We start from the raw sequence: 72,089 nt of genomic DNA, 5'->3' as shown, positions 1-72,089 counted from the left end.
GCAGAGGGACTCCCAGGACCCCCCTTGTTAATTTCAATCAGTGGACCAGCCAGTTATCACCATGGCTCAGGTCCCCACTCTTGGAGGTGGCAGTGTGGACTACAGAAAACGGTTGCTGCGGTCCTGCATGAAGTGACAAGTGAGGTGAGGGACAGCTGCAGGAACAGAGGGATCTGAAGGAGAAGGTTGCAGTGCTGAGAGCCCAACTGCAGTGGGCCAGTGAGCAATTGAGGAAGGTGAAATATGCTGTTAATTGAATCCAGCTACAGATAGCCCCTTAACCTCTGACATCCCCTGTTCTCTCACTGTCTTTCAAGCCTCCTACAGCCAGGGGTGGCTGTGATGCTGGAAATGCATCGGAGGGACAGGGCCTCCGTATCCTTGTCCTTTACTGCTTTTTATCGTGTGTTCTGTCATGTTTTCCACGCAGGAGTTCATGTGGGACTCCTGGCGGTGCAGCTCTCTTTCTTTTGGTTTGGTGAACGGACCCGTGGGATACCCTTATGGCACCCATGGGTGGGGGTACAACCCTGTGCCCCTAGTGTATGTTTTTGGGCACCTGTGGGTGGCCCACAGAGCAGGGCATGGGCTGGTGGCAGCTCCATGCTGAATTTGACAGGTGCGCGGAGTATCCTCCGTTTTGGGATACCCCGGCCCTGCCATTGGGATCAGTTGATCCCTGATGGAAAACAAGATGGCCCCGGTGGCCTCTTGCTTTCTATTACCCATTACCTTGTTTTCCCAAAGTCCTGGGAAGCCCTGACTCTGTCCCTTCCCCCTGACTGGCTGTTGGATGGAAGTGCCATATATGGTGTTGTTGTGAAGGCCCAGTCAGACTAGCTGGAGCCTTCCCGGTGATGTGTGTTGTGGGTACCTCCTGTGGGTTGTACCTGGGTGAATAGAGTGTGTGACGAATATGCATTCTGTGTTGTGGGTGTCTAGTATCTGGTGGTTGACACAATGACTGAGACAACCCTGCCCGAAACCGGTATGAATGCAGCTTGGAGTGTTGAATGGCTCGGTACTTGTCCCAATACACATAACTTGTTGTGAGTGCCTGGAGAGAAGTGAATGGCCTGAATACCTCGTGTGCCTGATTGGCTGCCTGCCAGCATGAATGCCCGTAGTCCTGATTGGATGCTTGAGTGTGACCCAGCGGAATGAATGGGAGATCAACAGTATATCTGGGGACCTCTCACTGCTAGGAATCGTGTTCAGAAGCTGAAGTCCACTATGCCGAGTAACTGGATTAACTGACGCTTGACCTTGAAGCCCTGATGGACGAGAAGAATTGCTGTTGCTCTCCTTCACAATCTGAAAGCTGCTGTGCCTCCAAGGACTGACCCAGAGAGGACCTGGTAAGGCGCCCTCTTCCTGAGCTACGAGTGACCATCGTGCACAGGTGATCTTTGCCAACGCTCCCTGGTAGACAGACCTTTGACATGCTGCCGACCTGATACGGGGACTGCTGCGGAACTCCAAGGAGAAGCACTCGGACTGTTGTCCACCACTGTCGACGACCGCCATCGCCGACCGGAGCTGCCGTGCTCCCGTTTGCCTAAGAACTTCAATTGATCATCGGACGTTCTCGTCTGCATCGTCACCCGCTTGTCTCCCGCTAGAGAAGGCCCGACCGTCGACGCGCCGAGGAGCATCCACCGGTGGGTTTCCCGCCACCTAAAGACCGCAGAGACGTCGATGACTCGACGCCCTTGCGGGGCCATAGTTCTTCATCATCTCTTTGCGGTCCAGAACTATTGTCACCAAGGTGCCCTGCACGCCTCTTCCTTGCAGGACGGCAACGCTCTGTCATCGACGAGCACTGCTAGGAACGACGCTGTCACTTCCCTGCCGTAGTTCACCCTGTTCACCGCCAGACGTTCGCCAACCCGTGACTCCCGCCTTAAAGGGAGGGCACTCAAGAAGGGCCGTCGATTCCCCGACACCTCTCGACGATCCGTGGCTCCTGCCTGAAAGGGAGGCACTCAACAAGGATCGGTCGGTGCATCGTCGGAGAACTCTACTCCACCAGGTACATTGGGGGGGTAAAACCTTAACAGGAAGAAGACTATCGAACAGTATATGGACTGGGCTTGTGCTATATATCTTTATTTACAGGTTGCCCAGGTGGGGGGATCTCCACACAGAATGGCGCCTAAAGGTAGGGGCCAGTGTTCTGCCTATTGTTTCAACCATCTTGCATTCCTTCCTAACTCTATTGCTGGTTTACTCGTTATTGATCTGTGTGACATTTTAAGCGTACAGTTGATGCACTTTAATGAGATTTGATAACATTAGTGGTACCACTCTAGACGTGTATATATTTATCATTATTGACTTCCAAGTACAAAGTGCGTTATTGTGATCGTGTACATACCTTTGAATATTAATTATATAAAGACTGTGTTTTCAGTAATACAGTGTGTGGACATTGTGGGGGTTCGGGGACTACACTGTACTTAAGAACCAGCCTGCATTACCTCCTGAGAAGCTAGGCCTTGATTGCTCGTCCATTGCTACCACAATAGAGAATCTTGGCTGGGGTCCTCTGTGCCTCTCCTCTACCATATAGAGAGCGGAAGTACAGACACCCCCTACCGGTCTTTACAGTGGCCAGAGGGGACACACAGCGGGCTCCTACTTCTCCTTCTCGCCATGCCAGTAGCCCCTGCATGGAGAGATGAAGAAAGAGGAGATTGAGATGATCATCCTGGTGATCAGTGATTCTGTGGGGTCAGAGGGCAACATGTGATCTACTATCATTTACTCTAATATGTTCATCCCATTTAACTCTCACTGCCAAGTGACTGATGCATTTTATTACTTGTTTTTGATGTTTCATTTTGCATGTGGCCCTGTGACTCCATCTGTGCATGCCAACTTTATTCACAAACTTTTTTTTACCTGAACTCACGTTTAAATGTGTGTAATCCCTGGCCATGTTCATGTGAACAATTTCCCTCTTTTTTGTCCCCACTGTAATGTATGTAGCAATACAGAATATCACGTGCCATTCATGACTGGTGTGTAGTTTTTCATGTGTGTGTACCTCGTACCTATGTAGCTTGGGGCGGGTGGGGCAATGCAGACCCTACCCCTGCACATGTTGAAAGCATGTGTGTCCTTTTCCATTGCATTGTATGGCCTTCAGACTTGTGACATGTATGCTAATTTCACAACGTGTGCACATTCGTATGGCTTGTCTGTGTGATTGTGTCATGATGGTGCATCCGCATTTAAATCAAGTAAGTATCCCTGTGATGGAGCCTGTGTGTCCACTCCATCAGTGATGTGTTTGTCAGGAGGTCATACAGCTGCTATTACAGATATTACACTACAGTAGTGCTATTTGCCGGGATGGAGGTGATGTGCCCTTGAATAGGTATATACATTGAGTCCACATCCTCATGCATAGCGTAAACACATGCACGATAAAGTACGCGCCGCAAAGAGACATTTGGATGGGTAATGAACATGGTAGTGCATGAGGGTGGGTGAGGGGGGTAGGAGTGTGTTAGGTGCCATACATTCCTGTATGATGCTGTCCTTGCCTGCTGTGAGGTTGGCATTGTGGAAGGAGACACAGACAACAGATTCAAAGTTGAACAATCTTTTATTAAAGAAAATGTCAGGTTGGATTAAAGCCTAACTTGCCATATACAAAGGTTGGATTTCCCTACCTAAAGAAACTAAGGAACTTCTATGTCAGTAAGTTCAACATACAATCTGTCTGGGTCCAAATCCTATACTTGCCCTCAAAACTACACCAAATAATGTGCAGGTACATCAACGATAACACAAAATCGTGTTCCAAACATAAAGTTCTGAGATACTTCCAGTTCTGGTTATTAATCAGCTTTCTCTCCCAAATGTCAACACGTTTACCACAAAGTTCGATTTCTCTTCCTGTTAGCATCAGATGAAATACAGTTTATAAAGGTTAAGGTGACCTTCCCCAAGTTCAACACAGTTCCAGCGTAATTCAGTTCCAGGACACCAAAATGTAGGACTCCTTACCCCAAGCTCAATGTTAATTTAAAAAGAAAATGTCCTTGAGGTGTTTGTCTTTTAGATGAACTTGTATAACTGAGGGTCCCTCCCCCAAGTCTGATGTTAATCACCATTGGCTTTCCTGATTTCTCCACAGCAAGCTTCCTTGTTAACATAGAGAGGTTACCTGCTCAAGACGCAGTTTCAGACAACACGGTCCACCCATAACAAGCCATGCAACCAGGAACGTAGCATTCGCTTTGCCCTCACCTTTTGGTTCACAATTAGTGGCTCTCTGGTCTTGGAGCAGTTTTAGACCACATGGTCCACCCATTACAGGTCACGCAACTGGGTGCTTCCAGGCTTCTTTCAGAGTTCAAAATGTGATTCACCAAACAGTTTCTTAAAGTGCAGCTTTACAACTTTGTCACCTTGGTTTCTTAAAGCCTTCAGTTTTGTTGGCGTGTTAAATTTCAATTAATTATTCATCAATGGTGTTCAGTTTATATCATTGTAATAACAGAAATAGTTAATCTGGTTTTCAGGTTTGCTTTCATGTAATTCAATATGTCTTTGCTTCTGATAAAGGTGGCTTTTGCTCAATTCATTAAATCTGATATTCGACTTAAGTTTCTTTTACTACTTTCATTTAATGCGTTATTCAATTGAAGCAAATTGGTTAATTTAATTTAGTATGTTATGTTACTTTCACTTGCTTTTATTCAGTTCTGTGATGATTCAATATCATTAACATTGTCAATTTCATTCAATGCGTGAAGTTATTTTCATTAGTTTCATTTAACTCGGTATTCAACATAAGTAACGCATTTCGCTTTTTCCATATATCACATGACTAGCATTTATTTAATTAATCTCAGGATTCGGCATAAGTAACATGCTTTGTTTAATTAATTTGACCAATATTGTACTTTAGGTCTTATTAGAGCACCCCGGGTATTGCGAGTTTCCCAAACACTTACCCCATCTTGGCAGCTCCTTCTTTATGCTTTCAGGGACAGACAAATGACTGGGCGCTTCACAATGCACTCGCCGGCTGTTCTGCAGTGCTTTGCCTTCACCTTACTGCAGCGCCTGCTGCTCGCCTGCTCAACTGGAGAACCTCTGCTGATGGCGTATTGGCTTCTCAGCTTCTCTTCCCACACAGCTTCCTCTCTGGTCCTCTTGCTTCGGCTTCTATCGGCAATCTAATGCTTGTTTGCAGTTTCCCTTTTTATACACCTGTTCTTTACTAATAGGCTGCAGGTGTATGTTAAGGGCTTATTTTGCCTCACTTGCCTGACCATAATGAAACCAATAAAGAGGACATGCCTGACCTTCGGGCCGCTTCTTTTTCCCAGTATTTGAATGGGTGGTAATCTGCATGGCTTCTAGTTGTCTCTTCCTCGTCTCTGCCATGCCTTTTAAAGGGGGAGAGAAGTGGAACACATTTATAATGCCCCAAAAAGGTTGGGGGAAGATCGGGTTGGCTATCCTGAGGATAGGGGGCATACCACATATCATTTCTACCCTTCCTCTTCCTTTGTTTAACCTGTCCAATGTTCCTACCCTTCTCAGAGATCATGGAACTGGATGAACAATATCCCAAAACCTTCTCTGGTATAGGGATTCCTTTCAGAAAGGGAGGTATGTAAAACTGTGTCTCACCTATGGGCCTCCCACTTCCAATCCCTGAGGACCCTCTATCCAGGTGATCCTCCGTCGCTTATCCCCCCTGTGAGGCAGGTTCCAAAAGTGATGGCTTTTCCCTGGCCACCTGCATACAGGATCCAAAGGGAGTAAACGTGAGAATACCCTGAGGGTTCACACACTGCCTACATCTGGGAACAAGACGTTTCCGCTTTGTTGATAAGTTGATTGGGGCCTTGTTTTCTGCGACTTTGTGGGTTCAAAGGTTCATCTACAACAGTGAAAGATACCCTGTTGTTTGTGGCCTACCTCAATCGATTAGTGTAGAGGGTGTAATAGTGTGATTGTCTTGTTAAAATATGTGTGAGGGGGCACAAGTCCTTCGGAAGATGCCTATGAATATGAGTGCCATGTTCCATCCTGGTAGTGTTGGAGACCGAAGGGTCTGAAAGTGGTTTTATTTGGACATTTGGCAGGTCCTCTTCAGGATACTATAAAAACGGTGGGAACATTGAGAGTACGTGTGAATTTGGGGGTCCCACAATGAGCAAGTGTGTGAAGAGCTGTTTGCAATGTGACTCTTCGCTTTAGCATTTGCCTGTATGTTTTTCAGGTACTGCTTGGGACCAGTACCCAGGAGAAGGATGTCGACATGAGTCAATCATTCCGGACCTCTGCATCTGATGTAAGGACACTTCTTTACTGCTTGCGTGAACCAGTTCATGTGTGTTCCTTCATGCTCTGTGAAGAAAAGGATTCTCACGTCCCATATTGGCTTCTGACTGTGCCTTCCCTCTACTTTTCCCTAGTTACACAGTTGGAGTCTGATAAAGGTGTGGAATATTTGTCTCCAAAAATTGTTTTTTCTATGATGGGCCGTTTACCTGCCATTTTGCAGGTGCATGTTGATCATGCACAGTGACATGTACATACTCATGTGACCCAATGCCATGCTCTGCATGGTGCCCTATACCCGTGTACTACCCTGTGATGCTATAATTGTCATTTGTAATAAAGTGGACAGTCGATCCAGGCAGCATGAACATGTTTGTATTGTACAGGTTGATAGCAGCTCATCCTGGTTGCCTCTACTGTATGTCGGAATTGTGGCATTTTCCAGTTTCTCCCACTTGCATGCTGAGTGGCTGTGCAGGGGTGTTGGATGCAAGGTCCTTTTGTGGGGTTGCACCATTCCTTGGGGAACATGTGGGGGTGGTGGGTGTAAGGTCCATTGCGGGGAGGTGTTCCATTCCTTGGGGAACATATAGGGGTGGTGGGTGCAAGGTCCATTGTGGAGAGGTGTGCCATTTCTTGGGGAACATGTGGGGGTGGTGGGTGTAAGGTCCATTGCAGGGTGGAGTGCCATTCCTTGGGGAACATGTAGGGGTGGTGGGGGCAAGGTCCATTATGGGGAGGTGTGCCATTCCTTGAGGAACTTGCAGTGTTGGTGGGTGCAAGGTCCATTTTGGAAAGGTGTGCCATTCCGTGGGGAACATGCAGGGGTCCTGTTGCAGTCTTCTGGTAAATGTGTCATGGTGCTTTCCGAAAGGTCAAATGTGGCTGCATTTGACATCAGGTCATCGTGATTCAATCCTGCTCACATGTGTACATCGTTGGACATAGGCTGGCATGTTGGGTGGAGGAATCTGAGGGGCTCATATTTTGGGAGAGATGATGTCCGCTTTGTGTGTGTCTGGAGCTGTACTTCCTTATGTGGATGAAGTGTAATTGTGGTGTGGGTGACACCATTATGGGTAACGGGTAAGCTTACTGCTGGGTATGTTGGCACCACAACCATGCGGCATATGAATGTGTCTTGCCCCCATACACACTCTTATAGTGTCCCGGTGTACCTCTTCCTCTGCAGAGCAAGTGGTTTTGAGGGAGTGTGGTGCAGTGCTGTTTTGCCATTGGCTGATTCATGCCAACAGATGAGTGTTGGATGTTCCACGGGGGATGGCATGATCTCTGCATGACTACCGGGATGCCAACTCAGCCAATGGTGATTTAACATTCCTCCAAGTTGATGTCAATGTTGCGGCGCATGGGAATTTTTGGGCTCTGTGTTCGACTATTTATTTAATTTTTTATTTTCTTTATTTTTTTTACATTTATATAGCACACAGAAAGCCTAGGGGCATTGTGGCGCTGTTACTTGTAGGAGACTTAGTTACAGTAAGTACACGTTCAAGGCATTAGATAGCATGGATGTTATACATATTATGCATAGAAGGCATACCAAATTCGCAGTATCCCTGGGGAAGGGATGGAAGTCAAATCAGAAGGTAGGGGTGATCAGGCGAACAAGGTGGTTTTCATGGTCTTACAGAAGGCAGTGAGTGATGGTTCGGCTTGCAGGGCAGTGGGGAGGGCGTTCCAGTGTAGGGAGGCCAGGTAGGGGAAGCTGGCGCCACCTGCCCTAGCTCTTTTACCCTGTGTATGGTGAGCATGTTGGCATAGGGGGTCCTAGTCGGTCTGTCATTGTCTCCCGATGTGTCCAGCACAATTGGTAATTGGTGTGTCTATGGCATGCAGATATTTGGCTATGTGTGACATGTCTTGTACCCCTCATGTGTACTGGTGTGGGTGAATGTGTGGACGCTGCTGCAGATTGCACTTGTAATGAGGGGTACTTGATGGGTTGTGTCCTGCTGTGTGTAATGGTCCTGCTGTTGTTCCCCACTTCTTCAATACTCATTCCTGAATACATTTCAGAGATATGTAAGAATTGCGTGGCGGTACAGTTGTCTACGTATGTGTCCATTGCTCTTTTCATGCAGTGTGAGCCTGTGGATGTGGAGGAGTGCATGTTTGATGTGTGTTGGCATTCCCAAATGGCTGTTTAAATGAGTGTCTCAGATAGTTGAGTGTGTACAAGCCGTACCTGACACTTGTCATACCTTCATCATGGACACCAATTTGTGTGCAGTCACTGTTCCTTTCCAGTTGCATGCATGCTGATGTGAAGAAGCTGTTGACCAGCAACTTCTTCACTCACACTGTAATCAGACAGGGCTCCACCTGGGTCAGTTGCCTGGCATGTGGACTGAGGTCAGGTACCAGTTTGGCATGTACACCTTCACGCGTGGCCATATTATGTAGGAAACAGCAGGCAGGTATGATGTTGCACACATAGTGTGGCCTGTACAGTGATTTAGGAATCTGAATCACGACTTCATGATGCCTATGGACCACTCGGTGATAGCCTTGGTGGACCTGTGTGCCGTATTGTGCATTTCCTATTGTGTACTCTCAGGCCGCCTGTAGGGTGTCATGGGGTAGGTGCACATTGGTTAACTAAAATAACCTGCATGTGGAAGGACATGATTGGTGTTAGTGTGCATTGGGTATTCCTTCATGTGGAGTGTTAGATGAGAGCTAATTGTGTTTATGTGGACCATGGGATGCACATGTTGCAATGGTCATGTTGCATTATGCCCGTGTGTGAATGTAAGGCTACACATGTGTGTCTGTGTCTGTGCGTGTGTATGTGTGTGGGTGTGTGTGTGTGTGAACGTGTGGCATGGGTGGCCTGGGAGATGCCTGCAGTGATGCCACTGGTCCTCTGGAAAGAGCCAGTGGTGAAGTAATGCAGGGAGGCGAGGAGCTTTAAATTGTGCCCCAATGACACGTCAACACATGGTGGTGGGGTGCAAATCACCCTGCCACTCCTGCAACATGTCCATGATGAGATGCAGAGGGACACGATACTTTTTCAGGACCTCAGTGTCAGCCATATCAAAGAGGGTAACCCTGGTGCAGGACACTGCTTCCCCCTCTCCTCCTTGGCTGGCGTGCTGCAGTAGCAGCTGCAGTGGCACTGTTGCATTCCTTCTCGTATAGTGCTATCAGCAAGTTGCAGTAATACATTTCCTGTGTTGGAAGCCATGGGGTGCTTCTGTGTGCCTTTATAATGGTATGTGTGTCGTCATGATGTGCATGCTGGTGTGCATCATCGCTGTATGGGTTGGGTTCTCCTTTGTTGTTTGGGATGGTCTACAGCTGTGTGTGTGGTGTTCAGGTGTGTTATGTTTTGTTGTTGTGTGTGTTTGGCAAGGGGGTGTTGGTCGATTTTCATGATAGTTGTATTTGTACCACATATGCACATTGCAGTATGACTGTTTAATGTGTTCAGTGGTATGTTACGGGACGTAGGTTGGCAATGGAGAATCTTTACTCCACTGGGTGGCTTAGTGGTGATTGTGCTTATTGTGGTTTATTTTATGCAATTTATGTACCTGAAATAGGTACTTTTATTTATAATTTTTGGGTGTTACATGTATTTGAATTGGCGTAACTTCCACACTCGGCGGAAGTTCCTCATTGATGTACAGTCTTTTTCTTGACTTCCTCCTTTCAGTCTTATTGGCATAATAAAGATTACCCCTGCTATCTGTGCAGGGAGTATTAATTCTATTAAAGACTAGGAGGCAAGCATTATGCTTCAACTTCTTTTATTACCACTCTCAGCAGTTTCAACAACTATACAAAAAACAACTTGTGAAATGTCCAAAGTGACTTTCCTCCTTTTTTGAACTACAAGTCCCATAGTCTCTGTAGTCCCTTAACTCCTCAGCTCAGCTATGACTACATCCTGTCCCTGAGCTCCTCCTCTCGTTTACGTGCTCTGACTGTCACTTAAACTCCAAACTTTGTCCCGCCAACTGTGCGAAGACTTTATCCACTGCAACTGGTTGCTGCTAATCTCCGGCTGCTTGCTCATAACTTGATTGGTGGACATCTTCCTCAACTATTCTTCTGTTCCTCTCCTAAGGAAGAATACAAAACAGAACATAAGGGTGGTGTCCATGTATTGTTTCATCTCATTATAAATTACAAACAGCAATACATATCATCAACAATGCATGTTATCACAATATATTCCGGGAAACTAATGCTCGCCTCCTAGTCTTTAATAGAATTAATACTCCCTGCGCAGATAGCAGGGGTAATCTTTATTCTATGGCAAGACTGGAGGCGATACTTTCGCAGCTATATCCTCAGATGGCTTAAAGTAGAATTCTTTAAAGGTATGATCATTAGTCCAGGCTGCTGCTAACATAATCTCTTGCAAAGGCGCTCCTGCCATATACGCTTTGGATGCCATAGCCCCTCTTACAGAATGTGCTTCATACTTTCGTTAGTCGATCCCTGCTGCTTGCATCACTTCCCTGACCCATCTTGCAATGGTAGCCATCTTTACTGCGTGAAACGGCCTCCTGCGTGCAATTAATAATTCTGTGGTACTCGCTGCCCTGTTCTCCGCTGTTCTAGCCTCGTACTCCTTGATACAGCTTGCTACGCACTACTTGACTTTACTCGGAAAGTACTGATAGTGAACTGAAGAAGTTCCTGTCTTAGTTCTCTGCACTCCCTGAGGCCCAAATGTCCTCCTATTGATCTCTAAAGCTCTTATATCTGACACTCTTTTACAGGATATGAGGCAAAGTAGCATTGCTAGCTTCTCTGACAGCTGCTTGTGGGATAGATATCTGTCTGTTGGCCAACTTTCTAACAACATCAGAACTGCGGTCACATCCCATAGTGTGCTGTCCTTGGGTTCTGGCGGTACCTTAAACCTAGCTCCTCTGATGAGTCTCACTATGGCTGGATTTTCTTCTGCTCGCGCTCCCTCGATCGGCAGATGCCCTGCTGAGATCGCGGATCCATACACTCCTATGGTGCGGAATGCTTCACCGTCTTGTAGGAGCTGGGCAAGAAAGTTCAGTATAGCCACTTCAGGTGCTGAAATGGGATGAAGACTTCTCCCTTTGCACCAGCTAGTCCACGTGGCCCAAGCCGCGTCATAGCTCCTCCTAGTGGACGGCACCCAGGATTCTGCGATGAGTTCTGCAGCTTGCATCGAAATGCCTGGCAGTTCCCATCGTTTCCTGATATTCTGCATGCGATGAGTGTGAGTTTCCCTCTCACACTCAGAGGATGACACAACCCAGCTGGGTCCGTGAGTAACCGTTCTCCCTCGGGGAGGACTCTCAGCAGGTCTATTGAAAGCTCCATCAGGGTGGGGAACCACACTTGAGACTTCCACAACGGCGCTACTAACACTAGCTCTGCCTTCTCCCTCCGACATTTCGCTAGAACTCTGCTCAACATCATGAAGGGGGGGAATGTGTAATGGAGCTCGCCTGACCAGTTCTGTAGAAAAGCGTCTGTCCCTTGTGCCTCTGGGTCTATCCTCCAGCTGAAGTAACTGGCTGTCTGAGTGTTGAGGTGAGATGCAAACAGATCTGTGTGCACTGGTCCCCATATCCGATCCAGAGTCTGAAATACTGGCGGGTCCAGCTTCCAGTCGCTGAAATCTGTGAGGTATCTGGAGTTCCAGTCTGCTATTGCGTTCAGTGCCCCGGGAACGTATTCCGCTGTCACTGAAGTCCCTGTCTGTAGGCAAAAATGCCACAGATCCTTCGCTAGCTCCGCTAAGATCTTGTATCTCGTTCCTCCTAGGTGGTTTATGTAACGCACTGCTGAGACGATGTCCATCTTCAGTAGTACGCTTGACTTCACTTTGTCTCTTGTGAATGCTTTGATCGTGAAGGAACCTGCCAGGAGCTCTAGGCAATTTATGTGGAGACTCAATTCTTCTTCGCTCCACTTTCCTCCTGTTTGTAACTCTCTGCATCTTGCTCCCCAGGCTAGACGGCTGGCATCTGACTCTATGATCAGATCCGGTCAGTCTCCGAAAATGGCATGCCCATTCCAGGCATCCATATTCTGCAACCACCATTCCAGTTCTGAGACGGACCCTGGGTCCAGTGGTATCAATTGATGATACTTCAATCCTTGTTGCAGGTGCCTTATTTTCAATCTTTGTAATGCTTGATAATGTAAGGGCCCTGGAAATATGACTTGAATGGAAGCTGCTAACAGCCCTACAATTCTTGTGAGAACTCTCAGCGAAATCACTTTCTTCTTCAGACATAGTCTGATCTCTCTCTTGATATCTCGTATTTTCCTTGCTGGAAGCTCCAACGTAGCTTTCCTTGTGTCTAACACCAACCCCAGGAAGTCCAGTCCCTGAGCTGGTTTGGTATCTGACTTCTCTGCGTTCACTAGAAACCCTAGAGATTGGATCAGGTCGAGCACCCAACTCGTCTGATACACTAGTGCTTCTCAATCCTCTGCAAGCAGCAGTAGGTCGTCTAGATATATGATTAAGCTTATCCCTTTCTCTCGGATCGCCGCTGCCACTGGTTTCATCAGCTTGGTGAAAGCCAAGGGCGCGGACGCAAGCCCGAAGGGCATAGTCTTGAATTGCCAGAGCTGCTTCTTCCAGCGAAAAGCCAGGAATCTCCTGTATTGCTTCTGCACTGGGATTGTCAGTTAAGCATCCTTCAGATCTAGTCTTGACAACCAGTCTCCTTCCATCAGGCAATCCCTGAGCTGGTGGATACCTTCCATCTTGAAATGATGGTACACAATCCATCCATTCAGCTCTTTCAAATGTATTACCGGCCGCACTTTCTCCTTCCTGTGAACGAGAAACATATTGCTTATGAAGCTGGGGGCCTCTGTGCACCTCTCTATGGCTTCTTTCTGTACTAGGAGTGATAGCTCGTGATCTAGGCACTCTTGCTCTACTGTTGCTAGGCGCTGCTGATGGGGGGTGCGAACCTGCACCGGTGACTGAATAAATTCTATCTGCAGACCTCTCACGGTTTGCAAAATCCAGGCATCGCTGGAAAGCGCGTGCCAGTTTCTCCAAAACATGTTGGTTCTCCTTCCCACTCGGGGGTAGGCAATCGTTCTTACCTGGTGTAAATCCTTGCCCTTGGCTGAAGCCTCTGCCTCTGCGTCCTCTGGGGTTACGACCTCTGGCTGGGAAGAAAGCATCCTGCTGTCAGTTCTCCCAGCATTGCGCTCTTTGGTTGGGGGGTCTTCTTCCTCCTTGCTGGCGACCGGCCGAACGACCCCTGAAACTGCCGGTCCCGGCAAAAACTCTACTCGGGAAAATCTTCCGATGGAGGCCTGTGCCTTCTCTAAGGAGCTGTAAGTTCCTACGAAGCGGTTCGTCTCTTTCCCGAAAGTCTCTCCGAACAGCAAACCCTGTGCTGATTCCCCTGCTTCATAAGACGCCAGGTCGCTGAGTTTCAGGTCGATTTTAAGCAAGAGCCCTCTTCTTCTTTCCGAGGTGATGGTGCAGTTAGTGTTCCCCAGTAGACAAACTGCTCTTTGTGCTCATCCTGCCAAGGTCTCTGGATCTACTTCCTCTCCTGTCTCCCTCACTCTGTCTGAAAGATCCATGATCTTAGCGAGAAGGCCTGCTAAGTCCAGTACTTTCTCTTGGCACCTCTTCCAAGATCTATCTATGCCCTTTCGGGGGTCCTTGCTGGTCTTGGACACAAGGTGAGCATTTTAGGGTCCAGCTCGGGTGTCCCTGCTACCTTGCCATGAAGGTCCTGGCGTGGGCATTCTGCTCGAAGGTGCTGTCTCACCTCTTTGTCTAGGGCTTTCCTCAGTCTCACCATCATATATTGAGCTACTCCGGATGACGGCTGCCAGTCGGATGATCTCGGGTTCCAGATGCTGTCTGGATCAAACATGTCATCCTGTTCCTCCTCGAGGTGTTTTTCCTTGCGTGCTCGCTTACCCCCGTTGGGTTTTACCCATTCTTCCTCGACTGGCTCTTCGGTATCTGGGGTAGAGGGGTCTCCCTCTGCTGGCTCCTCTTCCGAGGCTGGGTCTGCATCTCCTTTATTGTCATCCCCGGGAGAGGGGGTTGTGAGGTCTGGCACTGCCTGACACTGTAAGTAGGCTTCTTTTATCTTAGCAAAGGTGTCAGCGAACTCCAGGGCCTTATTATTCGCCCCATCCGAAGGGCCCTGGGGGTCGTCAGAGGATTTCCTCTTTTGGGCCTGAGAACTTCCCTTTGACCCTGATCCTGAGGGTCCAGTGGGCGTGCTGTTCGTCCTTATGGTGCTCTCCTTAGGCTTAATAAGCATTGCTTCTAAGGTTTCAATACTTTCATGTAGGGGTCTCACCCCTTGAACCACGGCATCTACTGGCGAGCTTCCCAGCACCTCCTTGAAGCTTGCAGCTAGATCTAGTGACTGCTCCTCTTGGCTCCATTCGAACTCCGACATTTCCAGGAGCGTGCTGTGTGCCTGGATACCTGGGACAGGTGTCTTCGCACGCCCACAGCGCTAGTAGATGCTCTTACTTACTCCAATGTTTATTTACTATATTTATTATTATTATTATTATTTTTTTTTGTGGCTGCACCGGACTTCTTTATTTTTTCTTTGCCTGTGATGGCGTTCAATCAGCTTTTAGCCTCCTTTCCTGCTGCTTGAGGCTTACTGGGCATTCATAGAGCCTGTATTGTTGCCTCCTTTAACTGATGCTGGAGGCTCTGTGTCTGTGAGAGAAGTTTCTTACTGCACTGGGCAGCGAGCGTGTGTTAGGAGGGTTCTTCACTCCGCTCTCGCTATTAATCATAGATTGTGCCCGCTCGTGTCGGGGAAGGCTGCCGCTTTACTGCATGTCGCATTCGAAATGCGACGCGGAAGCCCAGCGTCTCCCGCTCTAGCCACGCCTCCGCAAAGGAGGGGGCGCGAGCGTAGATGCTTCGATCCCTCTTCTGAGGCGCTTATGATCGCGGAATGGCCACGCCTCCTCAAGGGTGAGGGCCAGAGCACTCCTCAATTCTGCCCTCGCCTGAGAGCCGGCTCCTAGGCGAACCGAAACCCCTGAACGTTCCGGTCTTACGGCACGGGGTCGTAGGTTGCTGGAGCCTTGAAGATGTGTCTAATTATTGCGTGTAAGTTTCTCCTGCTAATTATCCCTACGCGCGTACACTGAAATGTGAGAACAATAAATGTCAAAATCACTACACGCGCTCTAATTGATGCCCTACTCTTCTGCTAAAAGCGTACTCTTTCCTGTAACTATGAATGTAAATGCCAAATCCCTCTAAAGCATGAATAACGGGAGAGAAAAAGAAACGTTACTTATCTGCTTTGAGAGCAGTAAAAGAAGAAGAGGAGCTCAGGGACAAGATGTGATCATAGCTGAGCTGAGGAGTTAAGGGACTACAGAGACTATAGGACTTGTAGTTCATAAAAGGAGGAAAGTCACTTTGGACACTTCAGAAGTTGTTTGTTTTTGGTATAGTTGTTGAAACTGCTCAGAGTGGCAATAAAAGAAGTTGAAGCATAATGCTTGCCTTCAGTCTTGCCATAGAAATGCTTGTGTAAATTGGTGTAAATTGCTTCCACGCAAGTTGCATTTTCTTTTTGGTGTAAGTTTGACTTACTCTACTTATCGTAGTCATTGAATCGGAGTCATATGAATTTCCAATCCAAATCTTGGGAAGTTGAACATGTCTTCTACCATTAAGACAATTTCGGGTTCATGGTTAATAGTTACTACTATGCGGTCTGGATTAAGTGGCTCGAGAAGCTATCAAATCTGTATTGGTGGATAAACAGCTGGAGGCAATATAAATCTGCCACCCTTGTTGTGGCATGCAAAGAGTGTGTCGATTTCTAATTGGCCAATGTGGGGCAGTGATACTTAAAACCGCTTCAAAACAATCGCCCCTTTTAAAGGTAGCCCTATTTGTGAACAGTGAACTTGCCCCTCTCTGAGCAAAAAAAAGAAGCATGCGCTGACAGAGAATTTAGGTTTCATGTGAGAACGCTTACAAATCATTCCTGCCAGTCCTGTGGAGGGAAGCTTGCAGCTGCTTCTGTGTGAATGACCTCGACTGTTTGAAATATGGCGACTGAACAAACATTTACTCTGCTGTGGACATAAACCTTAAAGTATTACACTTCTGTGACACGTAGCTGGAATCATACACCTCTCCATTGTCTGCACGTCAATGATTAGTGGCCTGCAAAGCCTACACGCATTTTATGCGAATAACACACACAATTCTGTCCTCGGCATGGCGAGGTACACGCAGTGCAAGGTCAGTCAATTAACGTGAGTTAGAGCAGGTTAACATTGACAGGGCATTCTTGTCTTCTTGAGTGTGTTTGTTTTACCTCGCGGGTCAGTGGTTTCCATGAATTCCCTCTGTTGTTGACGCCTGGAGGATATTTTTAAGCAGCACTCTTACAGTGCGGTGTACATTCAATATTTGTTCAGCTGATTAAAGCTTTTTCACGTTTAGTTAATCATTACAGAGTAAATGTTTTTAATGCTATCCTGGGATATCTTTTTAAATTACAGGCACACACGTTCAGCTGTTGTTGGGAAGTTCCTTGTGAAGATGGACACCCGCTTTCGCTTAGCTCAGAAATACTAGTTAAATACTAATGTATGTCTCACTCTCTGTTTCCAAACAGGAAATGGACTTGCTTGTGAGTTGGACAAGTGTGCCATGTGAGACTAGAGAGATGTCATGTATTTTGGGATTCCAATAACACTGAGCAACAGTGTCAGCAACAGGCGAATAACTAACACCACCCTTAACAAAGCAGACTCCAAACATAGGTTATTCTGAAGAGTAAAAATTAAACTCATTGGCATTAATTAGAGATGTAGATAACTGACTACCAAACAGAAATGCAGTGTTGCTTTCTATAGTTTTGCTTATTGTTTCACTTTTTGGAACACGTGTGAGCTAAAGAACGTTGCTTATTCTGCGGCAAAGTGTGTGTTGCCACTTATGTCAACTGAGCAAAATATTTTCTCCTCACCATAGGTTTTCAATAACTTGGGAAAAAGATACCTATACATGATTCACAAATACATGACTTATGTTAACAAGCTTTGGCAATGCCAACAGTTTGGGCTTTTGTGTAGACATAGCAAAGCTATTTGCAAGGCAGTGCCCTTCTCATTCCCAGGCCCTCTGCAACACACTGGCCAATCACTTTGCCACCAAAACTCAGGACATCCTGACCACCTGTGTTACCCTCCCTACCAACCCATCCCCCACCCCCTTACCTCCCTTGGTCAATCACCCTCCTCCTTTTCCTCCTTCGCCCCTTTCACACCTGAAGAAGTTACCAGAGTTGTCCGCTCTATAAAGGTCTCTTCTAAACAGGTTTTCCCTTGCTCATTCAGGACCTACAAGGATAAAATGGGCTCTCTTGCTCCCGCAATTGCTCATTTCTACATATCATTCGTTTACCACTGGTTCATTCCCCTCCTCCCTTAAACACTCCCTTGTGTGCCCCCTCCTGACAAAAACCTTCAGCAGACCCTACCTGTCCTGCCAAATATCATCCTATTTACATCACTCCCTTCCTGGGGAAGCTGCTGGAGAAGCTGGCATTGCCCCAACTCAACTTGCACACTGAACTTGTTGGTGGTCTACACAACCATCAATCTGGATTCTGAGCATCTAGAGGCAGGGAAAATGCTCTTCTGAATACCCGTGAAGAACTGCTGGCATCTCTGGACTCCAACTCCCCAGCTGTCCTCTTTCTTATCGATCTCTCCACTGCCTTTGACACAGTCAACCATTCCATCCTCATACAAAGGCTCCACGATACCATTGGTATCTCCTTCCTAACTGACTGCTCTTCCCAAGTCATCCTGGGCACCTACTCCTTTGCTACTTCCATTGCCACCTGTGGTGTCTCCCAGGGTTCCATCCTCTCCCCTTGGCTCTTTAAAATCTACCTTGCGCAGCTTGCATGCCTCATCTACTTCTTTTCCTCCAACTTCCAGTGTTATGCAGATGACACACAACTCTTTTTCAAACTTCCTGCTGACCCTCTTGCACCCTCCATCATCCCTGACTGCCTATCTGCCATCCAGTTCTGGTGCTACTCCAAAGATCTCTGCATCAATGCCTGTAAAACTGAGATCCTTCCCATCTGGACCCCTGCTCCCTCCTTCTTCCCGTCACTCTGGCTTTCCTCCTTGGGCTCTCCTCCTGCTCCTTCTTCTGAATCCAGAAACCTTGGAGTCATCTTCGACTCCTCTCTCTCCGTCCCCCTCACACTCAGGACATTTCCAAGAAGTCCCACTTCCAGCTCTTCCGTCTCAAAGGAATTCTCCCTTTTGTTTGTTTGTTTGTTTGTTTATTTATTTATATAGCGCGCCAGACCCAGGGGTAAAAAGGGCACTTAGGTAAGTGGTTACAGGATACAGTTTATACATTTAGATATGTTTTACAATGTATACAATTTATACAGTTTAGATGGTTTAAACACATTATGGTACAAAGCAGTACATTTGAAGCGTAGAGGTAAGAGGTAAGAGAGAGTGAGTGCTAAGGTATTTGTATGTGGTGTCATGAGTGGGACAAGGTAGTGTTAGTTTTGTTCAGTATCCATGTGATGACATGGTTTCTGAATGATTGAAAAGTAGAGATGGATTTGATGTCTAGTGGTAAAGTATTCCAGAGTTGGGACGCTAGAACTGGGAAGCTGGTTCCACCGGCTCTTTTTAGGGTAAACCTGGGCACCACCAAGCCTAATGTGGCAGAAGATTTCAGGGTAAATTTGTTAGTGAGATATGGAGGGGCTTGGTGGTTCAGGGCTTTGTATGTGAGGCAAATAGTTTTTAGGTCGATTTTTTGTTGTATGGAGAGCCACTTGCATGATTTTCTAATAGCAGAGATGTGCTCTCGCCTGGGAATGTTTAGAGCCGCTCGTAATGCATTGTTTTGGAGGACTAGCAATTTGCTGATTATGGATTTATTTGCGCCTAAGTATAAGCTGTTACAGTAGTCCAATTTGGACTGTATAAGAGCCCGGGCCAGTGTAAGGCAACTGTTGGAGGACAGAAAAGGTCTGCAAGCCCTGATCAGCTTGCCTGTGTAGGCAGTGGCTGAGGCAGTCATGTTGGTTTGTTTAGAAAGGTTGGTGTTAGCATCCAGGTAGAAACTGAGGGTTTTTACACTTTTTGCAATAGGTATGATATTTCCATCGATGATGATACTGTTGTAGTTGGGGCTAGGTTTCCGCAGGTTGTTAGGTGAGCCAACTAGGAGCCTTTCGTTTTATCATCATTCAGGCAGAGGCCATGAAGACTTTGTTGTTCCGGTCGACGTCAGCGCTGTAGTTACCTGATAGAGTTAGGAGTATCTGGGTGTCATCTGCGTAGTTGGTGTAGGTGACACCCAGATGGTCCAGTTTGTCGGATAGTGGCTTTGTAAAAATGTTATACAAAGTTGGCGAAATACATGAGCGTTGTGGGACACCACATGTGATGGGGATCGGGTCAGCCACCGCTGAGGGTGAGAAGACCCGCATGGTTCTATTTGTGAGAAAGGATTGAATCCACGTGACAGCAGAGGGAGAAGTGTGCTGCCGACGACAGGTGGTTACAAAGGATTTTATGATCAACCAAGTCGAAGGCTGCTGAGAGGTCTAAGAGGAGTAGGATGGCGGCACTACCTTTATCTTTAATTCATCAATCTGACTTTTGAGTTCAACAAGGCCGTTTCAGTTCCATGTTGAGGTGTAAAGCCAGATTGACGGATTCCTAGTAGTTGGTTTGTCTCTGTATAGTCTTGAATTTCCAGGTAGGCAACTCTAACTAGGATTTTCAGCAGGAATGGGACAGTAGTGATTAGTCTGTAATTGGTGGGTATTCACGAGTCTAATGTTTGTTTTTTTAGGAGTGGGATACCCCATGATTGTTTCAAATTGCTTGGGACTGAGTTACTGGTAAACAATGAGTTTATTAGTTTGGTAATGAAGGGGGATAGGTATCTGGCTGCATCTTTTATAATTTGAGCAGTGCAACTGTCCCCTTTACAGTTGGATGGTTTCAAAGAGGCTATCATTTTTTGTACTTCAGAATGTAGTTACCTTCTTGAAGGTGAAGCCTGAGTTACGGTCAATGGGAGGTGGTGTGATAGGGCTAGTAGTCTTGCTACAGGTAAGTAGTTGATGTTTATTCTCTATTTTAGTTTGGAGCCCAGTGATTTTGTTGGCAAGGGCGTTCTGGGTGCTGGTGGACCACGGTTTGTCCTTTGTACAGGTGTCTGCAGGAGGATAAGAGTTTTCTAGTTCCTTTAGAATCTTAAATAGTTCTTTGGTGGTAGATCCTTCCTGGTTTATCCTGGAGTTGAATGTTTCTTTTTTGGTCTGTATTATCTAATTTTTGTATAGGGATGTGATATTGGTGAGATTGGTTCTGTTTTCTGTAGAGGGTGCCGTTTTCCACAGCGTCTCAAGTTTTCTTTTTTTTTACCTAAGTAGTTTGAGTTCAGGGGTGTACCAGGAGTTTGAGTGTGCTCTAGGTTTCCCTTTGCGTATTTTCAATGGGGCGATAGTGTCTATAGCTTTTGACATGGACTCGTTATAGGTATTGACCAATAGGTTAAGGTCAGCTGTGGCAGGTAGTGCGTTAAGTATAGGTACTACCAGGGGTATTAAAGCTTCAGCAGTAATGTTGCGCTTGTTCCTAGTAGGACATGCTGGTACATTAGAGGACTTTTTAGGCTCTATGTTGTTGATATTGAGGTCTAGCGAGAGGAGATGGTGATCAGTACATACAAGTGGTAGGGAGTCCTTGCAGGTAATATTGCAGTTAAGGGCAGCTACCCAGTCGAGAATCCTACCTTTCAGATGAGTGGGTTGAGTGCTAAGTTGTATGAAGCCATGCTCAGCTAGTGCATTGGCCAAAGAGGAAGCTGGGGGGTCATTTGGGTCGTTGTAACCAAGGTTGAAGTCCCTGAGGATGATAATTTGTGCCGAAGGTTTAGAATTCTCAGCTACTAAAGAGGAAATGTCTTCTTCGAAAGATCCTGGATGACCTGGGAGCCTATATATTAGGTGAATAGTAATTGTTCTTTTAGGAGATGTTAGAACTTGACTGTAAGGTGTTCACATGATTTTAGTGGAGAGGATGTGGCAGATCTGATGTCTAGAGAGGATTTGAAGATGATAGCTACACCTCCTCCTCGAGCATTGGGTCTATCGGTTCTGAGGATGGAGTAGTTGTCAGGAATAGCCAAGGTTAGGTAGGGGCCCGCTGCATCATGCAGCCAGGTTTCTGTTATGGTGAAGAAGTCAAGGTTGTTGGTCAGGATGATGTCAGCGACCTCTGTGGAATGGGCAACAAGGGACCTGACATTTAGTAGTGCTCCATTTAGATGGATAGATTTGGAGTTGTTGGAGGCTGTGCTCTTTTTGTTGGTCTTGGTGTGAGATTTGGCTAGCGGGTTACTATTCCTATGGGGGAGTCTGGTGCCTAGTCTGTTGTTACGGTCAGTAAGGTTGGGGTTGGCGGTGAGTATGCTTACTTGGTCATTGGTTGCGGAGAGCTTCATTGTGGGTTTAGGGTGGCAGTAGTTGGGACTGACATCAGGGGCAAGGCCCGGAGGACTGGGTCTCAGGCGGTGACACTTAGATCTGTCAGTAATTAGGTTGGCTAAGGTGTCAACTAGGTGGTCGCTATCACTGGTGGTATGGGCTTGATAGGTGCCTAATGGAAAGGGAGGCGTAGTGGGAAGGAATGGTATAGGGCAGGTTATTGGGAAACATCTAGGGCAGGCCAGTTTGGCAAGGCCGCTATTGTGAGCTATGTAACTGTTTCTACTGCAGGGTACGCTGTCTTGCATAACACAGAATGGGAACATAATGAGGGTGAGCCAGATTAGCATGTTAGGATGCTGTTGGGGTGCAACTAAGGTACCTGGCCTATAAGTTTGTCCGGGGTGCAGGCAGAGGGCGGATTCAGCAATGGCTAAGGTGCGCATAATGGGCACACTAGACAATATAGGCTAGAGTCAGAGGGGGTACACAGAGGCTGCAATGGGCTAAAACAAATGAGTACACAGTAGCTGCATTGGGCTAAGATCGAAAGAGTACACAAAGACTGTACTGGGCTAAGATCAAATGAGTACAGAGAGATTGCATTAGGCTAAAAACAATTGAGTGCACAGAGGCTGCATTAGGCTGAAAACAACTGGGTGCACAGAGGCTGCACTAGGCCAAAAGCAAATGTGTGCGCAGAGGCTGCATTAGGCTAAAAACAAATGAGTGCACAGAGGCTGCATTAGGCTAAAAACAAATGAGTGCACAGAGGTTGCATTAAGCTAAAAACAATTGAGTGCACCGCGGCTGCATTAGGCTAAAAACAATTGAGTGCACAGAGGCTGCATTAGGCTAAAAACAATTGAGTACACAGAGGCTGCATTAGGCTGAAAACAACTGGGTGCGCAGCGGCTGCATTAAGATAAAACAATTGAGTGCACAGAGGCTGCATTGGGCAGAGGTTCAGAGAGGCGTACTCGCAGTAATTACAGATGTTGGAATGAGCAAGGCATAATCAAGCAGAACAGACAGGGCTCGCAGTTAGAATAATGATTTGGAGGGTAGGCATCCGGTGGTCAGCAGCGTTCGAGGCTGATAATGTTAGGATGACTTGGTCCACATGGTCGTGCTTGCAAGAGATTGACTTGCGCATGTGGGTAAAGTTAAAGCAGCAAGTAGAAACTTTTACTTGTGGGGTTATTTATGATTATATTACGAGTACTGGTGACGGATACCAGATAATTTCAGGAGCGGAATCACGACTGGCAGAGAGGCTTGTGATTGGCTATAAAGTAGGAACGGACAGCTTTCTCCCAGAGGCTCAATGTTACCCGAGCCCTGGTTCTATCTAAGTTTGACTATTGAAATAGGCTCCTCCCGAATCTTCCTTCTTCCACTCTGCGACCTCTCCAGCTAATCCAGAGCAGGGCAGTGAGACTTATCCTTGGCTTTAAGCCCAGCGACCACATCTCTCCTGCCCTAAAAAGTTTTCACTGGCTCCCAGTTGCTTCAGGGATTAAATTCAAATCCCTCTATATCATCCACACGCCTGTCTTGGCCCGGGGACCTCACTATCTTCAACTTTATCTTACTAAATACTCTCCATCTAGACTACTACGTTACTCTGGCACCAACTTGTTGTGTGTAAAGCATTTTGCTAAACAGAGGGCAGGTGGTCGATCACTTTCCTCAGCTGATTCCCTCGCATGGAACAACCTCCCTCTCCTTCCGCACCTCGATCAGGACTTTCTTAAATTCAGGAAGCTCCTCAAGACTCTCCTCTTTACCTCCTCCTTCCCTTGTTCCCTCCTCTGTTAATCACACAGTTGCTGTGATTGGTGTCCAGGGCTGTTACGCATCCTCAGGGTCTTTGACCGCCCACACCAAATCACCTCAGCTCCTGCCTACCCTTAGCACTTGCCTTGGTACATCCTCCACTGGTGGTTTGCACTTACAACTAACATGGCGCCAGCCAGTGTAGCACTCAAAATTTCCAAGCACTTCATCTGTAGCCACCCATGAGCTCGGACTGCCCAGCACTTACCTCCTCTGCCCTCTTTCTTGCTGCACTTGCACATTCTGAATACTCACAAGGCATAGCAAGCTAATTCTTTTTTCCATCCACTGCTTTAAATATTGTGTTTGTAATGTGTTTCACTCCCTTGTTCCCTACCCACCCTTTGGGCACTTTGAAACAGTATGTTAATTGCTGTGTAAGTGCCTAACAAGCAAACAATGAATAAATAAATGGTACTAACTGGCCCTTAAATGTTAGCAGCTTGAAAATGGTGCACAATCCTGGGCATATGACACGAGTGCCAGGCAAATGGCTATCTTATTCCTTTACACAAGCCAAAACTGTTGGCTTTGCCATTGCTGTTTTTTTTAACAAGACCAGTGAAGAACATGCATGCTGCTTATACATCAAGTGACTGAAAGCATACCTGTTTAAGGCGTTTGTATTACACCAGTAGTGTGGTTACAGCAACAATTAAATCATTAGCTCTCACAAGACTGCTTTGAAGAAACCTTGGCAGCCACTGTGAGTACAAAAGTTCCTTCTAAGGCTTGAAGTTAGCTCAAAAGAGATCCCAGGAGGGTGTGTTCTGAGTGGAGAGGGGCAGGAAGTAGGAGGTAATGGAATTGCTAAAGGGATTAGCATGGCCATGGGAAGTCAATGGGTAGGTAAATAACCAAACAACACCTACAAGCATTGTGTCCCTCCTCATATGCAATCTATCCCTAGCTGTACTGTAATGCATTAGCTTCAGCTTATAGGTGGTGCTAAAGCACCACCTTATAGCCAAAACTAAGAAGGCAGATCACACATACACCCCAACATCATCATCTCATTCATTGGCTCAAAAATGTATCAGCAAGTGCTTGCATGCAGTATTTGATGATTGCTTACAAAAACATGAAATGATTCCAGTTAGGGTTATACAATAAAGGGTTCGATGTGATAATGTCGCTGTAAAAGGGTTGCCAGGTGGGCAACTTATTTTCCCTGACCCCTAAAACTCTTTCCCCGAATATTCTAGGAGGGGTATAATTGTATATTGTTACCTCCAAGCCTAGAGCATTGGGAGAAAATGATTGTCTGGAGGGTACATTTTTAGGGAAATGTCGCCTCTGTGTGGCCATTTTCACAGCAACATTATCACTGGATACATAATAAAAGTGGTAAAGCCTACTGGTCTTCTTGTGTGCTTGAACGTTTTGCAATGTGTGTGAAGTTGAAGGGCGCAGCCAACCCCCTTCTTTGTCTTCTTCAGGATGTAATTCGATCATTTCACACACTTTATACGTTCTCATAGCAATTGAGATAGGCACCAAACGGACTCTTCTGTAGAACAGAAAATCAGTGAATTGGGGGCGTATTTAGACAATCATCGTCATCACAATAGTAATAATATCACATTTGTATGCACTGCTTTGAGGAAGATTCCTCTCGTTTCTAAGCGCTGTCATAATTTGCTACTACTGGATTTATTCGGAGGATTAGTCGACTGTCCCAGGGTTACAACCTATCACTGCACTTTGCACTCAGGTGTTTGGAGTGAGATCAGGGAATATAGGTTCTGGGTTTATACTTTTACAGTTGCATACCTATACATGTTGGCGAAATGAGCCATTTCTTTGGCGTTGCAGCGCATTTTCTCCATGCCACGGCAAGATTTAATTGGAAGAACATTCTTATGGCGTTCCAATTGACTTCTAATAAAGAATAAAGGAGAGAGTGCAGAGAGAGAAGCAAGTATTGTAAATCTCCTCACCCAACAGAGGAAGAGTGCTGCCAAGGACATACCCTTCCTAGAGGAAGGAGGGTATCCCCCTACTAACGTGGAAATACTATCATCTTTGCCAAAGCCCAGGTGGCAGTACCTTCTAAAGTGGTACATCTATCATGAGAGGGGCCCGAGGGTCCCAAGAGTGTGGTTGTATTCGGGGGAACCGGGGAAGGCATGACTTTTAATGTCATTGTTCCCTTCAGGCATTTCCACAAGGGTAAGGCAATCCTTGCATTCTGTCACCGAGTGATGATGCTCGATGTCACTGCCAGTGGCACAGTGTACTGGGTGGCTGGTAAGATGCATGTTTTGCAGCCCTTCTCTAATTGTGACACATGCACGGCAAAGCTCTGGTTTATATTATGTGCCAACCAGCAGGTTTGCGCATGTGCAGTTTTTAGGCCGTTGAGTGAAATGGGCCCAGTAAGATAGACGGCTATGTGAGCCATGCACATCTCCTTGAAGGCAAAGCTTTGGTGTTCTTGACCTAATTGACGAGAATAGATGGCCAAAGAAACATTGCCATTTCAGCCCAGGCTGAGAGGTTCATGCTATTCCAATATCTGAGTGAAGCTCTAGGGAAGTGTGCTTTCACAGTTCATAATCGATGAATGGGGGTCTGTTCTGCTGCTTAGCACCCCATTACAAGGCTAGTTGTGGAGGAGGATGTTCCTTCCTTTGAGAGAAAAGGTGTTGACAGGCTGTCTTTGTATAATGGATGAACTGCAGATGAACTTTTCATACATGTTGCCGGAGGCCGCCTTTGATGAATCACTCAAATATGGGGTGACTCAGGTCTGTTGCAGCAAAGTTCGATCAGGCCCCGTCAGCAGACCTAACCCTGGGGGGCCTGTGGAAGGAGTATGTGGAGAAAAGCCCCACATTGGATTACATTTGAATAACGAAGTCAAAAAAATGTGCCTGATGTTCTTCATTAAACAATAAGATGGAGGCTCACACTTATGTGTTAGAAGCATTTTGCCAGACATTGGAGCAGTTTGTTGATCTTATTTTGACAGTGTGCTAGTTTTTGAGCCCACATTGCCCTCTTTTCTCTGTCTGTGTATTCACCATGCCCCATTTTGTCATTTTTACTATTCTGCCTTTTCTTTGCATTAAAAACATTTAACTACACGTTTTCACTCCCCTGTCCTCTGTAACGTTTCCCCTTTGTCATGACAAAGGGTTTTAAAAAGTAAACTAAGTAAGCCCTTTCCCTTTTTCGTATTCCTAGACCCAGGTGGCTCTCTGTTTGTCCTAGTTGGCCTTGTGGGACTTCTATGCATTTTCCTGACTTTGTCTTTTGCCCCTCCCCCAAAAAACAAAAGAAATAAAAATGATTCTCTTTCGTACTACCGTCTGTTTACTAAAACTGCAAAATATTCACATTGTTGTGTATGAATCAGACGATAATGACTTTTATGTTGTGCATGTTACTATGATTTACTCACCTTTCTTCGTGTATCTGAGAACCCTTTTCAATTTCCTGTTGTGGGCTCATGTAAATCCATTTATTTGCCCTAATTGGTCTCTTGTCTCTGTTGCTTTTGTTTTCTTTAGAAAGGTATTGACACTATGAAGCTGGGCAGGGCTTTGCATTTGTAGGATAGGTTGTGAGAAATTGCCATCTGGCAAGGATGCAAAGCCCTGGCTTTTTTGATTTGTATTAACACATACAATGATGCAGGTGAGTCCTTCTCCAAAGGAGGCACCAGCTAACCGCATCAACCGTTCTCGTAACTCCATGCCAAAAACACAGTGTACCTGTGCCCTGCTGCATCAGTAGCCTGATCCACAGCGCCGGCTCTGCTCATGGAGCAGAGCAGGTTCAAAGGTCACAAGATGCCCAACTGACCACCACAGCAACAGCAAAGTTACTGTAGCACAGGAGTGATTTTTAAGATATGCCTCCTGTGCCCAAACGACAATTATTATTAGTACCCCATGCTGGTGGCAGGGTCATCTCTAAGAATAAGCTATGCCTGAGTTTAGGCATAGTGCATGGCGATACTTATGATCATGGAAGCCACTTCCCAATTGATCTTGCACAGGCGTCAGCTCCTGGGAGTCAGCTCTGCTGTGGAAGGGAATGTGTGTTCATGGTTTACGGGCCGATACTGCCACACGGCAGGACAGAAACCCCAACGACCCATCCTCTCTTTGATTCTCTTTGTGAGGGCCGTTAACCAACTCCCCCAGAGATAGCAGCACAGCAGGCAGCTGTCCTGGGCCCAGGTATCAAAGGAGCACACCCATTCAGGTGGAGTAGCCTCACACGAGGGCACAGCGTATCCAAAGGACTTTGTTTTCACTAGGATGGAAAGCGGCAGGAGTAGGATTGGCATGAGTGCACTGGGCACTGGGAGAAGCCTTCCACCATTTTGTTTCTGACTGCCTCTCTTTCCCTTTCCTGTCTCTTCTCTTCTCCTCTGGAGCAAAGCACGTTGGATCAACAGGGCAAAGTCCACTCCAGCCAGGATCGTGATTGGTCCCCTGAATCAGGCTAGCTTTAGACCAATCACCTGAGGACTCCTGAAGAATCCTTAAGGCTGAAGGGACTTTCTGCACATTCTCAGCTGGATTTCCTTTAGGACAGTTGCACTGTCCGAAGCATTCCGCCAGAGGTGACGAAAGATCTGTTCAAGACAGAAGGAAGATCTGTCACCTAACCACTCCAAGGGAACATTGGGAGTAACCAGAGCTGTGGACCAGGACCAACTACTCTTCTGTGCCAAGAGAGCAGACCCAAACTGGAGAATCCTCTCCTTGAGTCCTTTGCAAAGGCTTTACAGCAACCAGAGGGCCATACCAGCCCAAGCGCCCTGTTCTATCACTCCAAACCAGTCGCTCTGTGTAACCCGCATCCTGAACAATATGGAAGTGGTTGGTGCTGGTGGCTGTGTTCCTCCAACCAGCCAAACTATTTCACTGCATCTAAACCAGCTCGACACTGCATCATGTGCTAGTGAAGCTTTTTATCTGCTAGGTCAAAAGTGTTTTCTCAATGCCAGAGTGCGAATTAATCTCTGGAGGGCCACTCGCCGACTCTAACCAGACGTTACAATCACAACTCGCCACAAGCTAGCACAAGACCTGCTGCCTCCTTTACTGCACATCAACGCGCCCTCAATTATCACTTTGATGGTTAGGACCCTAGAGACTGGTTAAGTCACGATCGCTCCTGCTTTCAATCCAATATCCTTTTTATACCTTACCTACTACCCCTGGAATTATGCTCAGAGTGCTCCTTTCTCCAGTCTGTTGCATTTTCTCTGTTCTTTCCTTTGGGGTGGGATTTTGTATAGTAATCTCTTTTCTTTCTACTTGCATTTGGTGTGTTTTATTAAAGTATTTATATTTTTATAGAACCTTGATTGGATATTCCTTTTATTTTGGACTGTGATACTGTGTTGTTTTGGTCACTACTGGTTCTCCTTCACATCCCTTTTGAGCCTATAGTTTTCCCTCAGCCCGCGTTGCGACAAAATGTGAAGGAGGATTATTTCTTGATTGTCCCTCTTTTACCTTTATGATTGCGCTGTGTTTTGGTTTGTAGACGTGTGAGGGCTGAGTGGGACATTTTTCCGCTAATCATCTTCGTACTCCTGTGAAGCAGAATACAATTTGTCACAGTGGTGGAAGAGGAAGAATATGTTCACTTCTTGGGGGATGAGGATTTTAATTGGCAGATGGTCGGGGAGAGGAATAGTGTGACACTTGTGTCATGAGTCCTGAAGGTGCAAGCCACCCTCAATGGCAGCAGGTGTTACATGATGTGGAAGAATCAATGGGGATGGCTTAGGAAGAAAAGAGGGGCACTTCTTGTCGAAGTAGGTTTTTTCCACTGTGAAAGGGTTGGAAGAGTAAGAGATGGAGGCGATAGGACTGACCAAGGAGGGTTTGCCACTGCCGCAGGGGGTGGAGACGGAGGTGGAGAGGAAGATGGAGGTGGTGGATCTTTCGGGGGGGGGGCAAAAAGAAACTCCTTGTGGCAGAGCTGGTGGAAGGAGCTGGCTAAGTCACTGGGGACAGGGAGGCAGAGTATAGCATACTACAAAAAGATGACATTGTTGTGGCTGATACAGTAGAATTGTTGCTGGACATCGACAATGCCTTAATCAGATTTGGAGGGGTTGTTGGGAACTTTGAAAGATTATAGTGCAGAAGTGGGATTGAGCAGGCAGGGGATAGGCAATATGAGAGTGCAGATGGTGGTGCTGCAGGGGATGAAAGTGCAACAGAGGAGACAGAGAGATCCCACAGTAGGTGGCTCAGTAGAAGAGAGATACTGAGGCTTCTACACATACTCCTGCAGTTGCAAAGTGGTAAGACATACACAGGCATCCCATGTAAAATGTTACATGTGACATGTGTCATCCCAGCCCCCCACAGTGCCCACCCCATAATGAGGCTGTAACTATGTTAGGTTTCTGAAGAGGAAGACTGTGAAGTGCTGCAAGGCACTGTGATGTGCAGCCTATGCACAGTGCTATTTAATTGGGCCATTCGAAGCAATAGTTGCACCTTAGAAACCATGGCAATGCACAATGACATGTATGGGAGGCATTGTCTAGCTGGCACCAGTGAGTAACTTTCAGCATTCAGTGACTCCTCTTGGATATAACTCTTTGGTATTGGGTTCAGGGTTGTGGGCAAGTCTTCAGGGTCCTCACAGCAGAACACACCAGCTGATAGACACACAGACACACACAGCCTTCAGCCCCCCTTCCCCATGGGTCTGCCATAGCAGCCTTATACTCCATGCAAACTGTACCAGTGGCACCATTCACCAGTAGAACCTTTTTGCCACCACATCCACCATCACCACCACTGCAGCTTGTTTTTTGTTTTGGTAGACTTCTGGCGTCTAGGTGTGACAGACACTATTTGGGCACATTCAGAAGGACCAAATGATTCTTCATGCTGGCACATACTCTCTGTATTGCCAGGTGACCATCGGCCAGGAGAGTTGACCCATTGTAAATGGCATATGCCATGGAAATGCAACACGCTGCACGACCACTCTTCACGCTTATAGGTGATGGGCTGGGCACTGGGCAAAAGGGTAGGAAAAGGGCAGCCCTGAGATTTGGAGCTGGAAACATAGCCCCCAGATGCTATGTGAAGGGATCTCCAATTATGCAAGAGGGTCACAATATGTTGCAGCAGGCCCCTCCACATCCTATTGCTTTATGTCAGAAATGGAGTTCATCTGAGTTAAACAAGGAAATCCAAATGCAATTCAATGGACAACAAATTGGTAGTGACAGCACACGGTTGCATATAGTTCAATGGTTCGCACATATTTACAGTTTTCATCTGCAGCATACCAAAGAAGACAGATAGGAATAGGTCACTTATACTATTGAAACTTCTGTCACAGATAGAAGTAATGAAGAGGATGATTTTATATGGTACGAAGGGTCAATAAAAGCGTGAAATCAAGGTATTTAAATTGTACTCCTTTTACCCCAAGCCCATTTTCAATTAGTTTGAAGTTGGAGATGAGGTGTGAAGAGGAGATAACATCTGCAACATGCTTTCACAACCATCTTCAAAGTGCATTTCTTTCAATGCTTGGATGCCATTTCCATGCTGGTGCAACATTATTGCATTCATATTGAATCTGCCTAATTATAGCACCTGACAAAAACACGTGGATTCCAAGGGAATCCTTTCTAAATGACATCTCACGCACCACCAGATAGTGACAGTCTACGAAAACTGCTTGAATGTCACACTTGGTTAGTTCTGGGAATTAATTAATTCATTCATACTTTGAAACACACGTAATGCCCGAGACCAGACTCTTAGCCAGGGCTGGACTGGGAACTAAAAGAGGCCCTGGAAATAATTACTGGGGACCGAAAGAGGCCCTGGAAATAAAGTTCAAAGTGGCCCTATATGACACATTTTCAGCAAGCACAATGCTTTTCCTATGAGAAGATTTGGTTTGGAAATACCACAGAAAAGAGGCCCAGGGTGCAGAGGCCCACCGGGAAATCTCCAGAGTTCCCTAAAGGCCAGTCCACCCCTGCTCTTAGCGTGAAACCAGGGATTTGAACCTGGGATGCTGTACGTTCCCCTGCTTCCAGGCAAATGCGCTGCATCTCAGTTATCCTCCCAGCCTACTGATGATTTGGGGATGATGGCATGTTTTGCAAAGCAGCTGATTTTACATGTGTTGTTTTGGAAATAGCTGGAATATAAAATTAGATAATGTTTCTGAAGAAAATATGACTTCCTCATGTTGTATGAACATGCATGAATGACGGCCGATGTAAGCATAGACAGTTTTAGTGCTGGATGAACTTCAGTGGACCTCAATCGTGCATGTTTTTGGCTTTCATTCCCATTTAGAAGGAACTGGGACGCCCCAAAAATGTTCATGTTTGCATCTCTCATTTCAACGGGAAAAGTGAAAACATTGCCACGGGTGGTGTGTATCCTGTGGAAGGTGGATTTTTGGGATTTAGTGTGGTAGTAAAGTAGATGGAGAAGAACTCAAGAACAGAGCCTTAGTAACTCATAGACTATTACCATTTCCACTACTGCAGTGATTATCCCCTTTAATCAGGCACACAAACTATGGCACAGCAGTACCATTTTGTGAGGGGGCAGTGGTGTTATGGTGACTTTCTACTGGCATGAGAGCTGCAGTAGATGTCTTTTATGTTCATTCCAGCCCTGTGAATGGTGTTGCATCATATGACTCTATAGAGTTCTGATATGTAACTTAGCCCCAGCCACTTCCTCACACAAATATTTCTTGAACAGAGGGCAGATGGTAACAGGCTGAAATTCTTTGTCTTTTAATTGAAGCACTTCCACATTTTGGGCTTTCTCATAGGACCAAGAAAATGTGTACTCCTACACTATTCTGGCTGTGAAGTTGTAGGTGTTGGTTTTCGTGTTGTGGCTGCAACACACAAAAAAGGTTGCACTTTCAGATCCAACAACAGTCTGACTTTGAAAGGTTGTGTGCAAAGGTAGAAGAGTATTGCCGTTTCCCTTCTGTAACTGTGGCGCTGTCCCCCTCCTTCTCTTCATCAGTAGCACTGCTTTCCAAATCCAGGGAGTGTGGCCTGTAATTGAATTGTTTACTATTATGGTTCTCATCATAATTATTGTCATATCTCTCATGCTCATCATCGGTTGATATTGATGTGGCTGTGTTGGCGACCAGGAACATCCCAAATGCCACCTCTCTGCACTGTGTGTTGTTTCACTCTGTCTGTCAGTGGACTGAACCTCCTCCTGTTCCTCTTTCTCTGGGAACAATACGTGAACATGCCTTACTTTACCTTGCATCAGGGTGATGTGTTGCTAAAGATGCCACTGCTGCTACATGATGATTCCAATGTACCACACACATTTCTGTCATCCCAATGCACACAGAGAATTACTATGGCAATTTCTCCTCTCCTGGAAATTCTAGGTGTTCAAGAAATGTTGGCATACAAAATGGTAAATTCTGTACAGCTAAAAGAAGATACAATTTATGTACGCTTAGCTACAGTCACTGAATGAAGTCTGCACCTGCCTACAAATAATTCAGAGACATTTTCTCAACAACTAGTACAAAAACATGCAAACGTAGTTATAGTTACCCAATGCACCAACTCCCCTGCCTACAAAGAATTCTCAATTTTGTATTGACAGCAATCAATGTGGAATTTTTTCAGGCTACAAAAGGATGGAACTTTGAGTTAAAGCCACTAAATATAATCTCCTTCTGCCTCCAAAGTATTCAAATAGATTTCTTTCGGCCCATGCTATTTGCTCTTGTCACAGAAAAAAGGGCATTCAAATGTATGAGCACTGAATGTACTATCTCACTTCCACAAAATTCTGACAATTTTAATTTGCAACAAATACATTTTGTCTCATCGCAAAGAGAAGGGACACTATAATTACAGACACTGGCCCTCATTACGACCCTGGCGGAAAGTAACTGACCTGACCGCCATAGCGTAAATAGCGTTTCCGCCATTGCACGACGGAGCAAAGTGCGGCTAATTCCGACCCATCGGGCACGAGCACTACGCCATGGCGGAAGTGCAAAGTCCGCGATGGCGGAAATGTCCCCAAAACGCCCCTCACCGCCGTCGTACGGCGCCCTAGGTTCAATTCCGCCACCCATCTTAGCGGTCACCGTAAGCGGCAATCGGAAAGTACGGTGACCGTAAATATACGGAAACGGAAGTAAAAACATGGTCCCGGAACGGGAAACAGCACGCCGTACACCTATAAAATCAGAATTCCCACACAACCATAAAAAATACTACCCTGAGACACATCCCAACCCGTCATCCACCCTAGTGAAAGCAAGAAAAATGGGAAAAGTAGCGAAGAAAGCGTGCGACCGCAAGCGGCAGGTCCACTTCTCTCGTGAGGAACTCACCGTGCTCACAGAGACCCTCCAGGAGAATGCTGCCGTCGTCTTCTCGACGCAAATGACCAGGACGGCACTTGCGAACAAGAAGGCCATATGGGCCCTGGTGGCACAGCGGGTAAGTGCGGTGGGGACCGCACCCCGCAACCCACAGCAATGCAGAAAGCGATGGGACGACTTGCGGATACGCGTACGGAGCATACTATCCGCCAACCGTAACATTGCCACAGCTACCGGGGGAGGATCGGAATCACCCATCAAGTTGACCCCCTGGGAAGAAATCTGTGCCTCCACCATTGGAATGGAGAGTATAGAGGGAGTCGGAGGGATGGAGAAAGGAGTGCAGACATCCGAAGAATCAGGTAGGTGGCCCAAATAAAACAATGTGAAATCCACAATGTCCAATCATGTGAAGTACCATGTGTCCACATAGTGCAACAGAAACACATGTCCAGGAGAACGTCCACTTACATTGGCCTGATAGCGCACTTTAAAACTCACATTAAATACATAAATAATTAAAAATCCTAAAAACACCCTCTACACGTGCAGCAGGCACACCCTAACTGCAGGCTGCAAAACAACTGCATCCTCAATCCACACAAAAATGAAACCACCTCCAAGGCCCTGACCCAAATCACCCTCAGGTACCACCCCAATGCATGTGATACATTGCCATTCCAATTTCCACAGACCCATTAATAACGCTCGCCCTCCTTTACTCCACCACAGGGTCCGATTCAAACGACGAGCTCCAGGACACCCCTACCAGCACACCTGCAAAGAGGGCCAAGACCAACGGCCAAAGACCCTCCACCTCAGCTGCACGGATCAAGACACGGCAGCAGCACAAATCAAGTGGCAGCACACAGGAGGGAACATCAACAGGCACCCCAGCAGCCAGCATGCCCACAACAGCACCACCACAGGTCCCCCCAATGGATGCCACAGAAGGCACTGCTTCTGGTGGCAGCAGCACCATAGGTGACACTGCATTAATGGCAGCATGCTCCGACACAGAAAACGGGGATGTCGATGTAGGATCCATCCATGACCTGTCTCAATCCCCCTGTTTGTTTCATCCCGTACACCATGAGGATACCACGCAGGGGCACCCACAAGACGACGACTGGCCATCCCCCACAAGCCCTGTGGCAAGGCAACATGAGGTGACCAGCCCCTCTGTGACACCACCGCAAATGGCCATGGCACAGCAGAGGCAACAGTCCCTCGACCAGGTGATCGTGCAACAGCAGCAACTGGCCACGCTCCTCAAGGACCATGCTGATGAATGTGGGGGTACTAAGGCAGCCATAGAAACATCAACTGAGACACTTAGGGCAGAAATGGAGAGAAGTACAGAGACACTAAGGGCACAAATGGAGAGAAGCACCGAGAGCCTGAGAGTACAAATGGAGAGAAGCACCGAGAGCCTGAGGGGGGAACTGCATGCGACGTCCAAAGACGTATGTGCTGAACTTGCCGCTGTGCGCCGTGTGCTCACTGAGCTCTCACAAACCCTTAGGGACATGCTTGGACGTGAGCAGGCAGAGACATCATCCGTTGCAAGTTCCGTCCAGGGCAGCCCCCAACGTAGATCTGGGAGGAACCTGCGCTCCACAGGCAGGGGTGCCCCTGATACCCGGAGAGGGGGCCTGCAATAGCGTCTGCCCACTGACAATGAGCATCTTTGGACACTGGTGTTCGGGGGGGAGGTAGGAGGGTGGAGGGGGTGTGTTGGGCTCACTTGGGTGGCGGGTCGATGGGGTGTGTAACATAATTTCACATATGCTATAAACAATGCACGATCATCCAATGAGATGTGTGGACATTGATCTTTGTGTACGAGGCCTTTATAGGCGTACAGTCCATATTGTGCATGTTCCAGACACACACAGTGCCACAAGTCCCGTGTCCATGTATCAGCCACCAGGCGTGAGTGCTAGAAGCATGAATCTATGAGAATCTGACGAATGTCACGGCCCTCCTGTGCCTCGCGGACTCCTTGAGGTGCTGCCACATCCCCACCCTCATCATGACCATCTTCAGGTGCTTGCAGTTCTGCGTCAGGGGGCATGGGCACATTTCTACGTACGCACATGTTGTGTAGCATGACACATGCCATGACCATCTTTGCAACCTTCTCATGGCGGTACAGGAGTGCCCCGCCAGACCTGCTGAGGCAGCGGAAACGAGTCTTCAGTAGGCCGAATGCCTGTTCTATGACTACACGGGTACGTGAGTGGGCATGGTTGTAGTCCTCCTCATGCTGGTTCTGTGGGTTCCGGAGTGGTGTAAGGAGCCATCTCTTCAGTGGATACCCGGCATCACCTGTATGTGGACAATAAAGGATGTTTGTGGAATGACATTGCTACGTACGCACCCCCCCCCTTCCTGCCAGGTCATTGCCGCATCACATACCCCACATTATCATGCATGAAATGAGACTCACCGAGTAGCCAGGATCTGTTCCCTGCGTGTCGCTCCATGTAGCGTGGTATTGTAGAGTTCCTCAAGACCATAGGATCATGGGTTGATCCAGGAAATCGGGCACAGCAATGTGTAATGATCCTGTTGGAGTCACATACCATTTGTACATTAAGAGAATGAAATTGTTTTCGGTTGCGGTACTGGGCCTCCATGGCATGTGGGACGACCCATTCCACATGGGTGCAGTCGATGGCACCAATGCAACCCGGTATGCCGCCAAGTGCATGGAATCCCACTTTTGTGTTCGTAATTTCCTGCTCCGAGCGTGGTAGAGAGATGTAGTCGTCTGCGTGCTTCAGGAGGGCATCGAGCACTTGCAATAGTGTCCGTGAGAACAGTGGCTGTGAAATGCCATGCAACTGTCCGACTGTGTGCTGGTAGGTGCCTGTGGCCAGGAAGTGGAGTACAGACACCACCTTCAGTAGGGGTGGGATGGCAGTTGGGCTATCTATCATGCTGACAAGGTCAGCCTGTGTCATGTCCACAATGGCGGTTATGGTGTCCCGGTCCAAACGGTAGAGGGTGTGGATCTGCTCATCCGTGAGGTTGAACGGATGTGCTCGGAGGCGTGGGATTGCGGGCTGCCTGCGTGGTGGTAGTGGCTGTGCTGGCGGGCCTTGCTGGCCCTGCCTTGCCCTCCTCCTCCTCCTGCGTCTCTTCTGTGCGGCCGGTTGTTGTAGTAGTTGGTGTTCGTCTTCTTCTTGAAGTTGTAGTACTTGCAGTGCTATCAGGTCCCCCAGGGCCAACATCGCTAGTCCTGCCGGTAGCATTTTGGAGTGGGTGTGGTTGTGGGAGGGGGTTGGGTGTGCAATTTATGTGTTTTCAGGCTGTATAGCCTCCACCTGTGGTGATTCATTCCACCTGTGCAAGCTGCAATCCCCTTTGGGCGAGCATGTCCCGCACACAACGCTGCAATTCGACGCATGGCATCTTGCTATTACAATCATGTATTTGATCCCGATGGCAGTGAAATATTGGTTCATATGTTCATTCTGCTATGGTCCCATTGTTTCACATACTATCTTTGCAGTCGCGAACAAACTTGTGTAGGGTCAGTGGAATGTAGTACTCGATTAACGGTGGACCCTCATGCAGTACTGTACCGAGGTTCACCGACGGGCGGGGCGTCCCATTTGTGAGTGAAGCCAGTTGCCATTTTCACACACTGCCGCACTACATGGATGAATTTGTGATTTCGAGCGGTCACAGATGCCTTTTCGACGTGATGTTGCAAATGAGGAATTCGAAGGACAGCGCTTTCGGTTTTCAGCTAGCGGCAAGGAGACGCCCACAGGTCTGACTGCAAATATAACGTTCTATTGTTTAATGTCCTTGGGACAGGGGCCATGGCGAGAATGAAATGATTGATATGAATAGTATGGGATGCGCAATAGCGTAGTGGACGATAAGGCAGGACGTTCCCAAATACATGTTACTTCACAACACTAGAATTCCGGGCTGGAGCACAGTGGATTTTGCAGACTGCATTACGCACAGACTCAATGGAAATTTCACATGTTATGTGAGTAAATAATCAGGCGTTTTCATTCCGGGATGAGGGAATGATGTATGGATGCATGGACAGATGATTTAATAGAGAGTTCGCCATGTACAGGGCTTTTTGGATTCTATCCACCTCCCCTGCGCTATGTGATACAGAGCTGCCATAGTGGGACCATCGTCTATCTGCCCTTGTTGAACCCTCCCTGTCTCGACGTGCCTTCAAACACTTGTGTCTATGCACGTTACTAATCCCATCTAATGGATTCTGTTTTGACAGACGCATGCACACAAACACTCGTTTGTAATAGTGTTTTCACCTCGATTTTTATAGTTATGATTCGCAAGTGATTTTTGGGTGGGAATAATCCTTTTGAGTGGGCTAGCATGCATATGGCTGTGGATTTAGTGTGATCATTGAAGTGAGTAATTCAAATGAAGTTCTGATGCCCATACTATTCTTTTTCATTTCATTTGGGTGACAGGTATCTCCTCCCCTTTTGCCGCTGCCATCTGTATGCCACTCCTGCAGATGGCTTTTACTCCCGACACCTGCTGCTTCGTGTTATTCAGTGGAGCACCATTACGATCTTATGGGACGATCGCCAATGGGCCACATGCCCTTACGCAGTACTAGTGGCTAGGAGCAACATATCGACCTTTCAGCTGGACTAGTGCCTACCTAATGGGACGGCCCTGCGGTTCTAGGCGCTTCCATGTTGACTTTTTGAACGTGAATGTAGCCCCTGTGTACCATGAAGGAACAGGGCGTCACACAAGAAGAAGCTGGTCATTTATTGCGGATGCAGCCCACAATAATGGAATATATTTTGGAGTTCATGACCTAATGGCTGTATGGGCTTGGTGATTTTGTTGTGCATTAAATTTCTATTCTGATATTAACCGTGTAGTGTTCTTCTTTGCAAGTAATGTAGCATATTCCTATTTGTGGAGCGATGTATTGTGTGAAGATCTGCATTGGGTTCCGTCTTCTGAGTATAGTTGCGTGGTACTGTACTGGCCGCGTTTGCCTACGAAGCTCAGTGTGGTCAGGGATAGGGGCTACCATTATGACTGTTTTAGTGATGTCATGCTCAGGGGCGGGGGATTAGCTTTTGTGTAACAGATGCCGGTCAGCCAGGTGGATTGGTGGAATGATGTGATTATCAGAATATGGCTGGTCACAGGTGTCTGTGTTTGCGTGCGTTTCTTGGAGGGAGACTGAGGTCATGTCCATTGGAATAGCTTCTGTATTCGTGCCATCTGTGCCCTGCAGCTCCCATTGGCCCCTCTTGAGATGAGCCTGGCTGCTCAGTCACTCTGCCAACTTGTGTGGTACATGCTTATGCTGATGGTTGGTTTGTTTACTGGCAGGAGTACAGGGCTGGTGCAGTCTCACTCAGGATACAGCTTTGAATGTTGCCTTACACTGGTGTCAAGCGATGGGGGCCTGTTGTTGTTTTGTCTCATATTTCAGTTCATATTGCTGTACTTGGACTTTCACATGCCTGTGCTGCATCAGTACGGCAATGGTGCCATGGCAAATATGGATGGCCACTCACAAGGCACTTGGAGCCCCTAGATTCATTTGTTCGTTGGCATGCATGGGTGACTTGTACATTTCACTGGTTGCATTGTGTGACTTCATTGCACCTACGAGGAGTTGTGCAATGTGGCCAGGGAGTGGTGTACAGGCACTCAGTAGGGCCGTTTACGGTTGGTTCGCGATGCCGTACTTCTCACCATGGCGGAATGGTACTTTCCGCCATGCTTGATGGCGTTAGGTACATGTCCGCTAGGGTCAGAATTTGCGTACCGTTGCGCCATGGTGGTAATTACGGTTTGGCATGGCGCGCGTGCGCGTACTTGGTGCAGTTAGCGTTGGCGTTCACTACAGTGTCGCTAATGGCATCGTACTTTACGGTGACGGGTCATAATCGCACCGAGCGCTATTCGATGGCGGTATTGCATTTCCGCCATCGTTTTTCGATTTCCGCCAGGGTCGTAATGAGGGCCACTGAAAATAACATCCAACTCGCTCTAAGAATTAAAACATGAAAACTACAATAAACCATTAGTTTCTTTTGTCACAGTTACAGCCACATAATGAGGTCTCCTGCCATCAACGAATTCTAGTTCTTAAGTAATGACTATTATGTCGAATCTGAAAAAGTTTGTACAATAGATTTCAGACACTAAATATAATCTCATGCGTCCTTAAACAATTTCTAATAAGATTTCCTCCAAAACTAGGAGACTCACAAATTTACAAACACAGAATATGCTCCCCTTGTTGTAAAGAAATCTAAGAACATGTATCTGTCGGTATCTACAATTTGTCTGCTGACAAAAGACTGATTTAATACATTGCAGCCACTGAATACAATCTGTTTCTGTCACTAGAAAATTCTAAGACTTTTTCCATGTAGCTGGTGTTTTATATTTTTGAACAAAAATAGTTTTAGAGCGCTCGGTTTGACATCCGTGCAGAGCCTGCTAATGCATGTTCGAATCCGGGCAGGGCCAAACCCAGCCTTTCATCCTTCCGAGGTCAATAAATGAGCACCACACAGCGTGGGTAATAATAAGCAGCGCTCAGATACCTGAGGGTTTGTAGCGCTATATAAATGCCAAGTTATTATTATTAAATGTGGCACACTCAGTTACAGACACCAAATGCACACTCAGGTACAAATACTGAATATCAGTGAATTTTAAGACCATTCATTCGGAAGCAAAACTATTTTCTCTTGAGACAAAAAGATGGGGTAGTGATTTACAGCCATTTAATTTAATGTGTCATGCCTCCAAAGAATTCTAAGGAATTTGTCAGCATGCAACTACACTTTTCTTTTGTTACAAAACGTTGGCACATTCAGGTACAGTCATTAAATGCACTTTCCCCAAAGAAGTTGTATTCAAAATGATTGTGCAATTAGTTAGTTAGAGCCAATGGATGTAAACTAATTCTGTTTCTAACAAAGTATGTGTTTTTACAATTAGTGAAGTAGACTACCGTAGCTTCTGAATACCCTCTCATGACTCCAATGTGTTCAAGATGTTTTATTCCCAGGAATGTTGCGTCATCACAAAAATGGTGCAGTGACTTACAACAAATAAGGGCCCAATTCATGGAATTTTCGGTGCAGCAAATAGGGACTTAGCACGCCAAATTGCATATGAAATCCCATTTGTCGATAACTGGCAGGACTTTTTCATACTTTGCGGGGACTTTGCGCAGACTCGGCACGTCTCTGTGTGCAGTCAATCACCCTGCACGAGACACCATGCAGAGCATGGGCATGGCCTTCACAGAGGCCAGAGTAGGGGGCAGAACACAGAAAATGGGGAAGAACATGGGAACATGTGGATGTTACGAGTGACGGTGTTGAAACATAATTACATAATACCGCCTTCTTATGAATATTGACCTAAGCTCATTCGCATTACACAGAAAACTGTGTTCATAATGTTCCGCTTTTCGATTGATGTCGCCGCCATTTTAAGAATCGTCCGCCATTTTGATTTCAACTCTTGTTTCTGTGTTCTAAAATGGTGGACTGTGTTTTCAACTTGCAGCCAAACTGAATGACCTTTGATCTCTGTTAATGTTTAGGCTGACCGAGAGCAGACTGTTTGACCAATGCAAAGAAACCTTGTGACTCATATGAACTGCAATACAAGTATTGTCTGCGCTCACAAGCCTCATCCTCATATAAACAATGAGACAATGGAAAGTAAACTCAGATCGTGTGGTCTGGCTGAGCTGCATTGTAGCGATTCTTGGAACAAGGCTTACCGTGGATCAGAGAACCAACAAGCATCATTGTATCTTCATGGACATGCAAACTTGTTTAATTCCTTGTACAATATTGTAATATTTGACATGTGAACTAGGCACAAACTCTAGAATGTAAATTATTAGCTTGGAGAGAGGCTGGACAATGTTTCAAAAATGGTATAAGTATGTCTGTGTTCAGATGTCCAGCACTCTCACCCCTCACCATGTCTGCTGGTACACACTGCAAGGTGTTGGGAGCCAGATAGCTATCTGTTTGGCTTTGACTGTACAGAAATAAAATAAAAAATACTTGCATCTTTTCAGCCTGTGATTGGTGAATTTCATTTGTGGTACTAAGCCTCAATATTTCTTTGGTCTTTCAACGGGCTGCAGGCAGTCCAACGCATGCCCACAAATTTATGGGGCAAGGTGTATTCATCAATCTGACAGCAGGAGCTCTCGTCGGGTAAAGGCCCACGCAAAGCTGTCAATCTATCCGTCACCCAAAGGCAGGCGTACAGACACATTCGCATAGGAATCACCTCTGCGTGGTGAGATTGGCTCTCAGATTTAGGAGTGCGTGCACCCAGGTGGCGTTCAGAACTAATGTAGCGATGCACATATGCAGTGTAGCGGGGTGCACGAACGGTTTACAGGGCTTAGGCAGGCATATTTTCTAGAGTTTTAACAGAGTTATAGACATTTCTACACATGTTGTCGGGGTGCCGGTAATAGTTACGGGGGACCCTGCACAGTGTCTCCGAGGTGCACACCTGTTTTTGGGCGACTACACGCACTGTTTCAAGGGTGCATGCGTTTGCTCCTGAGGAGCACTCAAAGCTAGCTGTATCTGGCTCTTTTTGCTTTGTGTGGGGGCATATCCGGGTCGTTCCAGCCGTGACTTGCATGTACGGTCACGTTGTGTGAACAATTCCAGTGCGCAGGATAACTTCTGCATGCAGGCTCTCATCCAGGCGTTCTTGGTGTGCGGCCTTTGTGGGATCTCTGCGCACTTTTCCATGCATCAGACCCTAAATGTGATGTGTGTAGGATTTAGTCATTGCAAGTTGAACAGCTATTCCCAGACATATGCCCCAAGCTTGCTGTGCTTGGGGACCCAAGCTACATGTCATTGGTGAGGCCTAATGAGGCAGGAACATGTCTGTGGCTGCTTGCAGAAGCAATGTGGCCTAACAGTTTGCTATGAAGTGCAACCTTTGGGGTGAAACCAGACTTGATATGCATATTTTCTTTACCTTTTTGAAATTGCATAGCAACATGACAAGGAATGATCTGGAAATATTTCCTGTGGATTTGTATTCATTCAAAACCTTCCAGATGTCATCCTTCAGTGTTGCATTAGTCAGCCCAAGTGGGACAGCCAGGCCCAGATTCGGGTCCTGAGCTTGTCGTGACTAGATGTCCAAGGTGCACAATACAGTCAAGAGCCAGTGAGGCTGAGACAGCTCTGGGGTTGCTTGTGGCATTATGCATAAAGGGTGTGAAATAGCAGTTTGGGATTAACTGCTCCTTTGTGGTGGGCCCATGCCTGAATTTCCCATGGTCGTTCCCCTCCTTTAGGGATATGGTGGGCTGAAAAACAATGTCTGGATGGTTGCCCAGAGCTTTGCCAGGTGCTTTTCATTCATTCAAAATCTTCCAACCATCTTGTGTGTTGAATTAATTACCCACACTGAGTTATAGCCTGGGGTGGACTGAGAACCAAAAGAGGCCCTGGAAATAATATTCAAAGTGGCCCCATATTACATATTCGGTGCAAGCCCAACCCTTTTCCTATGAAAACATTTGGAAACAAAACAGGTTACTACACAAAAGAGACCCAGGGTGCAGTGGCCTACCACAAAATCTCCTGAGTTCACTATAAGCCAGCCGGTCCCTGGTTATGACCACTGCATGTCACCTCATCCTGCCTCTAATTATTTGTAAGATTGTTTCTATGCAACAAGAACTGTAGTTGTTTCATTTCAAGCTGGAAATCTCACAGACACTATACGCACTCTCCTGACTAAAAAGAATTCTAAGAATGTTTATAGGCGAGCAATTACAATATTGTCTCATCACAAAATGGTGGTGCATTGAGTTACAGCCACTGAATATAATAATCTCCTCTTGCCTCCAAAGTATTATAAGACATTTTAATTGAAACTGCTAATTTCCCTTGTCACAATATGTTGACACACTCAGTTACACTCACTGAATGCGCTCTCCAGCTTCTTATACAATTTTTATTTGCAAGCAAAAAGACTTTTCTCCCATCACCAGGAGAGAGCACATAGACTTAAATCCACTGAATATTAGCTCCTCCAGCTTCCAAAGAATTCGAAGCATTATTTCTGCAGCAAGCATTTTCTCTTGTCACACAAATATGGACCACTTTATTACAGACACTTAATGCAGTCTACTGTCTCTATGACATTTGTTCACACGCAATTGCTATTTTGTCACTTCCCAAAAATATAGTACACAAATATTCAGCTTGAGATAAATATATACAAACAAGGCATACCACAATCAACATTTGACCCACTTTAATTTACTCCATATTCTAAACAATTCTATTCACAAGAGCCAAACGTCAAACATGAATACTTTTATTTGCCTATATTAAAAAGAAATACATATTTAACGTACACAAATATATTGATATAATCCTAATATATTAAATGGAACTATATTGTACCTCGTGAAAGAAACCAGATCTTTGATTGTTCGCACTCAGTAAAATGATCAAGCACAGATATATTTACATATTGCATTTTAACAATGCATGGCTGAATCACAAAGTATAACTTGTTTTTGTACAGTCCACCATTTCATTAGATCACCTGTTCAAAATTAATTGTGATTGAATAGTCAAAACATACAACAATGTCCTTTACAAATGCTATAAACCAATGGACAATTTGTTTTTTTTTTAAATTTTATTAGTTGGAATGGGTTATTCTTTGAAACTAGTCAATATGTTGTCATCAATTATATGTTTAGTGCTTTATAGCTACCTAGTAGCATACCATAGAGGTAACATATTTTTTGGAATTATATATGTTATTGGTTATGTATTTACATATTTATATTTGTCCTTTTTGGATCATATATCCTATACTATGGAGTAAATTATGGCATTAGTAAATGATGATTGCATTATGTCTTGTTTACATACATTTATCTCAACCCGAATATTTTTTGTATTATAAATAATTACTGTATTCTGGGCTAAGTAACAGCCACAACGTATTGCTTTTGCTTCTTTCTCAATAATATGGCACACCTACTTATATCTTGTTCATACAGTCTCCTCCTTCCTCCAAATAATTATTGGATAGTTGTGTGTGATCAATATTGTTACTTGTCGCAAAAAAGATGTCACAGTCAGTTACAGCCAGTGAATACATTTTCCTGACTTCAAAGATTCCTCAAACTTTTTATTTGCTGGCAACGTTAATTGTTTTCATATTTAAAGTATGGTACCTTGACTAATAGAGACTGAATATAATCCTTACCTGGCAGCAAAGTACGGTAAGACATTTTTTCTGCAACTTCAATTTTCTTTTGTCACACAAAGATGGTACACTTAGTTACAACCAGTGAACGCACTCTTCTGCCGCTAAATAATTCTAAAAATATTTATTCTCAAGCACCTACTATTTTGTATTGTCACAAAAAGATGAGGTACTATGTTACATCCATTAAATATAATATATTTTGCTCTCCAAAGTATTATGGAACGTTTATTTATAAGCATCTAATATTTTGTCTTGCAACAAAACGTTTGCAAACTCAGTTAAAGTCAATTAATGTCTTTATCCCTTCTCCAATCAGTTCTAAGAATTTGTATTTACACGTAACTACTGCCAGTTTACAAAAATATGGCACACCAAGTCTGCTATGAATATAATCATTCTCCTGCCTCCGAAGAATGCAAACATATTCTCGACAAAGTACTATTTAATGCCACACTTTGATTAACAAGCAAATACTGTTTTGTCTCATCCCAAAAAGGCAACAAGATTAACTTTTTGTCTGCAACTACTATTGTATACAATTGGCAAAAAGATGGCATTGAAAGCCAGTAGATGCACTCTACTATCCCAAACAATAGCTACACATTTTTATTTACAAGCAGACACTATTTTGCTCATCCCAAAATATAGTCCAGTGAGTCAGATTGTTTATATATGAAACCTTCTCCCAACACATTGTGATACCTTTTTCTGAAAATGGCACAATAGTTTCCTGTGTCACAAAAAGATGTCGCAATCATAAGAAACCACCACTAAATGCACTTTCATGACCCCAAATAATTCTAAAAATGTTTGTCTTCAATCGAAATAAATGTTAGCTTGTCTCAAAAAGATGCTGCTGAGTGTTGGGACCACTGAATTTAATTTTCACCTTCCCCTCCAGAATTGTATGATTTTTATCAACAATTAGTATGTTATCTTGCTAACAAAGGATGGCACATTCTTCCAGAGATAATAAACGTACAGTCCTGCATTCCAAGAATTCAAGGAAATTGTACTCACAAGCAACAACTTTTTTCTCTCATCTCATAAATATGGGGCACTGAGTTACAGCTACTGTATATAGTTTCCTCAAAGGAGTACTGAAAATGTGTATCTCAATTGACTATGATTGTCTATTGTTGAAAAGAGGATGCACACTCTGAATCCCCTCTACTCCATCATTGAATTGTAGGAGTTTCTATTTGCAAGCAATTATTAGTTTGTCTTATCACAAAAAGATGTTACTATGATTTACTGCCAAAGAATATGATCTCATGCAGCCTTAAAATGGGTTTATCACTGCAAATTGTACAGTAGTTTCTATTGTCACAAAAATATATTGTATTCATTAAATACCAGTGACTGCACTTTCCTTACTCCAAGGAATTCTTAGAATGTGTATCTGAATGAAACTACAATTTTGACTAGTAGCAAATGAATGCTATACTCATTTACCTTCACTGCATATCTTGTTCGGATCTCTACAAAGAATGATCTGCTCTTTTTCTCTGCAAGCAATGTTTTTCATGTCACAAAAAGATGGCACACGCAGTTAAAACAACTGACTATTCCTCTCACCACAAACATGTTTACAATTTTTTGTATTTGCAAGCAGCCACTTCTGTCTTATGTCATAAAATAATAGCACACTCAGATTGGGTGAATGAACAGATTAAAGTAAATGCAAAGGTTTATTTGCAAGCAACCTCTATTGTGCCTAATGAAAAAATAGAAAGTGCACTGAATTACCACTATTAAATATAACATCTTGCCTCCAAACAATTTTGAGAATTGCATCTGCAAGCAACTATTAATCTCTTGTATCAAAAAAGGGTGAACACTCAGTTAAAGTCACTGAATGAACATTCTTGTCTCCAAATAAATCCAAGAATATTTATTTTCATTTTTGTATAATCACAAAGAGTGTGCACACCTATTTACAGTCACTCAATAGTATATCGTCCAACCTTCAATTTATCAAAAATACTTTTATCCACATCCTACATTGCCTCTTTTCACAAAAAGATAGTGTGCACAGCTATAGCCACTGGGTATAGTATCCTGTCTCCTTAGAATTCTAATAATATTTATTTGCAAACAATTACTATTTATTCTCTTTGCAGTACGATGTCACAGTGCATTGCAGCCAGCCAACGCATATGATCCCCAAAACTGAATGAACTCTTTTACCTCAAAAGAATGTAAAGATTTATACATTCAAGCAATTATGGTTTTGTCTCTTCACCGAATATATCACACTCATTTATAGCCACTCATTATACCACCTTCCTGCAAAGAATGTAAATAATTATTCTTAGTGACTACTATCTCGTCTTGCAAAAAAGCTGGCGCCCTTAGTAAGAGTCACAGAATATGCTATGCTGACTAACAATAATTATAACAAATTTAATTCACAAGTAACTATGAATTGTTCTCATCAAGAACATACTGCACATGGAGTTACAACCAACAAATATGTTTTCCTCCTGCCTCCAATGTGTTCCAAGACTACTTCTGTGCAACAATCATTTTCTCTTGTCACAAACAGTTGGCACATTTGGTTAAAGATATTTACAGTTCTATCCCATCCTTTTAGAATTCCAAGAGTTTTTATTTGGAAGCAATTACTATTGTGTCTCTTCACAAAAGGATAGTGCACTAATGATTTAAAGAGACTGAATATAATGTCCTATTGCTTAAAAATGCTTTTAATATTTTTCCCTGGAAATAATTTCTCTGTCTTAAAAAGAACACAAATTAAGTTACAACCACTGCATGCACACTGCTGCCTCCAAATAATTCAGAACATGTCAATCACAAGCAACCAGTATTTTGTTTCATCTCAAAAATATGACTCGCTAAGTTGGAGCCACTGTATATAATGTCCTCCCTACTCGAAAGAATTCTGGCATTTTACCTACAGATAGTATGTTTCTTGTCACAAAAAAGCCACCATTAGTTACATCCACTGAATGCACTCTTTTGTCTCTGAATCATTCTTAGAATTTGATTTCCTCAAGCAAATACCACTTTCTCTTGGCAGTGAACACAGCACACTCGAAGCTAAAGAATGTTGTTTTCCAGTTAACTAGTAGTTTGTCTCTTAACATAATCATGGTGTATCTAGTTAAAACCGCTGACTAAATTGTATCTTGCCTCTAAACATTTCTAAGGACATTTCTCCACATCTAGTATTTCCTCTTGTCATAACAATATGGCACATTCCGTTATAACCACTTAGTGCACCCTACTGTCTCAAAAGCAGTCTTACAGTGTTGATTCCATAGCAGGTACTATTTTCTTTTGTCAGATACACTCACTTAATGCTACTGAATGCATCTCCTGCCAACGTGGAATTCAAACAATGGTCTCTTCTATGATTTGGTATTCTGACATACACGTGGCACACTACGTTAGTGCCACTGTGGGCCCAATTCTCATTGTGGCGCAGTGAATGTGCTAAATAGCACGATTCACTGCGCCATTTCATGACGGCCAGGCACCACTGCTATTCTGAAGTTGGCCTGGGCGTCATCGCAAAGCACGACAGTGCTTTCGCTGTAATCCGCCTGTTTCTACTGGAAACAGGCGGATTGCAGAATCTTGGCAGCATTTTCGTTAAATAACGAGGGAAACGTTATTTAACGAAAATGCTGCCCATCCTATACACCTAAGTGAGCAGCTTCAACATTTCAGGATGTTGAAGCTGCTTGCTTTGGTGTATAGGAAAGTGTTCATACACCCGTGCGGTGTAGATGAACACTTTCATTTATACGTTGAAGCTGCTCGCATTGGTTCAGATAAGTATAGGCCCAACGTTCTCTAATGCTAACTGCGCAATCTAACCCCTGTCCAAGTCAAGTGGGTTAACGAAACTGTCAAAACGAAGATTTAAAACCTCACAGATCTCCCGGGCTTGCCACTTTCCACCGTGGAATAACCAATGCAGTATGCAATCGTCTTTCCCAATCCTCACCACACGTCCATTTAGTTTTATTCCAGCCTGGTAACCACTATGATCCCGTGAAGATGTCTGGAAATCTGTTGTAGAGTACTCAGGCAACACTTCTAAAATGCTGTGCACCAGGCAGCGACCACGCGAACACCAGCGGCAAGTCTCGTGATTCATGGGCACCGTCATCCCTCCCAGTGATGTCACCATGCTGGAATGGAACTGGAGCAGAAAGGACGTCCGGCTCCCACCTCGGTGGAGAGCATCCCTGCAAATAGACAAATGGCTCGACACCATGCGGGAAGATGGGTGCCATGACCAGTGCACCGACCCGCTCTCCGTCTGACAATGCGGACACAGCATTCCCTGGAAAATGCTCGATCTCGGCCCCCAGCTGTAAATGTAGGCAGGCATCCGGCTATGTTTCTGCTGCTCCCTAGATGGATGAACTGCGCCAGGCATTTCCGGAGATGCCTGCCCAACTGCAATGCCAGCACCCTGCCGCACCCCGTCTCTGTTCCATGTCGGAAGGTCATCCGGAAGGCTGGCTCTTCCCTGCTCTGTGGTTAGACAAACTGCACTGGACACTGCCGGGGATGCCAGCTGAACCTGGCATTGAGCACCCTCCCTCCTTAAAAAGAAGGCTGATGCAACAAAGCCAACTCCATAGTCACAAGACATAACTGATGACAGCATGTATAATAACATAGAAATTCGCTGCATTTGGCTATTTAATACATTATTTTGCTAAATTTACTATGTTGATCATTTTGTGTTATACTTATTTAACCAGGCTAGTAGCAGTTCTGGGAAAAGATGTTGCACTTAACTGGAATGAAGTTTTAAAGTGTACCTGCTTATGAATATGCATATACATTTAATTTTAATAGAATTGTTAATTCCAAAACAAACATGAACTGATCTGAATTAATACTCCAACCTACAATACATTCTAATATTGTGTACATACAAACAACTACCCTTTCGTCTCATCACAATAATACAGCAAACTAGGTTAAATCCATTAAATATAATTGTGAGAAAAAAAACGTGCGACACACAGCTACAACCAGAGAATTCACCCTCCTACCTGAAAAGATATTTGCAAATGTGTGTTCAGAAACAACTGCTCTTTCATCACAAACAGATGGCAGACGTACTTAGTGAATCGATAAACTGCCTCAAAGAAATTGTATGAATTTGTATTCACAATCTAATATTGTGTCGCCTAACACAAATTTGCTACACTGTATATAATCCTCTCCTTCCAAATAATTTGAGACCTTGTCTCAGCAAATAGTGTTTCCTCTTTTTACACAAATATGGCTCACTCTGTTACATGTACATGTCCTTAATGCACTCTCGGGCCTCCAAAGATTCCTAAGATGTTTTATTGCAAAGCAACTAGTATATTGCTTTTCACAAGCAAATGGCACACTGAGTACCAGACATAGGGCTTCATTATGAGGTAGGTGGTAAGGGATTACCGGCACCGGTAAGGACACCGGTGCCGGTAATCCCTTACCACACTATTCCCAGGTCTCTTAGCGGGTCCCTTCTTTAATGCCTGGTTTTACCAGGTGTTATGGATGGGACCCGTAGAGGGACTTCAGAGCTAATAACGGTACCGCAAATTTCGGTACCGTTATTAGCTCCATCCCCATTCCCATTGAGCCCTATGGGATCTCGAATGGGAATGGGGAATGGTTCCCGGAATGGGGATTTACCAGGTCCTCCAAGGTTGAAATGACCCGGTAAGTCCATATTTCAGGAACCCGGACCCGGAATGTGGTAAGGGGGTAGCCATGGTGCTAATAGCACCATGGCTACCTCCTACCTCGTAATGAGGTCCATAGAATGTAATCTCCTCCCACTTCCAAAAGAAAGGGAAACACATGTTCTTCACAACTGGCATTTTGTCTTGCCACAAAGATGGCACACAGTTACATTCTCTAGTTGCACTCTCCTGTCCCCACGCATTTCTTTTTTTTTATTTGTACATACAAACATCTATTATTTTGACAACTATATGGGGCACTGAGTTAAACTCATTGATTGTAATGTCCTCCGATCACCAATTAATTTGGAGAATGTTATCCACATGCACAGACTATTTCCTTTTGCATAAAAAGATGCCACACTCAATCACACTACTGAATATAATCTTCTGTCTCCAACAAATTCTAAACATTTGTATTTGCAAGTGTGTGCTATTTTGTATTATGACAATATGATGGAGCACTGAGTAAAACATCTGAATACAATTTCCTTTTGTATTCAAAGAATTCTTGAAATTGCCCCTTGCAGTGAGACATTTCTATCATCACAACAATTTGGCATACTCAATCACAGCCGCAGAATACAGTCTCTGACTCTAAAGAGTTCCAAGAATGTATGATGGAGTGTAGATGAACTATCTCTAGTCTATGGTTTTGCAAAACATTCTTCATCTTGTATCCTTTTTTACCCTCCTGAAGTTAGCAACCTATTCCTTTCCACTACGACACTGATTTCCTCAGACTTAAGAACCCATAGTTACATAGTCCCTGAATGTGTAACATTTGTAACACATTATGATTAAAACATAGTGAAAGGAAAATATCTCTTGCTGCAGCAGAGACACCTGTAAAATACAAGCAATATTTTTAAGATACTGTTCATCTTGGCTAATTAAAGAATTTCGAGTGGAAACTTTGATACCTGTGTGTAACATTAAACACATGATAACATATTTTACTAAACTATGAATACATTTAAAATATTTGAAAATGATCAATTTACTCCCATGAATAAAACATGATGAAACTCTGGAAATTGCTACTCAGGAAACACGTGACCCTGCAGAATTGATTTTGTTTTAGAATGAGTCCCTCAGCAAAGGGAACCACGCATTTGTGAACTTCCAGTGCTCAGGGAAGAGTTAAGTCTCCCATCTGTGTAGCAAAGGAGACACTCTATTCAACACAAATTGGAGCTTTCAATGTTTGTGGCTTGGCAGGATTCTTAGTCAACAGTTATGCTATTCCCTTTAAAGTATTATATTGAACGTCTGATGTTAAAGCAACACCCATGTCAAGCAACCAAGCCCATCCCCATCCTCCATTTCAGACTGCAGTTACTATGGACAGGACAGAGATCTGAATAACTAAAGGTCTTGGCTATGTCTGTCAGCATGATATCTAGTGGTTTGCTTATTTACATAGGACAGTTTCTGAAAGTGAGGGGCCATACTCTGGTTCATAACTGGTTTATGGCTGCTGCATTATCCCAGGAAGTCATTACACTCTACAACTACCTGAGAATATGCTTATACTCGCTTGGTTTATGGGCCCGGCACTGCAAACACGCATTGGTGGCATGTGGCCCTTTTATAAGAGACACCTCTAGATATTACTAGAGGCTGGGAAACAGTGAATTTCATACACCCTTGAGGTCCATGCTTCAAATGAAATCTTGGTAGTTTTACTATGGAGGAGAAAGTTGGCACACTATAATCTCCATTATGTATTTAAAATTTAAAAAGAAAAATTTGAATGAAAAAAAATAATGGGCCTGCTTCTACCTCATCGATCTGCTGGATTTTTAAATGGGCAAAAGAGCACTGGAATCAGAGGCACGCCTTTGGTCCATCCTTCATTGGATGGATATATGCGCCAGGACGGTGGACTATTAATGTAGATACTCAGGTTTGCCAAAGTACAACCGTGTGAGGTTGTGCCTTGGTCGAATTCCATCCCCAGAATAATGGGTACACCCTCATAACATCAGAAGCCATGATATTGTATCCTTAATAGAGGTTTACTCTTGTGTTGTAAGTGCTTCTAATATTAATAGGGTGCTGAGCAACAGACTCTAAATCGAATCGACTATCTATAAAAGTGCCCCCATGTGTTGAATGCTATCTGATTCTAATGCAACGGGATCCGATGCGCATTCCTTCCTTTAGATGTGTCCTCCAGATCTTGCCAGTGTCATCACTCCAAGGCAAACGGAAGAGAGTGTGCCCGTAAAACCTGCTCTGCCCGTGTGGATTAATACAAGCAGCGACTGTAACCCACTTAAGTTTTCAATGCCCCACTAATAATAACATTAGCTGACATTGGCTGTTGCTGACGCTTAAAGATTATGACATTAGAAACCTGCAAGTGGCTTTTAATCAATCTAATCAGATGATTGGAGGTCAGTAAGGTCCTAATCTGTGGCTAGGGGTGCGGCTAAATTTGAGGGTCTGGCCTAGTGATCCTTATTACCACTATGACTGGGCTAAGAAGGTTCTTGATGTTCTTATTGCAGTGGCAGAAGATTTCAGTGGTATGAAATGCTGGCTGGATGGTGCAATGAAATTTGGATAGGTCACAGGGTTGATCTACGGGTTTCCCTCCCAGGTGACTGAGGTGTTGCATCCACATACATGTTTGTCGTGTCTGTGATACTAATACCACTCGTCTGATTTACGGTATGTACTCATCTGCAAGGGAGCAGGCGAGGGAGGTGCCTAGGAGGTAACACCTAGATTATCACTAGAAGACACTGGTCCCCTCCTTTCCTCCTTATCCACCTCCCTTCCCCCACAATCCTGAAAGTTTGGTTCCTGAGAAAATCTTGCATAACAACAGGAAGTAATGTCTATGGTGCTGGCCCTTAGAACACAGATGGGGAGATGAGCCCTTCCGTGTAGGGGAAAGGTCCAATAGAAATAGTCTAAACTCTTAATGTATCAAATGAATAATGAACCTCCTCTGTGAGCAAGGTTACATGGGAGGAAACCAGTGTAACAGGGATTACCACATGCAATCACGTAATTTCAAATAAGGGCCTTCTCAATTGAGTTTCAGAGAAGCATCATGCACAACCATTTTGGTATTTGGGATCCATGCTATTATGATAACATTTTTAAGCACAAGAAAAAGCATGCATGCACCGTACCGTGGGTCATATTCTCGCTCTACATGTCTCACAAATGTTATCCTGTCTCCGAACCTCCTACCTTTAAATTTGCACCGGGCTGCCAACTTCCAGTTGAGGGGAGCACCGAGGGCCCCCTCAAGCACCTCCTGTGCAATTCTTCGTTTATGGACATGTGCCACTCCCAACCCCTTCCGTTCGCCACACCCACTGTTTAACCATGCACAGGGGGACTCCGTACAGACCCATAACAGGTGACTATTTTTATATATTTGTTTATGGGGAACAGTGGAACACTCTATCCTTTCTGCAAAGTGGGTCCATGCCCACGACTTCTGGTCCCTGCCCACGACTCCTGCCTGCCACCTGTCAGAGGAACACACCCCATTCCATGATGATGGAAACAGTGGGGCTGCAGTAACATATTGCAGGGCATATTAGCTGTGAAAACAGTAGGGCATGCCTTTCTAAACATGGGCGTTCATTATTTTTCTGCCCTTTGATCTTCCTTCTCACGACCCTAGATATGTAGTCTGGGCTATCCGAAGCTCTTTTACTTTTAAATCACCTCAATGTATTTATCAGTTTTTTTTTTAATGTCAATTTACGTACGATTTGTAATATTAAGAAAACATGTTTTATTATCAAGACTGACCACTTAGTTCATTATTCCTAGTGACGGATTCTTAGCAAACAAGACCGCTAATCCTTAAAACCTTTTAGAGCGCACTGCGACGTGCCCATAACTGTCCCTTCGCGGTTAAACAAACGTGCTCAGCTGTTCACGTTGAGTTTTTGAACTGAATGGAAGTGACTAATACTGGAGGCAGCGTGATTGACATAAGTCAACGCCTCTCGAGCTTCTGCAAACACATTCCAGAGCAACCGACGATCACTGGCAGCTGCCGGGCTCAGAATTGGCCCTCTGTCAACGGTTCTGGGATGTCGATGTGTTTGCCTAAGAGGCCCAGCCATCATGCTAAATAGCTCACTTTAGTTGGCAAATATTGACTCCATCTGTTATGCATTCACGTGTTTCAGAAACGCAGAACCGTGACAGCTAGGCAAGCGAACATGAGCAGGTACAGGAAGTGATCGTGACTTTTCGGCCACTGTTTACATGGGAGAGGCTGACGTACAGTCTGTTTCTCGTTGAAAGCTGCTTGTCGCTAATGACCTTGTTATACGCTGCTTGGCTAGATAAGGCCAAAGTCCTAAATGGAATACAAACACACTTCATGTTTGCACATGCACAGTCTCTTTACCATCAAATTCTTTTTTTTTTTTAAGTCAACAAAAAGAGCATATAAAGAAAGGATTAGCAATATTCTTTAGTCTTCGAATTCACCTAAAACAAGGCAGGGAGTCAACGTGTTTACCTTTAACTAGGAAACTCAACAAGCATTGTCAATGCCAACCTTGAGGTTACTACAAAAAGTAGGTCCAAATGAACTATTTTCTGAAAATAAACAACATCAGATTGCAAATCACATTACAGCACTACTTTATTTGAGGGGGCATTTGATAATACCGCACTTTTTCCTAGCCCTAGACAGCCGCATCATTACACATAGCTCTGCTATGACATCCCTGAAATCACCGCAATATGTGACCAGCACAGCCATGTGGAATGCTGTGCGTTGTTTGGACACTATGGGTCTGATTCACAGACGCCTTCCCATTAGAAAACACTATGTGGATCAGGACCTATGGTGGTCATTTTGGAATGGGCATTGAAGGCAGAGGGTTGCAAGTGCGCTTCTGTACACACAGTCGCCTACTCGCAATTGTGATCCTTTTTGCTACAAGTAGTAAGTAGACTCTTACCTAATTACACATGGCGTCATGTGCCCCCTTATGCAACTTGAAACTCTAACTACATTTTAGCAATACAGATACTCATAACTTGTCATTCTCACCAATCAGCTATGCAGATAAAGAGGGGAGGAAAAAGAAAAGAAGGAAAACAAGACAGAATGCAAATTGGCGAGGAGCAAAGGGATCTTGATGGACATTCACTATGTGCATGCCCCTAAGCATTCTTTTTTAATGACCATACAGCTCCAAACGGTCTCGCCAAATCCCAGCATCTTTGCTCGTTTATTCCTTCCTAATGGAGGATCTACGCTTCAGTGCTGCTAGTTTCAGTAGATCAGGGAGCCGGGTCTCAATATTGGGATACGTCATTAGATACAACCTCTCATGATCACACGTTACTCAACGCAGGAGCCATTTAGTCTTGTCTGCATGTTCAATGTGTAAGTGGAAGCAAATATAGCTGGCCACAAGTCAAGACTGTTCATATTGCCTATGACCAGGCTAATCCTTTCTGACAGGTTAGAAGTTAGTTATCTTCTGGCAAGTCCACAGGATGGGTGGACAAGTCCCGGGAGGATAGCTCAGGGGCAATGTGAGCGCCTTGGAAGCAAGATGACACAGAGCAATCCCAGGTTTGATCCCTAGGTCCGCGCTTAGAATCCTCTGAGTATTAAGCGCGTTATAAATAACCTATCATGTCATATCATAGTAGAATATTTTAGCTTAGGGCCTTCCACAATACGTCTATGTTTGTTATCACAATTTTGAATTCAATTATAGAAGGGAACCCTCTAACCCCAAAAGGACGAAATGAAATCTACTAAATATGTATTCATTAATGTATTCATTTATTTATGTATTCATTTGTCTTTTTGTATATATAGAGTATATCAAGATACAATCCAATTAATATAAAGCATGATTAGAATGTTGGCAGTAGTGGTAAATCATGTGGTATTTTGTGGAAGTAATTACTACCACATAAAAGCTGATTGCAGGAGTTCCCACATGTGCTAATCACCACAGGCAATACTACGAAAGCCCCATGGAGTCCTATGGGTATGGCAACTTTGGGAATAACTAAAGGGTCCACATGACTCAGAATCATGCAGACCCTTCCAGTTACTATATGCTTACCAGATGTGGTAAAGGTACGACCATTCAGTGGTACTGCCAGAGGAAACACTACCATACCTCCAGTCAGGCCCATAGTCGTGTATTTCTCAAGTAGCCACATTAATCTGAGAGTCATAGCACATTATACATTATTTTATTTACACATAACTGAAGTCGTATATAATTATATGGTTAGGGTGGATGGCAATGTTGTACACTAACTAACACACCAATGGAAACAGGCAGTAGTTTATCATTTCGTTCATGCCAGGAACTTGGGTTTTGGGGGGCGGGGGAATGTTGTGGTGGGGGGGAGAGCACAGTATTCTTTGGTTACCAGAAAATGGTAATGAACATATTTTTTTTAAATACATTATTGTATCCAAAAATGTATTATACATCTATACATACTAAACCAGACAAAGTTCCCCTCAAAAAGCATTATCTTGAACAAACATAATTTGACATAATCCACCAATTTCAATTGACTAAACAAAGGTAAATATAATAGCAGCTGTACGTATCCACCTTAAACAAAATACGCTAGAAATAAACAATCTCTCCTTTCATTCATCCACATACTGATACATCTGCCATTGTACTCAAAACATGTATTCAATAAATAGTATTTAAAGCGCTCCATTAAACCAATTAGTAAAATGATAATTATAATTTCACATATACACCGATTTTCTATTGAAGAAATAAGCATGCATTGTTCACATGAATTTTTTTGCTCCTTATAAATGCCCTATGTGCTGCTCCACCTTTTGTAACGACCAAAACAAAAAATGTACAAAAGTGGTGGGCCCATTAATTCCTGAACCTTTTGTTTAAGTTGTTCACAACCTAATTATTTAAATGATCTCAAATCAGGAGCAATATTTCAACAAAATGTAATTTTTGTTGTTGCCTGTAGGTCACCACAAGTATCCTATTTTCAAATTACCAATTTGTAGTTATCCTTTGTTATCACTTATTCATAATTTAAACTCCTCTAATATGGATGCAGAAGATATTTATTTTTTAAGTGGCTATTTCATCGACATGTTTCATTAGTATTTCTCCCAAATATGCCAGATGGAGTCTTCTCTGGGAGTTTATTGTGATTGGAAGCATCTAATTATGGCATGAAGTGATCTTCCTGCAGAAACCATCACTTTCCCAACCTTTTGAGCCCACCTTCAAACATGTTTGCCACCATAGTCTCTGCAGTTTTTTCAAAATGTTCTAGGACTCACTTGCCCATTCTCTTTCCAGAATATCCACCTCTAGCTCCATCTGCCATTTGGTATTCAGGGCAGTGATGTCTTCCTCATTGTTTTCCATGAAATACTTATACCTCAAAGCTAATTGGTAGTTCTCTATAGCAGTTAATGTCTTCTTGTACGAAAATTACTTCACCATTACCATATATGCCCACTAATTTTCTTCTTTCACAATTGCAGTGAACAACATCCTCCAGGAAGACAACCTGAAGAAAACTACTCTTCACATCCTACCAAGTAAGTAAATTACTGTAGTAGTATTCTTTCTGTCACTCATACAGTATAGTTTAGTTGCTTAGTAGCCTACAATATTCCTTTCAAATCAACATTTATTTCGCTATTACTCATTACAAGTCAACATGTACACTCTGTGTATTGTCACCTAAACACCATTATTATAACACCCACTATTATCCTGAAAATATCGTAATGTTCTTATTCATTCACACTACCACTATCTTAGGCACTAACCCAAACACATCACACATCTACACACACACAGCTACTCTTACAACCTTTGCAACCACAACTATCAACCCATTACACAATCAAACAGCCCTCTATGTCTGCCATAATATTCACACACTCATTCACAATACACTCATATATATTTCAAAACTTTCAAACCCACACTTTCCTTTTCTTCCAACAGATAGAGCAGAATGCCTACTAAAAAGCAAATCATTAGAAAACAAAGAAAAAATAGAGCAGATAAAAATGAAAGCATGTCAAATACTCATCCAACTCTAGCAGAATTTATAGCAAATATACAAACAAAACTGCTAATACAATCAGTCATCAAAACTAAACAGGCAAACAATTAAAAAACTATGGCCCCTCTTCCAAAAACTAAAAATAAAAAAACAATGTATAAAGGAGAAAATTAGTAATGCCCCTACCACTATATCTAACAATGTTAACATAGCCAATCTTAAGCATTCCAAAAAATGTATTTTACAAGAAATGTTCCACCCTAGAGTACTTCACAATCTTATGAAAATAGGTGAAAAGCAATGCTCAACCCTTAAAAATGACCACAGAAGACTAATCCTGGAAGCTCTATTTGACAGCGCAATTCTGCTGAAAAGAAAATTGTTTGTATTAATTTTAAACAGAATGAAACCACCAACGAAATGTATCAGTAAATAACAAAAATGACTTCTAAACATGTGCAATGTCAATATAGATACATTTTCAAACTTCTGTGGATTCACACAAGCAGCACAGATCCATACTTCAATGAAGAGGCTTATAAACAAGAACTAAAAACCCAATTATCAAAATAGTAATAGTAATGGCTGAGGGTATGAAATGGTAGAAAACACCATTATGGCACAAGAAACCCTTATCGAAAAAACATCCCCAACAAACTTTTAATCAGCTGTTCCTTTCACCCAACCAATCCGTCCAGTCTACAAATGGCCGTGCAGCTCAAAGTTTAACATAGGCCAACCATCCTTCAAATCTTTACAATTCCGCAATCACTATGTGAAAATAAAAGACACAATTAGAATAATAAATGCGCACCACGAGCGAGTACTAGACGAGTACTGTCAGCTGTCCTGCTGCAGTCTCTGCCCAGTACCCGTTACTGGATTCAATCTTCTGTTTGTGGACATTGGACAGAGTCAACACTTGTTTCCTTTTGGACATTGGTTCCTAGACCCGCCCCCCCACGTCATCAGGAAGTCCCATATATTCCATTGCCCGCGCGCACCACAAGAGAGTACTAGACGAGTACTGTCAGCTGTCCTGCTGCACTCTCTGCCAGTCGCCCATTGCTGGATTCAATCTTCTGTTTGTGGACATTGGACAGAGTCAACACTTGTTTCCTTTCGGACATTGGATCCTGGATATATCTAAGTATATACTACACTGATTCTATCTAAGACTGGACCTCTACATAAGTATATAACACATATTTAATATTTTTCTTAGCCCCGCCCCCCACGTCATCAGGATGTCCCATGAATTCCATTGCCCGCACGCACCATCGCGCGTGCACAACGACCGAGTACTAGACGAGTACTGTCAGCTGTCTGTTGACCGTTGTACCGCTGTCCCGCCGTTACTTTGGTTCTCTTAGTTTTTGCTTACTTTTCTTTGAATTCAGCAGCTCCTGTGTGCGCCCCTCCCACAGGCCCCCTGAAACCTTGTAATTTGGTCCTCGAGTCCCTGTTTTGTTACATGTTAGCCCTTGGTTTCCATGGTCAGTTGGGCTTGTCTGCCGCAAACCTCCTACTATGAGTTGTGCAGTGAAACTGCTTTGTTTATGTTTTGCATTTCCATTTGAACTTAGCAGGTACTTGTTTAAGATCTGGTCTCATTTCACTCTGAAACCTTGTATCCTGGTGCTTGAGTCTATATTTTGTTATGGGGGAGCACCCTGGACTCTGCTGTCAGTCTGGCCTGGACTAGGCACTTCCTTACGGTGAACATTGCATTGAATTATACACAGCTGCTCTGTGCAGATGTAGTTGAAGCGCTGCATACTGACGGATTCTCTGTTTTATAATTATTTTGTTTTCAACATACGCTAAGATTTTCCTGCTCTGTTCTGCTGTCAGTTTGGCCTGTGTGCCGCATTCAGGTATGGTGAATATTGTTTTGAATTATACACAGCCGCTCTAAGCAGCAGTAGTTGAAGTGCTGCATACTGACAGGTTCTTTGTCCTATCATTATTTTGTTTCCAATTTATGCTAAGATTTACTATCGCTGATTTACCTATATAATTAAGTTTTTTATTTGTTTTTAAAGTAGTGCCTAGTACTCTACTCTGGTATCATTGGAACTTTAGTTTTATTTTTGTACCGCCTAAAAATGATAAAACTTACTGCTGGTATGCCCTCATGTCACCCATATCAAATGCCGGTATCCCTAAAACCAGGCTTACACATTGCTGGTACCATGGACTTTTCATCTCGTGACCCGGCGCCATTCCTGCCTTTCATAGGTATACAACGGTTCCCTAATGAGCTTTCAACAGTAGCCCCTAATGAAGTCCTGCAAGCTCAATTTCTCTCCGATCATACAATGCATGAAATTGCTTCTGGTGTTAAACTGTGTCCTGTTGAGGCTGGAGGTTGTGAACCCGGATGCCATTCTTTCACAGATTTCTGAATTTGAGTCGGCCTCCTCTCAATTTATGATTCCTCCGACTCCTATCCCACTATATTCGCAGGTTCTGTCTAGTCAGGTTCCTTTTTGTAATTCTGGGATTATTTGGGCTACTTCTTTATTCCAACAACAGAAGTTCCCTCAAATTCCAAATCCTCTGTTAGCTCAATCAACACAAAAAACGGTCCTCGCTCCGGCCCTTAGGGTGGAAGATTCCTGTTTGCCACTTAAGGACTCCAGGCTCTCAATTTCACCAGATCCTTACCCTACTGATGGCCCAGATGATATAATATCTCTTCCTCCCTCACATGTTTCCTCTGGATCCTCTTTCGCCAAGCCATTGGCTCGGCCGTCTTTTGGCTTTCCTGCAGTGAACAATCATGCACTGGAGTCGACGCTAATGGCAATTAACATCTCTATATTCACTCTCACAAAACTATTTGAAATAATTGAAACCAGAGCTTCTTCTCAAGAAAATATAACTGCTTTAATGATGAACAAACTTGACTGGCTGGCACTGAATTTTCAACATGTTATATAATGTCAAACGTTGTTCATGTCATGCTGTTGCAATGAATTTGTCTCCAGTGCCCTCTCCAGAAGTTGAGCAAATTATTGCGACTACTCCATCTACAATGTCTAAAGAGTTTGATGTAGCTGTTGATATCGTACCTGAACACTCAGGGGTCCCTTCGAATCATTTATACGCTGAGGAAGTGATCCCTGAATTACCTGTCCTGTGATCCAACTATACAATGTCTTCTGCCGCCCTTCTCAAAATAATCGCAGAAGAAAAAAAAAGAAATAGAAAAAGAACATCTGACAGAGATTTGGATTTTATTTCTTCCTCTGAGCATCCCAAACAGAAAAAAATGAAAAATCTTCCAATCCCCCAAAAAAATAAAAAATCGAAATCAAAAACTAAAGCCTTTGTGACTAATCTTTCTGATTTAAATTCTCCTCTTAATCCGACCCAGAATTTGGAACCTGATAAGAATTTGCTTCCTCCTTCTCATGTGGAGGATTCCGTGTCTCCTAAAGTACCTCAGTTGAAAGAGAGGACACTGGAAGGGAAGAAGGATATACCGGCCATTGTAAGTTCCACAATTGTTGTGCCTTACTCTGAAGATGAGTCTGACTCTAAAGTAGACCTGATGAATTTTTCAGTTTACTCTCATAATAATTCTAACATGCAGGATGCTATTCATCAAAGTTTACATGAGAATAACTGTATCCCTCAACCTCTAAGTCCTAAATTCTGTGTCAATCTAAATTACGATGGGTTGGCTTTTAGAACTCTCGAGCAAAAAAGATATGGGTTAATCTCAAGAATACCGTTCCTAAAATCTCCTCCCTCTAATCTCGCTAGTAGCAGTCTGAGTGAGCCCCTTCAGTCCATCGCTGATCCGAATGTGTTCAGCGCACCCTTGTCTGAATTACCTTCCTGTTCAACAAAGGGTGTACCTAACTGTCAGGAGAATTAGCAGGATGAATTAATAAGAATTACTATGGTAGATAGACTTTACTCGGACCCATTTCCAAGTAGAGCGACCCTTTTGGCAGTTTTTCATCTTATTCCTGCCCTACGACATATTCATTCTAAAGATATTTTCAGGGTATCTTACCCGAAGCCTGCTTTACAAGATATAGTCGACATTACAATTCCTTCGGTAATAATTAAGAACTATGTCTGGCAGTAGAGACATCTCCTCCTAGAGAAAGGTTTAGCTCTAGATATTGTTGCTCCTCCTCCAATCACTGCTGCTTTAAGCCCTCAGCCTATGCTCTCGGCTGTAATGAACCCATTGGAAGTGGTATTGGCGATGCTCTTAAATGCTGTAACTGTAAATCGGTGCTGTTTATACCTCCCCAAACAGTTCCATCTAAATGGGCCTGATTAGCTCAGAACAAGATAGGGGCTGGGACTAATCACTAGCTGCCAGCCTCAGGAGTTTCTCGGGAATGTTCCATGGTTTCCTGGAATACCCGTGGATTCTCCCATCGAATAACAACTAAATCAAAGCTACTTATAAAGTGTGATTTAGTACTGTTACAAGAAACTTGGATGATGCAGACCCCTCTTTGGCCGGACCATTCGGTTGCCTTAGTACCGGCCTCTAAGGCGGCTAGGGGTAGACCTGCGGCCAGCATCTTAATTGCTGTTCGCAAGGACTCTCCGTTATCCATACATCAATTGGCGTCTCCCGACCATGGGATTTAACCAGTCATCATTCGAACTTCAAATAGAAACCATCCTTTTTTTCCAAAGGTGACGGTCTTGAATATTTATTGGAATCCCTTGTTTTTCAACAGAATCTCTTTTTATAAGTAAAGTGGAGTCTATATTGGACCAAACATTGTTAGATGCTAATAATGCATTTATCATTATTGCAGGAGATTTCAACATGAATTTGATAAACACCTCTTACAGATCAGGATCTAGAGTAGATAAATGGTCTCGGCTAATGAAAATGAGACAAATCTCTTATTTGAATGGTTCCCATGTAAATGATTCGCCACCCCATCCAACTTGGTGTAGAGCACACTCCCATTCGATCCTTGACTATGTGTATTAATCAAATCACGCTAACAAGTTGGTTTCTGCATTCAAATGATTGTATACAGATTATTGCCCAATCACTTAAAGATGGTAATAAACCAAGTTTTACTTATAAATATAAATGGAATCCAACCATCCATGATCTTCAATAGGAATTACGTATATCTCTTCATAGGCTTCCCAAAAACGGAAGTATGACACAAAAAAAGTCACTGAAAATGATATATAGAAACAAAATTAGACATATTATTCCTACTTTGAAACAAAGAGAAGCTGAATCAATGCTCAAAGTCTTATTACTAAAACCTGCTTCTGAGATTTGGAGAATTATTAATTCTATTTCGGGGAATGCCTTTAAATCAACTCAACTTAATGGCATTGATGAGATGGTTTGGAAAGCCCACTATCAAAAACTTCTTTTTAAGCAAGGTTTAAACTCTATAAATATTGATTGTGAGCATTCAGACTTATCTCAATTTAAGTTTCATTCCATTGATATTTTACTAATAATCAAAAATCTTAGCTTGTCAAGGGCACCAGGGCCAGATATGCTTACAAACTATATTTTTAAAGCTAACCCTGAGGCTTGGGCGGAGGCTTTAAATCAAATTTTTCAAATTGTAATTAAGACCAAGGTAATTCCGCCATCTTTGCAGACTGCTATAGTAATTGCAATTTTTAAACAGGGTGATAGAACCAACCCCTGTAATTATCGTCCCATTGCGCTTTTAGATGTCCCTGGCAACATTTTAGCAAGACTTTTATTACTTGATTTTACTAAATGGCTTATTAAGGAAGACCTATTGGACGCACATAAATCAGGGTTTGTTCCAGGGATTGCCACTGCGTTAAATCTAACAATAATTTCAGCTATTAAAGCGCAAGCAATAAGAGATAGACACCCGGTATATGTTGCATTTGTGGATTTTAAACAAGCCTTTTATTCAGTACAGAGAAATATTCTATGGAATAAACTTCTTTTAGCTAACTGTCCTTCGTATATATTATTTTTAATTCAACAATTTTATTCTAATACATCGATTAAAATTAAACTTTCAACGAAAGGCCTTTTATCAGAATCCATTGAAACAAATGTAGGTCTGAAACAAGACTGCCCTTTTGCCGCTATTTAATTTAATTTTTATATTAGTGATTTTTATAATGCTCTGAAGACAATCTGCTCCTTCCCTCCAAAATTGGGATCCTATCATATTCAGTACTTACTTTATGCAGATGATTTGGTTATTTTTGACATGACACCGATTGGTCTCCAAAGGAAGCTAACGGCCCTGTCAAAATTTGCTGAACAAAACAATCTAGAAATAAATGCAAAAATGTCGAATGTTCTAATATTTAATCATGTTAATAAAAGATCTAAAAATAGATTCAATTGGGTTCTTGCCAAACATTCTCTGGTACACACAAGCTTGTATAAATATCTTGGAGTTAATGTTAACTCCCAACCTTTTGAGAAATCATATAATGAGGACCTGTTACTGAGAATGAGAATGTTGCCAATCCAAGCTATGGCTCTCCAGAGAAAATATGGAAAATTCTCCTTGTTGCCTGCTCGAAAATACTATTTACAAAAAGCTGTTCCTAAAAGCCCAGACTAAAGTAATTGATAAAGCCGTGAAGTGGGATATTTTAGAAGGAATTTTCTGAAAAATTATTTTACCAGTTCCTGCGAGTACGCCAATTGCCCTAATCCGTTACGAAATGGGATTGATATCTTTAGAAGTGGTAGTGCATTGGTCAATGTTAGCCCTCTATAGGAAAATTCACCTCCCCTCTACTTTAGCTAAAAACTTGTTCCCGGTTTTAAAAAATCTTTTTAAAAGTAGCGGTAACACTACTCTGACAAAGTGGGAAGCGCAGTGAGAATCTCTTTTAAATGCTGCAGATACTAAAATAGACTTATTAATGCAATTTCCAGACAAAGCTAAATTAAAACTATGTAGGAATGATTGGATCTTGACTGGAAAAAGATGCTCAAGATATAATGCGTATAAAGCTGGCTCCTTTCTATGCAAAGCACTGAATGTGATCCCGCTGTATATTTAACACTTCCCTGACAGAGCCTATACAGATACATTCCTATGTTTTCGCTTTAATCTTTTAGCAACAAGAGCTAGACTGGCAATATATGCAAAAGATCGGGGGTAATTCATAGAAATCAGCGCACAAGTGGCGCACGCGGCTGGCGCAGTGTGCACGTGTGAATCCCTGCGCCAGCCGTGTGCGCCAAAACCCATTTCCGCGCACAGCGTATTCATGGATACCAGCTACCAAAACCAGCCGTGGTGCACAGTGGCGCAGCGACCCTGCAGCAGCGCCAGTTACGCCCCCAAGAACGCCTCTTGCGCAGGGAAAAGCCATCAAAATCCCCAATCCAGAGCAAAGGGCTGCGCCAACCCTGTACCAGCACGGCAAGCAGGCTACGTGTATCACTGGGGTGCGCGGGAAGTACCTCACGTCATTTCAGCTGGGCACGTGCATTTCAGGGGTGCGCGGGAAGTTCTACATGCAAATGTCCTGGCTATGTGTATTTCGGGGAGCGCGGGAAGTTTCACACGCGATATCAGCAGGGTACGTGTATTCCAGGGGTGCGCGGGAACTTCCACACGCAAATGTCCAGGCCACGTGTATTTTGGGGTGCGCGGGAAGGTTCACACGCAATATCAGCAGGGTACGTGTATTGCAGGGGTGCGCAGGAAGTTCCACACGCGATTTCAGCAGGGTACATGTATTACAGGGGTGCGCTTGAAGTTCCACACGCGATTCCATCAGGGTCCGTGTACATCAGGGGTGCGTGGGAATTTTCACATGTGAATTCAGCAGGATACTTGTATATCAGGGGTGCGCGAAAAGTTCCACATGCGAATGTCCTGGCTAGGTGTATTTCGGGGTGCGCGGGAAGTTTCACACGCGATATCAGCAGGGTACGTGCATATCAGGGGTGCGCGGGAAGTTCCACACGCGAATGTCCTGGCTACGTGTATTTCGGGGTGCGCGGGAAGTTTCACACGCGATATCAGCAGGGTACGTGTATTCCAGGGGTACGCGGGAAGTTCCACACGCGATTTCAACAGGGTATGTGTATTACAGGGGTCCGCTTGAAGTTCCACACGCGATTCCATCAGGGTACGTGTACATCAGGGGTGTGCGGGAATTTTCACACGTGAATTCAGCAGGGTACGTGTATATCAGGGGTGCGCGGGAAGTTCCACACGCGAATGTCCTGGCTACGTGTATTTCAGGGTGCGCGGGAAGTTTCACACATGATATCAGCAGGGTACGTGCATATCAGGGGTGCGCGGGAAGTTCCACATGCAAATGTCCTGGCTACGTGTATTTCGGGGTGTGTGGGAAGTTTCACACGCGATATCAGAAGGGTACGTGTATTCCAGGGGTGCGCGGGAAGTTCCACAAGCGATTTCAGCAGGGTACGTGTATTACAGGGGTGCGCTTGAAGTTCCACACGCGATTCCATCAGGGTACATGTACATCAGGGGTGCACGGGAATTTTCACACGTGAATTCAGCAGGGTACGTGTATATCAGGGGTGCCTGGGAAGTTCCACACGCGAATGTCCTGGCTACATGTATTTCGGGGTGCGCGGGAAGTTTCACACGCGATATCAGCAGGGTACGTGCATATCAGGGGTGCGCGGGAAGTTCCACATGCGAATGTCCTGGCTACGTGTATTTCGGGGTGCGCGGGAAGTTTCACACGCGATATCAGCAGGGTACGTGTATTCCAGGGGTGCGCGGGAAGTTCCACACGCGATTTCAACAGGGTACATGTATTACAGGGGTGCGCTTGAAGTTCCACACGCGATTCCATCAGGGTACGTGTACATCAGGGGTGCGCGGGAATTTTCACACGTGAATTCAGCAGGGTACGTGTATATCAGGGCTGCGCGGGAAGTTCCACACGCGAATGTCCTGGCTACGTGTATTTCGGGGTGCGTGGGAAGTTTCACACGCGATATCAGCAGGGTACGTGCATATCAGGGGTGCGCGGGAAGTTCCACACGCAAATGTCCTGGCTATGTGTATTTCGGGGTGCGCGGGAAGTTTCACACGCGATATCAGCAGGGTACGTGTATTCCAGGGGTGCGCTTGAAGTTCCACACGCGATTCCATCAGGGTACGTGTATTACAGGGGTGCGCGGGGAGCACCACACGTGAATTGCACGTGTGGGTCCTCCCAGGTGTTCCCTCTACACCCTCCACGGCCCCTGCAGGTGGCTCACACCACAGGGGCCTACCCTGCACATGTCCTGCAGGCACCCCATCCACCATGGCCATGCCCCCCAGCCAACCCACATGTCAACTTGCACTACTGCCCATCAACGCATGTCCCCCTGCACCCCCAGCCACCAGGGGCACCCTCCACCCGGCCCCCACCCATGTCTCCCACCACCCCCACCCCCCAGCAGTGCAGGGGCACCCTCCACCAGGCCCCCACCCATGTCTCCCACCACCCCCATCCCCCAGCAGTGCAGGGGCACCCTCCACCACGCCCCCACCCGTGTCTCCCACCACCCCCACCCCCCAGCAGTGCAGGGGCACCCTCCACCAGGCCCCCACCCATGTCTCCCACCACCCCCACCCCCAGCAGTGCAGGGGCACCCTCCACCAGGCCCCCACCCATGTCTCCCACCATCCCCACCCCCCAGCAGTGCAGGGGCACCCTCCACCTGGCCCCCACCCATGTCTCCCACCACCCCCACCCCCCAGCAGTGCAGGGGCACCCTCCACCAGGCCCCCACCCATGTCTCCCACCACCCCCATCCCCCAGCAGTGCAGGGGGCACCCTCCACCAGGCCCCCACCCATGTCTCCCACCACCCCCATCCCCCAGTAGTGCAGGGGCACCCTCCACCAGGCCCCCACCCATGTCTCCCACCACCCCCACCCCCCAGCAGTGCAGGGGCACCCTCCACCAGGCCCCCACCCATGTCTCCCACCACCCCCATCCCCCAGCAGTGCAGGGGCACCCTCCACCAGGCCCCCACCCATGTCTCCCACCACAACCACCCCCCAGCACTGTGGGGCAACTGCCAACAGGCCTGCACCCATGTCCAACTCATGTTCCCACCACCCCCACCCAGCAGCAGTGCAGGGGCACCCTCCACCAGGCCCCCACCCATGTCTCCCACCACCCCCACCCCCCAGCACTGTGTGGCACCTGCCAGCAGGCCCCCACCCAAGTCCAACTCATGTTCCCCACCACCCCCACCCCCCAGCAGTGCAGGGGCACCCTCCACCAGGCCCCCACTTAAGTCCAACTCATATTCCCCACCACCCCCACCCCCCAGCACTGTGGGGCACCTGCCAGCAGGCCCCCACCCATGTTCAACTCATGTTCCCCACCACCCCCACCCCCCAGCAGTGCAGGGGCACCCTCCACCAGGCCCCCACCCATGTCCAACTCATGTTCCCCAACACCCCCACCCCCCAGCACTGTGGGGCACCTGCCAGCAGGCCCCCACCCATGTCCAACTCATGTTCCCCACCCCCCCACCCCCCAGCACTGTGGGGCACCTGCCAGCAGGCCCCCACCCATGTCCAACTCATGTTCCCCACCACCCCCACCCACCCAGCACTGTGGGGCACCTGCCAGCAGGCCCCACCCATGTTCAACTCATGTTCCCCACCACCCCCACCCCCCAGCAGTGCAGGGGCACCCTCCACCAGGCCCCCACCCATGTCTCCCACCACCCCCACCCCCAGCAGTGCAGGGGCACCCTCCACCAGGCCCCCACCCATGTCTCCCACCACCCCCATCCCCCAGCAGTGCAGGGGCACCCTCCACCAGGCCCCCACCCATGTCTCCCACCACCCTCATCCCCCAGCAGTGCAGGGTCACCCTCCACCAGGCCCCCACCCATGTCTCCCACCACCCCCACCCCCCAGCACTGTGGGGCACCTGCCAGCAGGCCCCCACCCATGTCCAACTCATGTTCCCCACCACCCCCACCCCCCAGCAGTGCAGGGGCACCCTCCACCAGGCCCCCACCCATGTCCAACTCATGTTCCCCAACACCCCCACCCCCCAGCACTGTGGGGCACCTGCCAGCAGGCCCCCACCCATGTCCAACTCATGTTCAACAACCCCCCACCCCCCGGCACTGTGGGGCACCTGCCAGCAGGCCCCCACCCATGTCCAACTCATGTTCCCCACCACCCCCACCCACCCAGCACTGTGGGGCACCTGCCAGCAGGCCCCACCCATGTTCAACTCATGTTCCCCACCACCCCCACCCCCCAGCAGTGCAGGGGCACCCTCCACCAGGCCCCCACCCATGTCTCCCACCACCCCCACCCCCCAGCAGTGCAGGGGCACCCTCCACCCGGCCCCCACCCATGTCTCCCACCACCCCCATCCCCCAGCAGTGCAGGGGCACCCTCCACCAGGCCCCCACCCATGTCTCCCACCACCCTCATCCCCCAGCAGTGCAGGGTCACCCTCCACCAGGCCCCCACCCATGTCTCCCACCACCCCCACCCCCCAGCACTGTGGGGCACCTGCCAGCAGGCCCCCACCCATGTCCAACTCATGTTCCCCACCACCCCCACTCCCCAGCAGTGCAGGGGCACCCTCCACCAGGCCCCCGCCCATGTCTCCCACCACCCCCACCCCCCAGCACTGTGGGGCACCTGCCAGCAGGCCCCCACACATGTCCAACTCATGTTCCCCACCACCCCCACCCCCCAGCAGTGCAGGGGCACCCTCCACCAGGCCCCCACCCATGTCTCCCACCACCCCCATCCCCCAGCAGTGCAGGGGCACCCTCCACCAGGCCCCCACCCATGTCTCCCACCACCCCCACACCCCAGCAGTGCAGGGGCACCCTCCACCAGGCCCCCACCCATGTCTCCCACCACCCCCATCCCCCAGCAGTGCAGGGGCACCCTCCACCAAGCCCCCACCCATGTCTCCCACCACCCCCATCCCCCAGCAGTGCAGGGGCACCCTCCACCAGGCCCCCACCCATGTCTCCCACCACCCCCACCCCCCAGCAGTGCAGGGGCACCCTCCACCAGGCCCCCACCCATGTCTCCCACCACCCCCATCCCCCAGCAGTGCAGGGGCACCCTCCACCAGGCCCCCACCCATGTCTCCCACCACCCCCATCCCCCAGCAGTGCAGGGGGCACCCTCCACCAAGCCCCCACCCATGTCTCCCACCACCCCCATCCCCCAGCAGTGCAGGGGCACCCTCCACCAGGCCCCCACCCATGTCTCCCACCACCCCCACCCCCCAGCAGTGCAGGGGCACCCTCCACCAGGCCCCCATCCATGTCACCCATCACCCCCACCCCCCAGCAGTGCAGGGGCACCCTCCACCAGGCCCCCACCCATGTCTCCCACCACCCCCACCCCCCAGCACTGTGTGGCACCTGCCAGCAGGCCCCCACCCAAGTCCAACTCATGTTCCCCACCACCCCCACCCCCCAGCAGTGCAGGGGCACCCTCCACCAGGCCCCCACTTAAGTCCAACTCATATTCCCCACCACCCCCACCCCCCAGCACTGTGGGGCACCTGCCAGCAGGCCCCCACCCATGTTCAACTCATGTTCCCCACCACCCCCACCCCCCAGCAGTGCAGGGGCACCCTCCACCAGGCCCCCACCCATGTCCAACTCATGTTCCCCAACACCCCCACCCCACAGCACTGTGGGGCACCTGCCAGCAGGCCCCCACCCATGTCCAACTCATGTTCCCCACCCCCCCACCCCCCAGCACTGTGGGGCACCTGCCAGCAGGCCCCCACCCATGTCCAACTCATGTTCCCCACCACCCCCACCCACCCAGCACTGTGGGGCACCTGCCAGCAGGCCCCACCCATGTTCAACTCATGTTCCCCACCACCCCCACCCCCCAGCAGTGCAGGGGCACCCTCCACCAGGCCCCCACCCATGTCTCCCACCACCCCCACCCCCCAGCAGTGCAGGGGCACCCTCCACCAGGCCCCCACCCATGTCTCCCACCACCCCCATCCCCCAGCAGTGCAGGGGCACCCTCCACCAGGCC

The sequence above is a fragment of the Ambystoma mexicanum genome, chromosome 6p (genome assembly GCF_040938575.1).
Source record: "Ambystoma mexicanum isolate Mex_15411 chromosome 6p, UKY_AmexF1_1, whole genome shotgun sequence".
Classification (NCBI taxonomy): domain Eukaryota; kingdom Metazoa; phylum Chordata; class Amphibia; order Caudata; family Ambystomatidae; genus Ambystoma; species Ambystoma mexicanum.
Note: the sequence above shows the minus strand (reverse complement) of the source record.